General features: G+C 35.1%; 6 protein-coding genes and 4 pseudogenes across 12 annotated transcripts in view; 5 read left to right on the top strand and 5 right to left on the bottom strand.

The window, feature by feature from the left end:
* Positions 1–171, top strand: part of LOC120207166 (protein phosphatase 2C 32-like) — a 4,801-nt gene extending 4,630 nt beyond the window's left edge. Inside the window, exon 4 of the mRNA XM_039206672.1 lies at positions 1–171. This exon is cut by the window's left edge and continues 84 nt beyond it. Coding sequence (XP_039062603.1) covers positions 1–32 — 32 coding nt within the window. The 3' untranslated portion in view covers positions 33–171.
* A 2,556-nt stretch (positions 172–2,727) lies between these two features.
* LOC120207167 (germin-like protein subfamily 2 member 4) lies at positions 2,728–3,766 on the top strand. Its single transcript, XM_039206674.1, has 3 exons — positions 2,728–2,940; positions 3,016–3,571; positions 3,649–3,766. The coding sequence occupies exons 1-2, from the start codon at positions 2,832–2,834 to the stop codon at positions 3,561–3,563; spliced, it is 657 nt and encodes a 218-aa protein (XP_039062605.1). The 5' UTR covers positions 2,728–2,831; the 3' UTR covers positions 3,564–3,571; positions 3,649–3,766.
* A 1,455-nt stretch (positions 3,767–5,221) lies between these two features.
* Positions 5,222–5,914, bottom strand: LOC120207163. The gene is made up of 3 exons (XM_039206670.1): positions 5,803–5,914; positions 5,638–5,711; positions 5,222–5,536 (listed from the first exon to the last, which is right to left on the bottom strand). The coding sequence occupies exons 1-3, from the start codon at positions 5,908–5,910 to the stop codon at positions 5,401–5,403; spliced, it is 318 nt and encodes a 105-aa protein (XP_039062601.1). The 5' UTR covers positions 5,911–5,914; the 3' UTR covers positions 5,222–5,400.
* A 2,190-nt stretch (positions 5,915–8,104) lies between these two features.
* On the top strand, positions 8,105–10,371 carry LOC120207151 (annotated as a pseudogene).
* A 4,899-nt stretch (positions 10,372–15,270) lies between these two features.
* Positions 15,271–16,986, top strand: LOC120207168 (uncharacterized protein C594.04c-like). Its single transcript, XM_039206675.1, has 3 exons — positions 15,271–15,575; positions 15,662–15,925; positions 16,071–16,986. Exons 1-3 carry the CDS (start codon positions 15,348–15,350, stop codon positions 16,548–16,550), a joined length of 972 nt encoding a protein of 323 aa, XP_039062606.1. The 5' UTR covers positions 15,271–15,347; the 3' UTR covers positions 16,551–16,986.
* A 638-nt stretch (positions 16,987–17,624) lies between these two features.
* On the top strand, positions 17,625–19,404 carry LOC120207162 (annotated as a pseudogene).
* A 3,491-nt stretch (positions 19,405–22,895) lies between these two features.
* Positions 22,896–24,727, bottom strand: LOC120207171 (B3 domain-containing transcription factor NGA1-like). The gene has a single exon (XM_039206683.1). It carries the CDS (start codon positions 24,323–24,325, stop codon positions 23,156–23,158), a length of 1,170 nt encoding a protein of 389 aa, XP_039062614.1. The 5' UTR covers positions 24,326–24,727; the 3' UTR covers positions 22,896–23,155.
* A 10,104-nt stretch (positions 24,728–34,831) lies between these two features.
* LOC120207114 lies at positions 34,832–40,924 on the bottom strand (annotated as a pseudogene).
* Positions 40,925–44,607: 3,683 nt separating this feature from the next.
* On the bottom strand, positions 44,608–51,248 carry LOC120207169 (protein LATE ELONGATED HYPOCOTYL-like). 7 transcript variants are annotated; one of them, XM_039206681.1, is made up of 11 exons: positions 51,094–51,248; positions 50,907–50,976; positions 50,793–50,822; positions 50,383–50,511; positions 50,156–50,267; positions 49,882–49,943; positions 46,758–46,979; positions 46,478–46,666; positions 46,268–46,393; positions 45,224–46,171; positions 44,608–45,125 (listed from the first exon to the last, which is right to left on the bottom strand). In XM_039206681.1, the coding sequence occupies exons 4-11, from the start codon at positions 50,419–50,421 to the stop codon at positions 44,706–44,708; spliced, it is 2,118 nt and encodes a 705-aa protein (XP_039062612.1). In that variant the 5' UTR covers positions 50,422–50,511; positions 50,793–50,822; positions 50,907–50,976; positions 51,094–51,248; the 3' UTR covers positions 44,608–44,705. The 7 variants fall into 7 exon arrangements, with proteins under 7 accessions (XP_039062612.1, XP_039062611.1, XP_039062607.1 ...); XM_039206680.1 differs by having other exon boundaries at positions 45,224–46,393; XM_039206676.1 differs by having other exon boundaries at positions 45,224–46,666.
* Positions 51,249–53,025: 1,777 nt separating this feature from the next.
* On the bottom strand, positions 53,026–55,534 carry LOC120207115 (annotated as a pseudogene).
* Positions 55,535–60,948: the final 5,414 nt, after the last annotated feature.

Raw genomic sequence — 60,948 nt, forward strand, 5'->3', positions numbered from 1 at the left:
TGGAGGGAAGAATTTGGAGGTATTCTGGATGATTTCTTCATCTCCTTCTTTTGTTCCTTTTTTTTTCTTCTTCACAATTTCATATTGCCTCAACAGTATATCGTTTTCAAGGGGTAAAATCATTTATGCATTTCAGAAATGAATGAGAATCCTGGTCTCACCATTTCCCTCCCGCTTTAAAGGAAGTCTCTCATTTCAAAGCCTATATATATATATTCAGGATTTATTCCCTCTAATTTGGACTTGTTATTAGTATTATAAAATTTGATGGAACAAATTATTCCAAAATTAAAGTAGATGGATAAATCTCAAATTTCAACGTAGTAAAGGGACTAAACCCATAATTAGACCGCTTTTTCATTTTCAGGCAGCCATGCTTCTACTTTTGTTGTTGTTAGAAGAAAGGTAAGCTTGTTGGTTTTCCCTAATGCGCCACCGTACTCTGGTAGTTATTAAGCAACTACACACTAGTTTTCTGTTTTCCGGATAATCATATTCTCAGCACGGGCACCAGCACGTACGCGTCGATCTCTGCTATTAACTTTGGAGATGGTCGGAGTTTTTTTCCCCCGAAAAAGAGAAAGAGCATATATGACTTCACTTTTGCATTGAAGCCAGGAAGACGAAGGTAGTCACTTTAACTAAAGCATGACAATAACCACAACCATAATGAACTGTTGCATGAACCATGCCGTTAATGATCTTCTAAAATGTAAGCTTCTACATTATGGGACCGGTTTAACAGCCACTGCAACGTCAACGACAGCTGGTATGCCAACCCATTTCGGTTTATTTATTTATAAACCTAAAATAAATCTTGCTTAAACCTTAACTAAACCTTTAATATAATGATTTGCTTGTCGCTAAAGGAGGATGTTGGAGAATAAACAACGAAGTTTTGATAATACTTCTTTCGTCCCATAATTTATAACTTATATTGATCATGTACGTAATTTTAGAAGATATATTTGATCAAGAAAAATGATAAAATTATCCCTAAAAGGTGTTTGACGTATTTGACAAATTTATTTTGATATGTATAAAAGAGTGGGGTATAAAGGTAAAAAAAGAAATATATATCGTTGTTTGTTGACTCTTTTAAATACGACATTAAAGAGACATTTTAATAATAGTACATAATGAGTAACATTAGATCTTAACTAAATAATTAAATTTAGAATCAGTTGAATTGGTCTCTCAAAGAGAGTTCTTTTGATTTATCCACAAGAGTTGAATATTAAACTTGATTTAATGGACGTTGAATTACTTACCACATGGCTTAACAAGCGTTAATAATGTAAGATTAACGTTAATCATGTAAGTACAAACATCTCACAATAATAATAAAAAAAAATTACGCACATGACACGTAATTGGACTTCACATATTCTATATCCCAAAGGCTTTAATTTGATTGTCACATTGGCATAATTTATTTTATTTTTCTATAAGACAGTCATGAAGAATGCAATAGTGTAGGAGTATTGCTTATTCTCACGGTCAAATGATATTTAAATATCTTTATTTTTAAAAAATGGTATATTTTTAAAAAATATATTTTTTTTCTAAAATAGTTTTTAAATTTAATTAATCTCGACGATAGTTATTATCTTTTAAAATATTTTAAATTTCAGATTTATACTAGAAACGTTAGGCATGCCTTTATCAAAACTATTTTTTAAATAAAAATGTTTAAATTTCATTTTACTAAATAAATATATATTTTCTCTTTAAATTATCAACACATTGGGTCACTGATGATGTACCTCCCCCAAGTCCAATATGTTTCTTGCACGAAATGAGTAGTACCCTACAAATTATTTCAAGGGTCAAAATTGGCAGGTGAAATCATTTTTTCTGTCAAATTATTGTATCGGTCCCTTCGCTATTAATAAGTTCTGAATTTAGTTTTTATACTCCAATGAGACCATTTTAGTCACTATACTTTTTGAAATTTAAAAGTATAATCACCATTTAAACAATAGTCTATTAAGCCAAATATTACTATTAGTTTATATATTACGTACGCAAGTTATAGATTTAAGTCATATACTTCAATTTTGTCATGTTTGACCTCTATAAGTTGGTAATATTGTACCTATACCATGAGAGAGAGAAATTGATGTTTCAAAATTAATTTTTTTAGAGATTTAAAATAATTAAATAATAGTATAATGACTAAATTTGTAACTTCCACAAAGTATAACAACTAATGATAGAATCTTACCCTTTTTTAGAGAGAAAAATATATATCTGCATCTAAATAATCTGCTTTGCGTTTAAAATCTAATAATCTCCGTCTTAGAAAAACTTTAGGGTGAATTACTCATTTAGTATTTAAAGTATCAATTTTGATCCGTTTTAGAATTTGAACTTTCAAAATTTTCAAAATCATACCAAAAATTTAGTTTTTATTTCATTTTAGTACACCCGTTCAAAATTTAGCATTACGTTTTGAGAAAAAATTGAAAGTTTAGATACTAAAACATATCAAAACTGATAATTTAGGTACTAAACGTGTTAAATTTTTAATGGCATGTACTAAAATTAAACAAAAACTAAAAGTTAGATATGATTTTGAAAATATTGAAAGTTTAGATACTAAAATAGACTAAAACTTATAGTTTAAGTATTAAATGTGAAGTTTACCCAAAACTTTATCATCATATCTTTAATTTATTCCACCCGATGCATACACGATTACCCATTGTCTTCATGTATATTAAGTAAACAGAACAGCTCCCTTTCTCATCCAACAATCAAACAAATACTTTCCTTTTTCTCTGAAATCTATAATTATACCTTTTGCTTCTCTTCATTGTTAAATCTCCATGGCCGCCAAGTTCTTGGCATATTTGCTCGTCGTCGCCGCCCTCTCCACCGTCGCTAAATCTGATCCCGATCCTCTCCAGGATATCTGCGTAGCCAACGCATCTTCAGGTAAACTAAAACAAAGTCAACAAGTCTGAGCTTAAACAAACAAATCCCTAATATTGTATATATTTTTACTTGTAGGAGTCAAGGTGAATGGATTTCCATGCAAGAACGATGCAGACGTAACCCAAGCCGATTTTTTCTTCGGCGGTATAGCTAAACCAGCGGTCATCAACAACACCGTGGGATCGGTGGTGACCGGAGCCAATGTCATGCAAATCCCGGGGCTGAACACACTTGGAGTGTCACTGTCCCGCATTGACTATCTCCCCGGTGGACTTAACCCGCCCCACACTCACCCGCGTGCCACCGAAATTATCTTTGTCCTAGAAGGTGAATTGGATGTAGGGTTCATCACTACAGCCAACAAGTTGTACACCAAGTCTATTAAAAAGGGAGACGTTTTTGTGTTCCCCAAGGGTCTGGTTCATTTCCAGAAGAACAACGGTTACCAGCCGGCATCGGTCATCGCCGGATTCAATAGCCAGTTGCCTGGAACTCAGGCCATTGCTGCTACCTTGTTTGCTTCAACTCCGGCGGTGCCTGATAATGTGTTGACCAAGGCGTTCCAAATTAGTACACAGGAAGTCGGCCAGATCAAGAGCAGGCTTGCCCCTAAGAAGAGTTAAAACAGAGGAGAAAAATCATCAAATCTTGTGGTAACCCAAATTCATCTTTCAGTTTGATGTAATAATACTGTTTTGTAATGAACAATGATCTGTTTCTTTGGGATTGAGTGATGTAATTTAATTGCCAAAAAAATAAGTTGATTCTGTTGTAAGGCAATGACCATGTTATCATTTGAATTCATCTGGTTTATGTTTTGAAGTGTTCAACATAATGTTATTAGGGTAAACTTCACATTTAGTACACAAACTATCAGTTTTGATCCGTTTTGATACTTTAACTTTCAATTTTTTAAAACCATACCTAACGTTTAGTTTTCATTTCATTTTAATACCCGTCATTAAAACCATAACGTGTTTAGTATTTAAACTATCAGTTTTGGTCTATTTTAGTAACAAAATTTTCAATTTTTTTAAAACTTAATGTTAAATTTGAACGGAAATATTAAAATGAAACAAAAGCTAAAACTTTTAACGATAAGTACTTAAATGAAATAAAAACTAAACTTTAGGTATGATTTTGAAAAGTTAAAAGTTTAGATACTTAAACGTATCATAATTGATAGTTTAGGTACTAAATACGTTGTTTACCCATGTTAGTTTATTCTGTCGTTTGGAATGGTTATGCTTTCACTCGAACCATAGATGATGGGTTTTTTCTCATTATTTAAAACATATCAAGTATCTTACAATATAATATGAAATTATTATAAAATTAGCCCTGTCATTTTCACATGTCCCAAAAGTTTCTCACAATTACCAATAAGTCAGAACTGCCATTTCGTTTCTTTGAAATAGTAATTTAATAGATAAAAAGTCAATTAAACATCTTGACAATAAATGAATTAGAAAATTACCAAAACTAAAGTCCCGTTAGCAATTATTCTAGAAGATAGTTTTCACCAAAAAACTAAAAAAAAAAGCCTAAATCAAATTTAACAACAAATTGGAAGGAGATTCTGCAACTGACGTTAGAAAGTCAATGTCAACTCCTAAAATAGAAAAAAAAAGTAAATTATGTTTTACTTAAGAGCGGAAACCATATTCATAAACAGTGATTAATAATGTATTTAAAAACATTAGAAGAGAGGAGAAGCCATGTTAGCAGAAGATAATGTATTTAATAAACACCTTTTAGGACCATTGAGTGAGAAAAATTAAAGACTATGATCAACAGTAGTAAATGAGAATATAATTACTGGGAAAAAATAAGGAGTTAATATCATCCTTATTTACCTTCATCCGATAAGAATATATATCGTTCCTACTGCAGATCTAGAATATATATATATAGGGAATAGATTATTTTAATGGTTTACACCTATATTGCACATGGGTGGTTCCACATTCAAAACAATTCAATTGCTCACACATGACACATGGTTTCACGTTCTTCGATTAGAATGGTGTTGAAAATGGTATTTTGTTATTGTTTAGTAATATATACATAACTAAACAAGTCATGGCTTGAAGGGAAGATAATTGTCTACTTCACAGTGAAAAGAGCAATGAACATATCAAAGACCAATGATTATATGGATCCGGTTTTCATATCTTCTGCTGAGAGCTGAATGCACTAGTAAACAACCCAACAAACAGATCCTTCAAAGGATTCAAACTGTTTCCTTAAGCTAAACAATTTTTGCATATTATAGTTCCATTAGCCAAACAGGTAACTGAGGATTCAAAAATGTTTGAAACCAATTTACATCGCAATTTTAGAATCAAAAGAATTCAAATTGCTTGACACTAATTACTACCATTGACAAATCTCTCTTCACTTAACCTCCATGGAAAGAAAAAGCTAGTTGGCATTTGATACCATATTTGAATGTACCTTTCAAGATTCGAAAAGGGGATTCTGAAGTAGAAAACGAGCATTATTCAACAGAGCACTTGCCTCTTCATTTGATGCATCTATCAATCTCAGCTCCTTGATCTCTTCCTGCCATTTCTCCATTTGTTCTTTATGTATCCTTCAACAAACAAAAACTCATTAAAACAAATTTTTAAAAAAAAGAAGTTTCTCCTCCAGTTTTAGATTTCGAATCCATAGATAATAGCGGTAGAATCTTACGTAAACAGCCGCTCTTCAAATTCGTTACTCAATTCCCTGAACATCGTCTTTCCAGATTCTAACAGCTCAGAGACCTCCATGAAATTATATTTAAAAAATCACTAATTAAAGTTAATATGAATAGCAGCAAAATGAAGAAAAAAACAGTGATTAAATTATTGTTACCAGTTGAGTAAAGCGATCAATCTTTTCAAGAATGTGAGAGATATTGAGTTCCATTTCTTCAGATCCATTGACGTTTGCCTCGGATTGTTCGTTAACTGTTATCTCCATACCATTTCCCCTGCTTACTTGATCTTCTTCTTTTTCTTCCACCTAATGTTTTCAACACAATCAGTCATGAATTTGATCGGAAAAAAAAAAGACGAAAAAAATAAAAAGAGAAATCAAGGAAGCTTTTACGTTTGGTTTCATGCGTTTCTTAGAAGCTTCATTTGTTCCCCTTTCCATTTTATCTTTAAAACCGAGTATCTCTCTTCATGAAAACCAAAGAGAAAAGTAAACATTGATTGAAAAAAATGTTCGTCGCGCAATAAAAACCATAGAATCAATCACGGAGAAAAAATCTTACCGCAGAGATAGGGAGATCGAATTCGAATTTGAAAATCGAGGAGATGCTTAGCAGAGAAAGCCTCGATTTTCAAATTTGGATCGAGGAATGCGCGCGAATTTTCTCCTTATTTTGTCTATGTATTTATATGGTGGACCGGCTTGTCTAACCTTTTATCCGCGAAATATATATATATATATATAGATTAATGTTTATTGAATGAGATTGTATATATTATAATATTAAAAAGAGTGATTGTAATTAAGATTGTACATAACATGTTGAGGTTTTAGTTAATTCGACTCTATTTGAGAAATATATAACTTTTACTCGAACTCTACTCAACTCAAGTATAGGTAAGTTTTATTAGATCTGAATATTGAAATAAACAATTATATTTGATCCAACTCGACACAAAAGTATAAAAAAATATTTTTGATCGACAAAATATGGATCTAACGTGAAAAAATTATAGAGAAATGTGTATTATAACAATTATTCTTAAATATATAGAAAAATTATACTATTATCTCGAGTCAAGTCAAGTAAAAAATTTCGTACTTTAAATTTAAATTCAACCCTATCAAACGAAGTTGAACTATAACATATCGAATTCAAATTAAATTTTTGTCCCTAATCATATCTTATTATACTAACTTGTAATTAATAAAATATGTTAAGGATTTAACCATTTGTTTAAATAAGAATCAATTTATTATATAGGAGATACTATATATATATATATCTATAAGAAAATTAATTATCTGAATGAAACCCAAAAGTTAATAATAATGAAAATTAAAACCACATTTAAGAAAAAAAATTATATTATTGGAATGATAGTGTATTTTAAGATTGACATTTAAGAAAAAAATAAAAACAATGAGATTTCTATGTATATTTAAACCAAGCGATCATTCTTCAGATAAAAGAAATTATTATATTATTTGGCATTTGTGCATTGTTAATGACTAACATGAAGGGTGCGTTTGGTTCACGGAATGTAAGATTACCAGAGGGAATAAAAGATTACCAACGAATAGGATTAATGGAAATGTTGTATTTTGTGTTTGGTTGGTTTAGCAGGAATGTAAGATTACCGTGTTTGGTTAAAGGAATAAAAGATTATTAGAATGTATATTTGACCAAATTGTCCTTATTATATATTTGTATAATATTACAAATTGTAAAATATTTATATATTTTCTTTAAAAAATTAAATTCATAATATTTATATATTTTTTTTCAAAATTAAAAATATAAAAAATGTTTAATGAAAGGGTAAAAGGTAAAAAAAAATTTAATCCATAAACTTCATATAAAATTTTAATTATAGATTTTTTTTTGTAAATCTAAAATAATTTAAAGATAAATTTATAATTTAACATTCGTATAATTTTTATTATTCAATGACAGAAGAAAAATATTTTTTTTTAAAAATAAAAATTAAGGGCATTTTAATCCAAAACTCCGGTAATGTTACAATACCTAAGGGAAGGGAGGTAATGACATTCCCGGTAATATACCATAAAAATTTACTATTGGTAATAAAACATTACCGAAAATGAGATTTCCGACCAACCAAACATGAGAATCCTACAACCCTTGAACCAAACACCCCGAAGGAAAATCGTTGGTTCCCTTACTTCGTCCTATTAATCCTAAACAGGAGCAATAATTAAAAATAGTAATAATAAGATAAAAATAAAATAATATAGACAATAATTTAAAATTCAGTGAGTAAATTAAAAAAACTAAAAGTATAATGAATAAAATAAGATAAAGAGTAAATTTCAGTGAGAAATGGTATAGTTTACCCATTTGATTAAGGAGATAACGAGACCCGATCCATTAGCCCTTGACAAAAATTGCAGCTATAATCCAAACACTTCTCGATCCCTTTCTTCTCTTCCCCAAATGGCATCCATCTTCGCTATCAGTCGCTGCTCAGCCTCGGCTTATCGACGCGCCATAGTTATCAAAGTAGACCACAGCGATTCCATTCGTTATCTTCACGCGCCGCCAAATCCAGATTCATAAAGTTGAACAATCTCACGAGGAATTGCTCGCTTTCATCAAACGCTGCTCCTTTCATCGTAGCAGACGATGAGAAATACGGCAACAAGCAAGTCATCAGCATCACTCCTCGCATCTACGATTATATTCTCGCCAATGTCCGCGAGCCTGTGGTACTTCTAAAAACAAAATTCCACTTCTTTTTTTAAAGAAACCCATTTTGCCATAATTTTTACGTTTACTGTGTTCAGATTCTCCGGCAGTTGCGGGAAGAAACCGCTAATATGCGCGGCAGTCAAATGCAGGTACCGAATTATCAACCGTAGTTTCACAACCAAAAATGTGATTTATTTATTTATTTTACATTTTAAAAGGTGTCTCCCGATCAAGCACAATTACTAGCTATGTTGGTACAGATTCTCGGGGCTGAAAGATGTATTGAACTTGGTGTTTACACCGTAAGTTTGTGCTCTAATTCCTTTCGACATCGATCTGAACCTTCCAAACACCTACAAATGTAACATTCTTGATTATTTATCCAATTCATGGATTCGTATTTATGGATTTGATTCACCTGCTTTTATACTTCTAAAATATATATGGCATCAAAACTCAGCTCATTTATTCATAATAGCATTTCATTTTTACAATTTATATAGCAAATGAAATCCAAATTTCAAATTCATGTTCTCAAATATAGCATTAAAGTATTTGGAAGTTGGAACTATTCCCCTTTTTTAAGGTAGATTTTGAGTTTGGTAAAGTGAATTCGTATTGGTTTTTTCTGTAGGGATACTCATCACTGGCTGTTGCATTGGTTTTACCAGAATCAGGCTGTTTAGTTGCCTGTGAAAGAGATGCTGGATCCCTTGAGGTTGCAAAAAGTTATTACGAACTGGCTGGTGTTTCGCACAAGGTAACTAACTTCTCATGTAATCAAATCTTTTTCCTATTCGTAGCGGTTTTAGCATTTTTAAATTGTCATTTTTTCCTATCCTATTTTTGACAATGGTGAAATTAATGTCATAAATTGCCAGAAGTGTTTGCGTTAATCAGACTTGTTTCGACGGTATCTTATATAGAGTTAAGTTGTTGGTTGGTTTTAGGTAAGCGTGAAACATGGACTAGCTGCAGATGTCTTGAAATCTATGATTTCTAATGGTGAGACTTGCAGGTGAGTTGCAGCGAAAAATATTATACCCTATCCTTTTACGTGCATTGCATTTTCTTGATAGAGTGCATCATGGTGACCAACTATAACTCACGCATTGCATCTCTAAAGCAGCTATGACTTTGCATTTGTTGATGCTGAGAAGAGGATGAATCAAGAATATTTTGAACTGCTATTGCAGCTGGTAAGACCAAACGAATCTCAAACATCTGAAGTGTCTTCTCATAATTTTTTTCTTTGCCTGGAAAATTTAGGTTATAGTTGTGGTGTGTTTACAGGTTAGAGTTGGGGGAGTAATTGTGATTGATAATGTCCTTTGGCATGGCAAAGTTGCTGATCCATTGGTAAGTTGTTTATAAGAATCTGCTTATTCAGATGAAGTGTCTTCTCATAATTTTTTTCTTATAACAGGTAAATGATGCAAAGACTGTCAGCATTCGGAATTTCAATCGGAACCTAATGGCGGACAATCGAGTAAGCATTAGTATGGTAAGTACTTGCATTACAATGCCCTTTTACCAAATTCTCTTTGGAAATATTCAGTTCTTCCCTAATGATGTGCCTTTTGGAATGTTAGGTGCCGATCGGAGATGGAATGACAATCTGCCGGAAGCAATGATATAATCCCAACTCATACAACTTGACTCGTGGGGTTCTTGAAGATCAAAAGCATAGATTCACAGTTGATATCTCCATTCTGGCATTCTCTGAAATTTCACCCCCATGATTTTCAAATGGCACTTTTAGTTTAGTTGACGGATGAAAAGTGTGTTGATTTAAATCGGCCGTGACCATCAGCAACTTCGCTCGAGGTTGATTCAGATGCTTAAAATATCAGCCGCAAAATTGACGGAGTTTGGCTTAGATCACCACATAAATTTTTGTAAACGAAGCTCGAAAATAAAACCACTTCTACACATCAATCTGATATTGATATACATGTGTCGGGCATTATTCAAAACTGGATTATTTTGCCTGAAAGTTCTCAGCGATCTTTTTGATACATTATATCTCACTGCCTTGTCCTTGCTCATTAACTCAGTTTTCGTCAACCATGCCATCCTTCTGGACCTCCATAGTTAACCCACGGTAGCAGCGACTCGAACAAGACAGCCAATGGATTGCGATTAGCCACATCAAGCAGTGCTGGAACATGACCACCGGCAGGGGGTTGCCGACCCCCATATAGGCACAGTCTAGGGGTGCACAAAAAATCAGAATATCAGATTTTGCGAAAAAAATATCCGAAACCGGATTTGAGAAAAACCGGTTTTTTTAACTGGATCGGATTTTTTTAAACCGGTTATTTTAACCGGTTAAAAAATCGGTTTGAAAAAAATTGGTTAAAAAATTGGTTTTTATCTGGGAAAAAAAATCCGGTCTGGGTTTAAAAAACTAGCCGTTAATATAGCCGTTGGAAGGGGTTTGTGATCGTTTTTGACCGTTTTTTCTTTAAAAATTACCATTTTACCACCCTAAACATGTATAAATAGGTTGGGGATGTATTTGGTTGATTACAACTTTCTCAAATCTTATTACACAACACCTAAACATCTCTCAAATCTTATTTTTGTAATTTTTTGTTCATCATGAGTAACACGGCTGAATCTTCCATCGGGGGAAACGTTGAAGTCGTGAGAGTGATTGAACACACTCGAAAAAATATTTGGGATCACTACGATTTATGTGAGATGTCAAATGGCTCGAGGAGGGCGCGTTGTAAACTTTGTCTAAAGTTTCTTGCATCGGAAGGAAACACAACGTTCAAGAACCATTTGACAAAATCATGCATGGTACTTCGCTCAGATCGGATCCTAGTCAATCGAATCTTACACCGCAAGGTGGTGTTTTTGTTTACGACAACGAAAAATTACGAGAAGCGTTTACAAAGTTCGTGATTACAAAAGCATTGCCGTTCGACCACTTTGATGATGAAGATTTCACGACAACAATTCAACAACTAATGCAACCACGTTATACTCAAGTAAGTCGTACTACCCTTAGAAGAGATGCTATAAAATGTGGCGTACGGCGAGGGAAAAATGATTTTAGGATTCCAAGAACACCGTTATGGTGTGTCGCTTACATGTGATGTTTGGAGTTCCCCTCATAATACCGGAAATTCTTTTTTAGCCGTACGTCACATTGGTTAGATCAAGATATTGGCAAATGATGAAAAGAACAATCGCGTTTGAATTATTCGGTGAGCCGCATACCGGTGCTAATTTATTTACACTTTTAAAAAATGTAATTTGTCTTTATAAATTAGAAAAAAAGTTTTTTCTATATCTTTGATAATGCATCGAATAATACAAACGCGATTCCAAGATTGAAAATATTACTTTCACCGATTTTAGACGGTGCGTTTTTCATACCTGTTGCGTTGCACACATAATTAATTTATCCGTGCAAGCTGGTTTGGAGGTTATTGAGCCGATTAGATTAGAATTTAAAACAATGATAAAATCGGTTCTTTGTAACAACAACAAAAGACTAAATGATTATAAACGATTTTGTAAGTCCGTTAATAAAAAAACTTTGGGTCCTAATTTGGATTGTCCAACTCGTTGGAACTCAACTTGGATGATGATGCATACTGCCTTAAGGCAAAGGGAAACATTGCAAACATTTTATGATCGGCTTTTCGAGAGGGGTCATGTCCCAAACATTTATCCGGATTCGAGTTGGGAAACTATAGCCAAAATAACCGATTTGCTTGGGGTTTTTAAAAATACAACAACTTTTTTATCCGGTGTTTATTACCCTACTAGCCCGTTAGTTCTTAATCAAATATTTTTGTTGGTTTGAAACCGAAGTTTTTCAAGAAATTGGCTTTGCAATGAAGGAAAAACTTTTAAAATATTTTAAGGAGATTCCCCCCATTTTTACTTGTGCCGCCACTTTAAACCCAACGTTAAATGTTGGCGGGATTGAAACACTAATTGAACAAATTGCGTTTGCTTTTAATCTAACCGATGATGAACCCAACTTTGTCTAAAACCAAATAAATTATTTTAACAAATGTTTTCGAGACATGTTTGCAATTTATTTAACTAAATACGGATCAAGTAGTGTAATACACGATCAAATTAGAATGAATGTGGAATCATCTAGTAGACGTCCAAGTAACATAAATTTGAATCTTTTTAACACTCTTGTAAATTCCAATCCAAACGATCACGTACTACCACCCCAAGTAGCGAGTTGAGAAATTACATGTCATGCGATTTTCTATCAAAAATGACATTTGAAGAGTTTGAAAGTTTGTATATTTTGGCTTGGTGGAAAGAAAAGGAAGCACAATTTCCGATTCTAGCCGCCATGGCCCGTGATTTACTAACCGTCCAAGCTTCTACGGTAGCTTCGGAATCCACTTTTTCTGTTAGTGGCAGGGTTATATCGCAACGGAGATCAAGACTAAGTCCCGAGTCGGTGGAAGTATGCATTTGTTTAAAGGATTATTTGGATGGAGCGGCTCGTAAGCAACATATCACCACCCTAGAAGATGCAATTGATGCAGATTTGGAAGCAAACTTACACATTGAAGAAGTCGAACTTGGAATATCCCCTCCAAACGAAGAAGGCGAATATGATGAAGAAGAGATGGCAATGTAGTTTATTTTTAAATTTTATTTCAATTATCGTAAACTTTGTTTCAATTATCGAACTTGAAGTTTTTAAGTATTTGAATTTATCGAACTTGGAAGTTTTTAAGTATTTGAATTTATCAAACTTGGAAGTATTTAAGTATTTCAATTATGTTGAGTTAATCGATCGACGGAATCGGCCAAGAGGGGGGGTGAATTGGCAATTAAAATTTCGGTGGAAGTTTTTGCAGAAAATTGAAAAGATTTGCACATCGATTTAGAGTGGTTCGACTTTCTCAATCAAAGTCTACGTCCACTACCTTAGCTATCTACACTAAGGATTTTTCACAAATTCACTAATTTGTCTTTCTTTTGAGGACAAAGAGTAACCTTACAAACCCTCAAGAATTATACCCCAAATTCTTGAGAAAACTCTCTCTCAAAGAGAACAATACAAATTTGCAAACTTACAAGAAAATCCTTACAAGGTAGATTGTTTGCACAATTCTATAACAAAGAAAAGAACACTCAAAGATGAATACAATTGAGCACAATATGTGTTCTTGAAAGCAAAATGAATATTGAATGAAAATAGGCTTGAAATGCTCAAACTTGAGGTTTGATGCTTTCTCTTGATTCTAGTTGCTTAATGTTTCTTGTCTTTGATCAATGGCTTCTAAGCTTGCTTAAATACACCTTCAATCACTTCTGAACGTTATGGATAATTAATGAAGATAATATAGCCGTTTAAATGTGAAAACATTTAATAAAAATGCTTGGAGCGTGGGGGGAATCGGTACCCTCTCATAGGGAATCGGTTCCCTAAGTGTAAAATTCAAATATTTCGACCGTTGAATAGGGGGGAATCGGTACCTCCTATGGGGGAATCGGTTCCCTCCGAGCATTCTGGAAATCTCGGAGCCAAACCATTCAGGGGGGAATCGGTACCCCCTTGGGGGGGAATCGGTTCCCTCTGAGCAATCTGAAAATTTTTGGCTTTGAAATGGTTCGAAATACTTTGAAATATTATTTTGAAATTGTTTTAAGATTAAAACTTAATTTTACACTTAAGTAAGGATTAAAAATGATTTTTGAAATATTTGGAGTAATGTTTTGATATTCGAATAATTATATCGAATATACTTAGAAAATCATTTGGAAAATCTTAAAATTCATTTAACTTAATTTGTTATATCGAAATATTAAAATGTTTTCAACAAATTATCGTAAACTTTGTTGCAATTGATGACGATGTAATTTTAATAATATTAAAATCGGTTTTTTTATAACCGGTTTTTTAAAAAAACTGATTTTTTTAAAACCGAAACCGGTTAGGATATCCGACCCTCCAAACCGGTTAGAAACCGAACCAGTTATTTTATAAACCACTTTTTTTTCTATGAAAAAAAACCAGATCAGATAAAAATAGATCCGGATTGAAATCCGACCTCTGTGCAACCCTCACGCGGCTGAGGATTCCAATTTCCATGCGAGTTGCATAATTACACTCACCATTACAGGTTGCGCCCATCATTACATGCACTTCAAGCACCCTAAATCAAGTCCTCATCTATTTTATTAATACATTAGAAAGAATAGTCTGTATAAAGGCCTTTTTCAATATTTTTACTGAGAACTTTATTATTTTAAAATTACAAATATTCCATTTAATTTAATATTTATGAAAAACATAAAGTTAAGGGTAAATTATGCATTTAGTACCTAAATTATCAATTTTGATTCGTTTTAATACTTAAACTTTCAAAAAAAAATTCAAAATCATACTTAATGTTTAGTTTTTATTTCATTTTAATACCACTGCTAAAAAATTAACATGTTCAGTACCTAAACTATTAGTTTCGGTCCGTTTTAGTTCCTAAACTTTTAATTTTCCAAAACTTAATATTAAATTTTGAAAGAGTGTACTAAAATAAAATAAAAACTACAGTTTTTTACGGAGGATAACAAAATGAATCAAAAACTAAACTTTAGGTATGATTTTGAAAAAAACTAAAAGTTCAGGTGTTAAAATGGACTGAAACTGATAGTTTAAATACTACACACGTAATTTATCCTAAAGATAAATGCTTTCTAGGTTAAAGCTACTAAACAAATGATTGGGGATAGCCTAAAGTTAATTTTAGGAAATTAATAATGAAGCAAACCAATCCAGAAAATGGCCCTTTAACAAAGAGCAGGCCGAGAACATAATTACGAACCATCGGCTGATTGGCCATGGGAGCCCATGCGCAGCTCATGACCACGAATCTTCGCTCATCATTTGGACTTAGCTTTTTTTATTTATCCAGTTCTGCTATAAATCTCTACCTCGTTTGCTCCACTCTGACCAACAACCCCCAAGGTCTTAGAAACCCGATATTAAAACATGTCTAGAAGCAACTTGAAGAATGCTGTCGTAGCATTTCTTGTTCCTCTCCCTTCAATTCTCTTCTATCTTTATTTCCTCAACCATTTGCAGAGCAACAATGGTGCTTCCCTTTCTCATCTTTGGTCATGGTGCTTTCACCACCCTCTGCTGTTAGCCAATGCGTTGTTTTTCTTCAATGTCAATGTTCTTTTCTGGGTTATCGGTCATATCCAATGCAGTAATTGGGTTAGTGGGTTTTAATTACTACTTTACTTTTTTTTCCTTCAAAGTTTTTTTTTAAAGCTTCCATTTTTATGATGGGGTTTTTTCAGATGATTGATTTGTACTGGACGGTCATACCCGTGTTGCTAGTTTATTACTACGCAACACACCCTTCGGCTCAATTTGATCGGTTGAGATCCAAGCTTGTGATAGTGTTGACATGGGTTTGGAGTATTAGGCTGACCCATAACTATTTTAGGCGAGAAAATTGGCAATGGGGCGCAAGAGAAGACTGGAGGTTCACCGATATGCGCCGACAGTATGGTAAACATTGGTGGTGGATGTCATTTTTTGTTGTTTACTTTTCCCAACAGGTGAATGCTTTAAAGATCTTTGCTTTATCAATTGGAAAATATATTCAATAAAGTGCTTAAAGCTTTGATTTGTTGTGTTTGATGCATTTTGCAAGAAGTATATTTCATACTTATCCTACCATGAAATGGTTATTTTACTATGCAGATATTTTTGATTGGGATATGTCTTCCACTGTATGCGGTGCACTCGGTGGATAAGCCTTTGAACATATGGGATTTTGTTGCTGCTTTAGTTTGTTTGTGTGGCATTGTCATAGCATACTTTGCAGATACACAATTGCATGATTTCGTGACTAGAAACCGCAAGCTAAAAGAGCTCGGAAAGCCTATGGTCCCTAACCTCGACCGGCGCTTGTGGCGGTACTCGCGCCATCCGAACTATTTCGGCGAGCAATTGTGGTGGTGGGGGCTGGTCGTGTTTGCTTGGAGCCTCGGACACGGGTGGACTTTTGTCGGAGCTTTGATCAACAGTATGTGCTTAGCTTATGTCACGGTGCTCGTCGAGCAGCGGATGTTGAGGCAAGAGTACAGAGCTGAAGCGTACAGCTTGTATCAGAAGACAACCTCAGCATGCGTGCCTTGGTTCAAATCTTCTATTGTAGCAGTGAAAGATAAGCATACTTGATCTGGTTCTTTGTTTCGCTGCGAGCTTCTAAGTGTTTTTTATATGTTTATACTTCATGTCCTGTCTTGCTGTTGTCAACGCTTGTGATGTATTCTGCTGCCTATTTGAGAGAAAAAATGGTTGTTGGCTTTGGTAGTCGAAGAGATCACTCTCTGAAATGTAAATTCTTTGTTTATTTGCAATAGAATCTTTTCCATTCTCTTGATTTTCACATATATTTGCAGTATGTACAATCTGTCCGCTTCGAAATGTGCTTACGGAAGAAAAGACCTTGGCATGGATGCCGGTAAAATTAACTTATGTGACGGTTTCACGATCGTGCAATCTTCGCCAGATAATTCAGGATCTATCCTCTTAACTTCCGATTGATTCACCCTCACCGGCGATAACGAAGGCATCTGCACACGATTCACTAAGCCGGCGTCCTGCCCGGTAATTTCTTTTGTCTACTATTTGTAAATCAAATTCTTTGGATTATATACCAACTTGATTCATTTTTGTGCTAATTGCTTCGTTAATCTTCACCTTATGGATTGAATTCTAGACTTTTACGCCAAAAAATAAAGCAATGGACACGGAATTCTGCACAATTTCATCACTTTTTAATTGAAGAACAAAAAGAATAATCCTTGAATTACCACTTAATAATTGAAGAACAAAAAGAATAATCCTTGAATGACCACTTATTAATTGAAGAACAAAAAGAATAATCCTTTAACGACTGAGGCGACTTACACGGTTGTCCAGAATTGCCTCAAATATACAAAATAGAGAAAGGCATAAAGAGGGTTATTCCCAGAAAATGTATTTTGGCAAATGGATGGGAACGTCAAAATGGGTTGTAAAGTTTTGGAATTTACCACGCAGAAACTTGATGCCAGGTCTTGTCTGTTACCACTTTCATGGCTGCCCTATGAGTAAATGGATGGGAATTTACCATTTTCTTTTATTCCCAGAAAATGTATTTTGGCAAATGGATGGGAACATCAACATGGGTTGTAAAGTTTTGAAATTTACCACACAGAAACTTGATGCCAGGTCTTGTCTGTTACCATTTTCATGGATGCCCTAAGAGTAATCGTTTACTCGAACAGTATACAAGATTAACACAAGCTCTCTCTGAAATGCATGAACTTTTTCCCCACTGGTTCTGTAGATCTCTTACTGTTCGAAAAGACGATGATAGTAGCAAAGTTAATCGGTTAAAAGCATGGTATTGATTGAAATATGAGGACAATTCATAATTCAAATTTGGAGGGGAGAACTCCTATTTATAGGTAAACCGGAAAAGATATTGAATTGTGCTTCGAAGCTTGTGATTTCTTCTCTAATTGCTTTATTTGCTGGAGATGATGAGCTGCTGTCAACAATGGAAGACTGTTACTGCAATGGTAGCTATCAACTTCGCTCTGGCTATAACGAATGTGCTTACGAAAAGATTCTAGATGATGGCGTGAGCCGTCTAATCATCTTGATGTACCGTCAGGCTATTTCCGCCGTTTCCTTGGCTCCGATCGCCTACTTTTGGGAGAGGTAAACGTGCTTGTGTTTTGGTCTTGGTGTTTTACTCAACTATGTCAGCTGGTTTATTGGCTTCCCTGCACAAAAACTAGACCCAAGCTCACAGCTGGTGTTTTGTGCCAGCTTTTCCTCAGTGCTCTTATAGGGTTAGTTCTAAAGATATCGAACAACTATCTCCAGTTCGGTTATGATTCTCAACTTTATAAATTATACTAAGAAACTTCAACAAATGTAATCCAGGGCAACACTCTGTTTGTACTCTTTCCTTCTTGGACTTCAATATACTTCTTCAACTTTCACATGTGCATTCGTCAATATGGTTCCTGCAATTACCTTTATGTTGGCGCTACCGTTTGGGTAATTTCTTGAACACCGAGTGCGTTTCGGTCGCTTTTAAACTCGGTCTGGTCTGGTTGGTCTTATCTCTTCGATTATATCGTTCATTTTGCAGTCTATAGAAAGTGAATCTCAGAAACAAGGCGGGGGCTACGAAGGTTATCGGTACATTGGTTTGCATCGGTGGAGCTATGGTGCTGACACTTTACAAAGGGAAAACATTGGTGGGATCGGATTCGGGGGCCGCGTTTCATGCCGAAAACTATGCTGATATGATGGTTTCAAGTAAGAATACGACAGAGAGATGGGCGATCGGTTCCGTATTTCTGGCTGCCGGTACCGTCTTTTTGTCATCATGGTTCCTTCTGAAGCCAGAATTGGAAGGACATATCCATGCCAGTATTCCAGCACTGCAATTTTGTCATTCTTCAGTGCAATTCAATCAGCCATCCAAAGTTTGATAACAGAGAGGGACTTCACCAGATGGATCTTGAACGGAAGACTCGAACTCGTAACAGTGGCTTACACCGTACCGTATTTTCAAAATTTTGATCTTTACTGCAGAATCAAACTCATAATCACATTCCAATTTCTTGATCCGAAAACGAAGGGAATGGTGGGATCAGGGTTGTGCTATGCGGGATTGTCCTGGTGTGTGAAACAAAAAGGTCCAGTCTTCACATCACCCTTCACGCCACTGGTGCAAATATTTGTAGCCATATTTGATTTCTCCATTCTACATGGGCAAATCTACTTTGGAAGGTTTGCTTCTTACTTCAATCCCGCTTTCCTAATATTCATCGTTGTTCATCAAAGGTTTTATATGGATATGGCTTCTAACGTCCGTTTATCGGCTATGAACAGCATTATCGGATCTATTTTAGTTGTAATCGGATTATATATCCTACTGTGGGGCAGAAACCGCGAGGCCGAACAAACCCAACAGCTGAAACAGACTCAAATAGAAGAAGACAGTAACGCAGGAGCACAAGTTTAGCCAATATCCACGTTCCTTGTTCAACAAGCTAGGGTTTCCAGTGTCATCTGATGTAGTTTATCCCATGAATTATAACACAACTAAAAAAATAAAAGAATGAAATTTGACATTAAATATATATATATATATATATATATATACCAGCTGTGAAGTGGATGAATTTAATTCGATTCTACAGCATGATCTCGTTTCAGATATATTAATCACAAGTTGGTGCTTCAGATATATTACTCGTTTCTCATTATGGGTTGTTAATTGCCTCCGGTTGACAATAAGTTTCCTTATCCTTTGTTGCCCAAAAAACAGAGAGTGAATCATTATGTTGTTTTTTTCCATGTCATTATATATTTTAGACAATTAATAACCCACGAATCAAAAATCAAATGCTAAAGAGAAAATATAGCACACTAATAAGTACTTTACTCCAACGCAACGCTGTAAGATAGAAATAAAAACACCGAATTTCGAAGATTGGTATTGCAACTGAAGATATTTTTAGACTTTTAGGTTTTGTTTAAGTGTGGTTGAAACAAATACTAAGGAAGTGCTCCCAATTGTTTAAATGTGGTTTTTGTTTTTTAAGGAATGTGGTTCGAATATAGTGAAGGTAATAGGGTGTTTGGAAAAAAAATGGAAATTAAAATACTTTTTGGGATAAATTGCGTATAAAATCATTGTTTGATGACCTATTTGATAATTTAGTAGTATTTTAGGAATAAAATGAAACATTAACCTTTTTTTAACGTTGTCATACCATCATTTTATCGGAGATGATGCTGGAGTGATCATTTTATTACAAATCGATAAATGATTATTTTGTTAAAAATCAATGCCGTTAAGGATCGATTTGTTAGTTTTAAAACTTTAATGTGGAAAAAAAACAAAAAATTATTCAAACGTTTGTGACCATTCATTACAGACAACAACATGGTCCCTGCAAAATTCAAAAGCCTACCGGCCATCACCTAAGAGACAGCTTGGTCACTACACACCGCTAGCAGCTCTCTCTGCAACACCCTCGAATTAACACACTTTTGTGTTGTTTTGTTTTTGTTTTTAATTTCATGAACTTTGTAGCTTGCACATGTGGTTGCTTTATCACCATCGATTAAGCCTAATTGCCTATTAATCCTCACCTATGTTTATAAGGTGTGGAGGATCTCAATCTTCAATGCTTTTTCTATCTCTCTCTCTTTTAATGTGTAGTTAGGAATCTTGTCATTGAATCTTTTTTAACAATAATTACACCTTTAATCCTTTTATGTATAATTAACTAAACCATTCCAACATCTATGGCTTTAATCTTCATTTTTTATATACAGACCTAGCTATACACTATATGCACTAGACCCTAGCTTTTCCCATGTTACTAAAGCATCAATAAAAACATCAATTTCTCTCCACTTACATCATAGAAAGGGTTAATATCCATTTATATCGTGATTTTTTTTTTAGTTTTACATCTTTTTAGGACTATTAGATTGGAAAAAAAAATTCTTGGTGATTATCTTCTCATTTTCTACTGTTAATCTCATACTTTAATTTCTCTCATCCAATGGTCCTAAAAATGTGTAAAACTAAAAGAGTTTTACATAGTATAATTAGATCCTGCCCAATAGTAGAACTTGGTGATAGAGTTTGGGAGGACCAATTTAAAACTTTAAAGAATTCAAAGGTTTAAATTATTTTTAAATTTTTTAGAAGAGTTTAGTTTACATTTTTTCTCAAAAAAATAGAGTCTAACTAAATTTTTTGAAAATTTGAGAGGCTTAATAAGAATTTTTAAAAATTATGGGAAGGGGTTTAATCAAAAACATTAAAAACATTTAAAGTTTAATCTAAATTTTTAAAAATTTTGAGGGGACTAAATTAATTTTTTTGAAAATTTTAAAGGTCCATATTATAATTTTTAAAATTTTGGGGGCCATGGCCCCTCACTAGCCCTTCTTGCCTTCCGCCAATGATCTTGCCCCATATATGTATAGGACCCTATTACGCATTGTAAAATTCTTTTAATTTAATATAAATTTAGGATCGTTGGATGAGTGAAAATAATTGATTGAGATTAACATTAGAAAATGAGAAGATATTCGCTAGAAAGAAAAGGAATCAATCTCAACCATTCACTTATCCTCCGATCATAAATCTGTATAAAACTAAAGAGTTTTACATTAATTGTGTAGGTGAATCCTACCCCATATATACACTATGTGGTGATATACTATGTCTCATCACATGCATATATGTATATTGTATAATCGTCTGAGACTGATGCAATGTTAGGGAAGTAGCAAATATGCATGCATGTATACATACATAGATATTTATGTATCTACGTATGAATTCATCCACTAAGAAAAAGAAGTTGAAAATGGAAGTTGTTTTCTTGCACAACAAACAAATCCTCAAGTAATTAATATTTATTAGACATTTGTTTGCTATCATTGGTCATTGATCTTTTTCTAAACAGACATCTATCACATGTAGAATCATGGGCAGCCATCTCCAAGCATGAAATGAAGTCAATGCATCTTTCATATATGTGTATGTATGATGTAATACCACTATGTTTAGTCAATTTAAAAGCTTCATCAGTGGTAGCTAGAAACAAAAAAGCATTGATCGAGTAAAATAAATATTTTTCACCGACTTAGCAATTACTAATTCAGTATGGATACCAACAACACCAGATATCTAGTGCATTTGATTTGAATGCTTATAAATAGTTGATATGACCATACTGATGTATTAATTATTAGTTGGATGGGGAAAAAATTATCATTTCCAACCTATTTCATGTCTTCTGATAAGCTAATTTTGATGTTCGAAGTACTTTCTTAATTGATTCCTCCAGTAATTTGAGCTACCTGCCATTTCATACAATTATAGAGCCATATATTCGTATAATTTTATGCCTGATCAATGAACTAAATGTGACTTAAACGATACTTTTAAGAGACATTAATGTGATATTTCATGCACGTATGTAAGTTTAAAACTATTTAGACAAAGCAAGGTGAATTCTTACCAACAGACCTGTCGATTGGAGGAATCTGAACCCTCTTTAGCACAAGAGACTTTCGTGCGTAGCAGTCCAGAATCACGACTGTAAATAGAAGGCACGAATTTCCAAGAAATTGAAGTGATCATATGTTATATGTATGAAAAATTTACACAAATTTAAGAATACAGAGAATAGCTTTTACAGTGCTGCAAATTTCCCTGCAAGCCTGCAGCTTAGTTGTTCAACAGCAAACAAAGCCAAGAAACTATGTATATATATATATAAACCTAACATGGAAAAACGTAAGAAAAAGAGAGAGAAAAGAAGCAAAGAAATGACCTTTTTTAGACTATAGATTCATCAGCTACCCATGCATAACAGCACAAGTAAATGCTGTCAGTCAGGAAAGAGCATGGGAAGGAGAATGAGAGATGGCATATATATATATATATGTATGCATGTAAGTATATGTATATATAAACAGACAGGGGAGAAGCCATTTTGGCTGGTTGCAATTTTCTGTATATATAAATAATATACACAATTTTCAAGTTCATATGTTGCAGCTTCTTTGATCTTTAGCTTTTACACAGATCCCAAACCTTAACTAACTATTGTGCTGAAACAATAAATAAATCAAAAGTAACAGAAAGCTCAGATTGATAAAAGTCTTGTCTTTCGACCCGCTTCCCTAAATCCGGTGCCTGTCACGATTTTGACGACAGCTGAGAATTTTCGCTTCATTGATCAGAGCTCCAAATCAATGGACAAGGAAGATTTCCCTTTCCTTGAATATTCAGCTTGCGTAGCGGACAGTGAGACATTGTTATTGGACAGTCTTGGTTGGAGAGAAGAAGATGAAGATTCGTCTTGTGTCGGATTAGGACAGTCCATGTTCACACCAAACAACCTTAGCCTTTTAGCCGCTGTTTTGTTTCCCTGAACTACTGGAACTGAATCAATCACCATTGGCATTGGCTCCCCTCTTCCACCCCCTTGCAATGCCCCAATTTGATGTGATGATGATGACGTCATATAATAATCCGACACATTGCCGTAAGTAATCTGCTGCTGGTGGTGACGATTGAAAGGATAAATGCTGTAATTCAACCGATGTAAAGGTTCGTAGTTCCGTGGCATGCAAATCGGTCGAGGCAGCGAGTAGAGTCCACCCCACTGGACCGGCTGAGGAAAGTTGAACTGATTTTGGAGCTGAACATGTGCAAACTGTGCCGGACCGAGCACATTAGGCCGGGACCTCCAATCGATATATAACCGGTCTTTCACCGACTCCCCGGCACCTCGTTGAAACGACACTGTATCACCCGCTACAAGCTTTTTCTCCTTTACAAAACGGCTCCAACCTTTGGTCATCACATAACTCTGGCTACTATTCCAATAAGAGTATCGGAACCGCCACAACTTGCCGTTCCGATCTTTGAAATTCAATAACAGCCCTTTCTCGATCGAGGAAGAGTCGAGAGGGAAGTACTTCTCGGCATGTTGCTTCGGTATAACGAGGCGATTGAGCTTGCCTACATCACTCGGTGTGACAACTTTAACAAACATGTGTTCTTTCTCAATAAACCTACTGCCATCATCACCATCACAACCTCTACAGCTTCCGATGATGTTTGATTCTTCGTCGTCGTTGTTGTTGTTTCCGAGTGACAAATCCATCAGCTCTTGTTTCCTGTCGAAATTGAAACTAAACTCTTGGGCTTTGTAATCTTCTCGAGAACCCAAGGTTCCAAGCGACAAGTGAACAGACTCCTTGTACTTGGAAGAAACTGAAGAAGAAGAAGAAGGGGAAAACGGGAAGTTGCTTGAAATTTCTCTCACCGGTACTTCCTCCCCATCATCATCCTCTTGATCTGCATTATTACGAAACCCTTTCTCCTTTTGCCCAAAGATCATTATGATTTCCTTATTTATCACATGGAAAATCTAATCATAAAATTGCTGGCTAGCTGTGTGTGGGTGGGGGGGGGGGGAATTAAAGGGTGGGTGTAGCTTGCTGCTACAATTTTAAGCTAAAACAAGAAACTGACCTGCAAATACTGGTTTCTTAGAGGTTTTCTTGGTCTTTGAGGGTCGGTGCCTTCTTCTTTGACCCCAAAAGAGAAAAAAAAAACTGGAAAGCGGAAACCCTAAACAAGATAAATGAAGGCCATGGAGGAATCAACAGGGAAAGTTGTTTCTGGATTTCTTTGACCTATCATTTTGGCTTACAAAGCAAGAAATAAACAAGAAGAAGAAGAAGAGAGAAGTTGCCTCCCTCTAAGGTTCTCTAAGTGCCAGTTGAACAGCCTATAATTCTTTGCTTTTTAGGTTCCTTAAGGAAGAGAGAGCGATAAGGTTAATGCTCCAACGTAGGGGACCCATGAATGATCTGGTTCGACTCATGTGAGCTTGTCGTTTTCATGGTTTATCTCTAACCATAATCATCTCCGTTGAGACCCCAAACGCCCAGTTGGTCTTTAACTAGTCCATATTTTGCCCACAAACTAATTTACTGCTGATGCTTGCTCACCATAGGATTTTTACTTTCATGCCGATCGAGCTAGTCGAGGAAGAAAGAAAAAAGGAGGGTGAGTTCTAAGCATGTTATGAGTTCTACGCATGTTATAGTTAGGTCCTGATTTTTGACTTTGGACGCCATTGATTGTGTGCTGCTGCTGCTGGTCCTGCAAAAGGAGGATAAAAGCTGGTGGACATTATCAAAGATAAGAAAATTGGAGATTCCTCTATTATCAAGCCAACCTCCCCAGTTAGTGCAGTAGTTCTATCGGATCAAAATAATAATTAAATAATTATATTCTATCGTAAAATAATATAAATTATCGTTAAACTGATATTAAACCAAGAAGTAACAGAAAAATAATGTAATATTTAAAAAAAGAACAAATACTAAATTGATAGAATTTTTAAATATGTAGGGTTAAATTTAATGAATAGTTTTGAAGTATGACCAAATTAATATAATGTGTAAATTTTGAGAAGTTGGTTAAAGTGAGTATTCAGGGAGGGAGTCAGGATTTTAGTTCGAGAGGGACAAGGTAAACATGAAGGACAAAATCAAAATAAATCAAAACTTGATGGTTTAAATGAGTATTTATCTGTACATATTGTCCTCCTATGGAACTATATGTAGTTTCGTCCCTGTGAGTATTATTCTCCTTATAGGTCTCCGGTTCGAATAACTCTGTTTGTAGGATGTATGTTGTGATCGATGACTGAGATATTATAAACATATACTACCTTGTAATCATCACATACTATTAAAGAAACAAGAAATAACTTGTTTGTAATAAAATTTTAATTGAATGACTAAATTATAATATTTTAAAAAATAACTCATTTATTACTGAACATATCTCTCTTGATTAATCTATTAATATTACAAGAGATAATATATATTCTAAAGACTCTTAACAATCTAACAATAAACGATTAAATGTCTTACAATCGCTAACCATTGAGGTAATTTAGTTCGTGATGTTACTAAACACGTATAATTAAATAATTTGAAGTGTATTTTATCTTAAAATATAACCGATGTTTTAAATTTATGAATAATATTAATGTAAATTCTTTTTAAGAAAGCTAAACTCATCTTACCTTACCTATGGACACATGTTAAAAAATATAAAATTTTGTTCAAGACGGTAATTAAGATCTCAATTAATTATGGGGAGAGGGTGAGTTTATACCCCCAACATCAAAACAATGGACCGTTGATATAAATACTAAAAGGTTAATTAATATAAAAATAAACGCATGCACTAATCAAGTTATTTTAATGTTTAAAAGAATAATTTAAGAAAAAATATAATATTTAAAGAATATTTATTATTTTTAGAGATTTTATGTTCGAATATCATAGTCTAAACTCTAAGATGATTATATTATAATTTAAATATTTAATAAAATTAATTTAAATACTTAATTCAGAAAAAAAATATAGTTTAATGATTTTTTTACGATAAAGAAAAACTTTTTTTGAGTAAACTAAAATAATTGTAAAGTAGTATATATTTTAAATACTCTTAACTATTTGATAAGAACCACTCAATCACCTGTTGCAGTTGCTGATCATCAAACTCGTAATCTTTAATAACAACAACGATTCTTTTAATTATTTAAATAATATAATTCGTATAATAATAAAGAAAAACTAAATACAATAAATGGGCTCTTTAGTCAATGTCAAAAATTGTGGGTAGTGTATTTCATATAAAAAAAACTGTGTACACGACAAAATATTCTTTCCGCGTGCCTTTAGAATTTAATGAAACGTTCGATCTAAGTCTTTTCAACTATTCCCTCAGGTTCAAAAAATCACTTCATTATTATTTAAAATATATAATTTAAGTTAAAACCGAAAATACAGTAGTTATATTGACATTAACCTCAGTGGTCAATTAAATAGTTTATCTAATATTTATTAAAAATAACTTTTTATTTTTAAGTATTTGTTGGAAGTAAATAATTTTATTAATGTAAAATAATTCTATAAATACGAGAAAAAAGTTTGTGCAATTTATTTTAGGGTAAATTATGTTTTTAGTACATAAAGTATCAGTTTTAGTTTGTTTTAGAACTTAAACTTTTAATTTTTTTAAATCATATTTAATATTTAGTTTTTGTTTCATTTTAATACCCCACCATTAAAAACTTAATGCGTTTAGTCTCTAAACTATCAGTTTTGAACCATTTAGTGCATGAACTTTCAAAAAAATTCAAAATTTAACGTTAAATTTTGAACGGGAATACTAAAATGAAACAAAAACTATACTTTAGGTATGATTTTGAGAAAATTAAAAGTTTAATTGCTAAAACAGACCAAAACTAATAGTTTAGGAATTAAACACACAACTTACCTTTATTTTATCCGTTTTATTTCTATAAAAAAATTCCAATGTTTTCGCATTTAAAAACTGCAACAATAAAGCGTTCAGGGAAGGATCAACAATATTGAGAGCATGTGGTTAAAAGCTACTAGTTGACGTCTCTATTAAGTTTAGGTTTAATACTCATTACGAGCAAAATTTATCTTTCCTCTCTTAAATATGAATTGATCAAAAAATTAAATTTGCATATATTTTAGATATTTTGTATGTATCTTTAATTAATAGTTTGTTTTCGTCTATTAAAATTTTATAAATTGTCCTCCTCTTATAATTTTAAAAATTCGTCTCCAACATGAAATCTTACCCCTGTCTCTAAAAATATTAATATTTATAGATATCTCTGGAAGGTGTAATACACCACTAATCGGCTATTAAACAAAGAATCAGATGAAGTAAAATAGCTTTATGATCTCAAATATAAGTTGTTTCGTGTTGATTAATATCACAAGTTAACATCAAGACTGAGGGAACCCTCTTTTCAAGCTTAACCCTATTTTGAAACCCTATTGGAGATCTCTCTTTTTTACTAGCTCCTCATGCATGCTCCGCCATTTTGTAAGCTTAAACAGACCTCTCTCTCTTTCTATTTAACAAAAACGTTACTTCTTTATTACTGTTATCTGCAGGTAAAAAAAATATTACTGAGTTGCAAGCTGTTGGATTACAATTTATGCATGTAAATATTATAGGGTTGGATATAAACAGAGAAGTAGGGTAAGGACCACAGTTTTAGGGTATCCCCACCCTACAACCTCCTCCTACATTCTTCCCCATACGCTCACACATATTGTTCCATAACACCTTTGCTGGCTCTTTGTCCCCTTAACTCGTCCACAATTCACAGCCATGATGTGGGGGTTTTCGTTTTCTTAATTAACCTTCACTTGTTGATTATAAAAACAACATGAACATGTTTAGCCCATTAAAAACTAGGGTTTATTAAGTTGTCTCTAACAAGTAGTGGAATCCCATTTTGATGATAATTGCACTGTCATGTGCCCGGTCTATATGATCAGAAAGGAACTAAAGTAAAGCCTGGCTACTATATACACATGAACCAACCAGGACCAGGTAGCTTAAAAACGAGACCTTTTGGAAAATATGAGCGCACCCCCCTCGGCTGCTCTAAGCCACCAGCTATTTGCTGCAGTCTACTTGCCGGCAGTACAGCCTGCCCACTGAATCAATACCGTTGAGCCCATTAGCTACGAATCTGCACCTCACTTTTTCTCATTTATTTGCAGTGAAACAAGAAACTTCGACAGCTGCCTTGTGTATTAATGTGACTCATTACTGGTGATGGGTAAGTACTACTCTTTCATCGATTAATTACGGCTCTCTCTTTTGTCGTTGCCCTCATCGTATTTAGGCAAAGCTAGTGTGTTTCTTTGAGATGCTGTCGCCTGCTTTTTTTATTCCATTTAGTTGCCTTAATTATTGTTCATCACCACACAAAAGGGTTGTTCTTTTCAAGCGCACTCGGCTGGCTTTTACACCAAGTCCAAACCCCTTTCCTTTTAGATTCTAGAAATTTTAGTTATGAAAAAGGAAGTAACAAATTTGTTATGAAATGATGTATACACAATGGCAAATTTGATGATGAGTTGGTATTCAAGATTTTATTATATTTAATAATTGTTGATATTAATGGATAATAGAAATTCATAATATTGTAATTTTTTAATATTGTAAATTTATAATTCTTTTAATATTACAAAATTACTTTAGTCAATCTCCAATGTAATATATATATATATATACACAGATGATTCTTCCAGCTTGACCAACGACGATGAACATCACTAATGATGAACATCGATAAATTAATTTATAAAACGTTAAAATTTTAAAGGACTCAACGTATAATTATAAAATAGTTGAAAATTTAAAGGTAAATTATTTAAAATAAAAGGTAAATTGTACCCGTGGCCACCTAATTATTGCCTATTTTTATTTTGACCATCATTTTTTTTTAAATTTTATCAATCAAGTCACTCAAGTACTATTTAAATGCATTCAATAAAACCATTTTCTATTAATATTTAACGGAAAAAATGACGTGACAATTAAAATATTTGTTATAATCACACATTTAGTCACTGTTAATTATATATTTTATTAATTTGATCCTAATTTTAATAAATTAAAATAAATTTAACCCTCAAATATGCAAAAGTAGTTAATTGGAAAGGAATCCAATTTAATGCCAGCCATTACAATTTTACTTTTCTCTTTATCGGCTTTTATTATTTCTAATAATAAAATAAAATAAACATGCCAATATTTTATGATAAAACGTGCCAACATTTCTCCATGTTCTTCATTTTTAGCTTAAAATGTTATATTTTACATTGATACACGCAAAACAATTAGTGTGACAAATTCATATGTTTAAAATATATTTTTCAATGATTTTAAGAGTTTAAATTATATGTTTTATTTTATTTTGTAATTACTTTTAGACCCTTTGTTTAAAAATATTTACTTTTTATTACTCAACTATCTAAGCATTATAACTTTACTTTTACTTAATTCGTCGCATTATAAGTAAAATCTAATTGTTTTAGATTAATTTTTAAGAGTTTACATTTTGATTTTACTTAATATAGATGTATTTTTGAAATCAAAGCTTTTGATATTTAATTTTTTTAATTTCTCAAAAATGAAATCAAATTTTTGTAAGTTTTTTCCCTTTTTTTCCTTGTTTATTTTCCTTATTTATTTTCCTACAAGTTTAAAGAATAAGATGAATAAAGACTACTTTGACACCATTTGATTTGAGGGTTAAGTTTATTTATTTTATTAAAATTATGAAAAAATGATAGAATATATAAGTAAACACGAACCAAATGTGTAACAAATATTTTAACTTCCATATCAGCTTTTCCATTAAATATTAATGAAAAGTGATCTGATTAAATGCATTTAAATAGTTGAGTGACTTGATTGACAAAATTTAAAAAATGATTATCAAAATAAAAAGGGACAATAATTAAGTAGTCATTGGTATAGTTTATCTTTTATTTTAAATGATTTACCTTTAAATTTTAAATTCTAATTTATAACTATACGTTGAATTCTTTAAAATTTAAACTTTTATAAATTAAATTAATAGTATTTATCGATATTCGTCTAACGTCATAAAATTTTCCTATATACACACACAGCCAAAACAATTTAGCCATCCTTGTCCAACTTGTTTAATCAATCATCGACTAAAAAGCATAAGTCGTACCCTTCTTTATATCGGTGCCCAACATGAAAATACATTTCGATAAGGAATTGAAAAAGTTAATGACCGTCGTACATAAAAAAATATCATGTGTACAAATAAATTAAAATTAAAATTATATATAATTATATCAAATTAGTTAATTTTATTAAAAAAATAATAGTTTTATTAAAAAATAACTAGAATTATAATGAAAAATTACAATCATAATCGTAAATTTGATATCTAATTAGGATATTTTCCTATAATCGTTGACACAAAAACTAGTCACTAAAGATTACATAAGAGTCATACAAGAAAAATATCAAAACCTAACAAAAAAAAACTCGAACGAGAGATAAATATAAATATATTTAGTTATATCAACAAATGAATCATAAAAAAAGATTAAACTACTGAAAGACCACAGATAAATCGTAGATCGTAATCGAACGATATGAGAAAACTATCTACGAACACAAATCGTGTATCCAAAACTCTTACATCAAACTAGCTGCCCCCACAAATACATTTACTCCATGCAATTATGGAAGAGTAAGAAACTCTTTGGTGTTAACTTGAAGACGATGTTTGTATCCATGGATGCCCTACCTATATATAGCACATATTTAAAACCCTTAAATATAATGAAAAAAAAGATAAATATAAGATTATATGTTAAGAATATAATTTTTTAGTTTATTTATATTAAAAAGTTAAAATATATTTAAAACCCACTTAACATCTATCGGCCTATCCCTATACTTCATGGTGGTCCAAATTAACACGTGCATACGCGTAACGGTATCGACGTCCCACCAAAAATGTAATGAAGCCGGAGAATTAATTGCCATGGATTTAGCATCATTCGATCACTAACACGTATTGAACATATATGAATCTTTAAACGATTTTAATTTAATGATTAAAAATAACGTTGTTCTTTCAATAAATTTTAAATCTGAATAATTTTGTTTGTATGGTATGTGTTATTAATAGTTAATAAAAATTCTGAATATATATTATTTTATAATCACTTTGTAATGTTAAAAAATATTAATATTTGATGATTCAAGTAAAATATTTTAAAGTTTAAAAATAGTATAAAACTAAAATAATAGCTTGAGTTATATATAGTTTTAGTAAATTTTAAATTTAAAATCTTTGTATTATTCGTATTATTTTAGGTGATTGCTTTCGGTCTTAGAGATCATCTTAGTTTATGTCTTTGTTCGATAGGCTTAGGGGGTCTGGATCTATTGTTGTTCGTTCTGGAGATGTTGGAATAGCATGTTGGAGCTTTGGTCGATCTATTCGTGGTCTGAGTAGCATATTGGAGTAGCTCCCTTGATTTTCGGGTTTTAGCTTGAAGTTCAAGGTCGTTCTATTTTTAGATTGTTATTGTTGTAATTCTGTTTTGGTGTCTCTCTGCAGGAGGTTAAGTGCTAAGTTGTATTGTTGCTCTTCATTAGGTGGTCTTTTCTGTTGGTTTTTGTCTCTGTTTGTAGTTGTTTTAATAACAACAGGTTAGATGTGTCTTTGTAGGTTCTTGTATCGCAAGCAGTGTTTGCTCTCTCAGGAGCTTGCCTCTGGCTTCCTGTTCTTTCCATCTCATGGTTCACTCTTTTTTCTCCAAATAAGTTTAGGGAGGTTTTTTAATGAGGTCCATAGGTGATATACCTTGTATCCTTATCAATACAAAATATTCATTTTTCAAAAAAAAAAATGTTAGGGACAAAGTTATGTTTCGTCTAGGGTTACTGTTCCTCGATCTTTTATTATTAAAATATATAAAATTAAATATTTATTTAAACTTTCAAAATTTTAATTTATTTTTTATTTTCATTATTAATTATATTTTACCCCCTTATATTAACTCTGTCCAGGAAAATGAGACATTTTCAAGTATTCTGTACACAGTGCCAGGGGTAGACGACGGACCACCTGATAATTGAGCTCTATTCCAATTTTTAAAACATTTAATTTAACTTTTTGCGATTTAATATTTAAAAAAAAACTAAAAAAGTTATAAAAAAGTTCAAAACATAATCTTAAAATTCTGATCCCTCCCATAAGGGTTCACCCTTATATAGTCGCATGATTAGGGACAATAAATAGGTGGGGTGGATATTTTTTCTATTGTTCTCGTATCTATTTAATATTTTATATCTACTATCTTTAATATTTTTGTATCCACCACTTATCTATTGAATAAAAATTTTAAATCCACACTCGCTCACATATGTACATTCTCAAATTGATCTCATATTAAAAACTGAGTACTTACCACCAATAGCATAACTTGGCAATAGAGTTTGTGGGATAACTTAAAACTTTAAAAATTTAGAGGTTTAAAAATTTGAGAGACTTAATGAGAATTTTTAAAAATTATGGCAGGAGACTTAATTAATAACATTTAAAAAATTAAAATTTGATATAAATTTCTAAAAATTTGGGGTTAGATTATTTTTTTTAAAAATTTGAGGGTCTAAATTATAATTTTTTAAATTTTGGGGACTATGGCCCCTCTAGTCTAGCTTTAGTTCTGCCATTGCTTACCACACATCTCGTACTAGTGGTGGATGCATGCATCTTATTATTTTAGAAAATTAAAATTTTAGACGATCCTTCTTAAATTTCTAGATCTGTCACTATTTCGTACCTTAAATTTTGATTAAATTACAAGTTAAAATCTTAAGATTTACAGAATAATTTATAAAATTACTTTTAAACTCATAATAATTCAAAAAATATATGATAAATAGTTAATAGGCGGACAAATATGGAACGAACAAATACGAAACGAATAAGATCACAAATCAATCACCTCTCCGTTACTCACAATAAATATGACTTTTAATTTCTACATCGCTCTAATTAAAACAAATACAATGTGATAAAATTGTACTCGTCTACCGTGTGTACGCATGATCCACGTGTCCTTTGCAAAGAGAGTGCCGATGGACATTTTGGTAATCCAATTAGATTATACTTTTTTCACATGCGCATTTGATTTAACACGTAGCATGTAACCAATTCGGATTTCACTTGAATTTCTGGTCTGGATTTAACTTGGAAGATCCAAAATTCCATTTGGGTTTCAGCGGAGAAAGTTGACATCTGACGTGATGATGTCACGTCCACGGCCTAAAATTAAATCCATATCAAATCATAAAACCGGCCCTTTCGCTGGATCCTACGCACCGTTTTGATGTAAAATGGGCGGCGTTGTCGGAACCTATAAATTACTCAGCACGTAGTAAATATCAATTTCACATCCTGTGGTCCTCCTCCTCGTCTCTTTTAATCAATACGAGGACTCAATTTTAATATTTTTGAAATAATGACTTCGATTTTAACCATTTAGATTAATTGATACATTGTAGAACGATCTTAACTGTTTAGATTAATTGTTGCATTATAGGATGAAGAGAAAAAAACCTGTTAGATTAAAGTATAGGATGAAATCTCAAATTTAAATACAGTAAAAGGACCAAACCATAATTACACCTTTGATTTTTAAATAACATTGCTATGACGTGTCTCAATCATTGAATTGGAATTTATAAGGGGCTTTGATTTCTCTATGTAGCATGCCTAACTCTATATTGGAACTTAGATTTTGATTGGCATTTGGATGTGACAAAACGATTTTTGAAAGCAATCCACGCTTGACCTCCGTGACATTTGTACTTATTAGGTGCACTAAACTTGGTAAAGGCTGGCAGATATTGAACTTTCCATTTCATATACGCCTTTACTTTTTTTAGGGTAAATTATGCATTGAACACCTAAATTATCATTTTTGATCTGTTTTAATATTTAATTTTTTTCTCCAAAATCATCCTTAATATTTAATTTATGTTTCATTTTAGTGTCCAATGCAGTGTTAAAAAGGGCGTAGAGCATAAATTATACATTTAGCAACTAAGCTATCAGTTTTAATCAGTTTTAATATTTAAACTTTTAATTTTTTAAAATCATCCCTAATATTTAGTTCATGTTTCATTTTAGTATCCAACGCAGTGTTAAAAAAGCGTAGAGCACACCAAGGTGATAAGAGTATTATAACCGAGTTGCAAGGCACGCACCTTATTGAAGTGAGATACAATTTTTAAAAATAAAAACTATATAGCTTTTTTCCAGTTGTATGGTCAAGCAAAAAGAATAGATCTTACAATGTAGACACCAAAAAAAATATTCATCATCAACATTTCATATATTAATCAATATCTTTCAAAGCTATTAAATCAAATTATCAATAAAAAACATCTAAATTATATTAGAAATTAAAAAACATCAGTAAAGAGATGGATCCGCTATTTCTTCTAGCTTCCCACTTTTGATTTTCTCCATGGCTATACTTGGCATGTCTGAATAGTTGGTCCAGGAAATTATCTCCAGCAATAACAGACCGAAGTCATTGACATCGTTTTTGTGGGGCGTTCCGTGGTGGTTGTGTAAATTCGAACTCTGGACCCGGAGCTAAGAAGTGCAAAGCCGGCAACCTTAACCGAGAAATCCACATCAAGAAATATGTAGCCGGATGATTTGAGGTCATGGTGAAAGAGAGGTGGAGAAAGCTCATACTGCAAGTATGCTATGATGCCTGCAGTTCCAGCAGCTATGCTCAGCCTCTTGTACCAGTCCAGACCAAATTTCTGTCCTCTGCTATTCTGCAGATGTTCCTCCAAGGTGCCATTCGCCGGATATTCATACAAAACCAATACGGTGTAACCAGACTCGATACAACATCCGATGAGCCGAGCTAAATTTCTATGTAAAACAGATGACAGAAGCTCGATTCTTGATAGGACATCGATTAGGTCTCTTTAAGTCTCACACTGCACCTTCTGCACAGCTATATGCGAACCATCCCCAAGGACTCCAGCATGAATTGTACCGTTTGTCCTGTTAGCATGATGAGTCAGCAACAATGCTCATACTGCTGTGTGCGTGTACTTAGTTTGCATGGTGTTTTAGTTAGCAGTTTCTTGAAGTTGTTGGGGGCAGTTTAGGTTGTTAACAACAGTTGTGCAATCTGTTAGGCAATCTGTTAGGCTTATGTTAGTTCTTGGAAGCTGTATATAAACAGCAGAAGCATTGTATCTCAACACAGTTTTAACAATCATAAATGTAAGTATAATTCTCCTTCATCTGGCTTATCAACATGCCCCATTTACGAGCTTCTGACCGTCTACGAATGCTCTTGTTGCTTTGTCTAGCACTCTGTAAGTAAACAATCTAGTCCTACAAGCTTTCCGGAATGAAGTGGTACCATGATAATGAGTTTGTTCTAGGTGAAAAGCACCAGGTTTAACCGGTCGCCTCAGTAGTAAGTATGCAGAGGAATAAGAATAAGGACGCAAGGATGAAAACCGGAGCAAGAACACCTACAGGCAAATGTAGTAAGCTAGATGAGGATAATGATTAACAAAACGATTAATCTCATAAATCATAATAACATACGTACCAGCCAAGATTACAAGTTTCCTTTGACTGTGCTTTGGATTGTTACACTCCTCTCCATATGCTTCTTGTCCCTCCTTGATGCGGGCTGTCAATGGCGGATACAAAAACATGGCAAATGACACACTGATCATTTAGCTGCAAATCAACCTAATTTGATTACTCAAAAAATAAAAGATTAAACAACTCACACTTGATGCATCCAGCTCCATTTGCAAACCCATCACCGACGAACCCATCCTTGCACAAGCACCTGACCGCTGCTTCAACTGCAGTGGTATTCACCATATCTGCATCACTAGCACAAACTCTATCGGATGAGTTTCTAGGAACCCCCACTCCAACTTAACCCCACGTTTACCGGTGTTTGAACCCCGAGAAACTAGCCATGATGAAAATCCTCGACACCCGAACTTTGAAAAGCTCGAGAACCCATCACCGGAATGCCAAATGCTGTGATCGGAAAGTGGATAACAGCATCACAGCATGCAAGATATCCACCGTAGTTGCCAACACAACCGGGCAAGTCGTTTGTTTCACAACCCGCTTTACACAAAGGAGTCTTCACAATCATATAGACCTATGACGTTGTCGCTGGAAATACCAAAGTAGTCGTTTTTTTGTAAAACCAAAGGCGTTCAAGTCGTTGTACTGACCGTTGAAAGTATTAAAATGGTTTTCAAGTTTGGTAAATGTTTCTTTGAAAAATAGTTTTTCAAAGTTTGGTAGATGTTTGTTGGAAAATGATAATTAGATAATCACAATTAATTTCTAGGTTTTAGGGTATTTACAAAATTAAGTCCTTAAGTTTCAACTATAAATACCCTAGCTCATTTAGTTTCAAAACCATCCCAAAAATCATTTCTTTCTCCCAATACTAGAGAGCTTTCTTGTGAGTAGTGAGTGTTTTGTAAACACTTGTAAATTTTCTCTCTTAGTAAAAAATCTGCAGCAGTCCGGAGACGTAAGCATAATTGGTTGAACTCCGTTATCAATTTCGGGTATTATTTTTCCGCTTTTATTTCGTATTCTCACTAATCTGACTATAGGGAAATTACTTGTTACTCGGTTTATTTCCTAACAACTGGCATCAGAGCTTTTGGTTGTGAATTCTGTCATTTTTTTGCGAGTTTACTATTCGGGTTACTATTCATGTGAATAGTGAATTTTGTGAATAGTGAAATTCGGTCGGCAATACGAGTTTGTCGACGGAGGTGTTCTAATACACGGCGGTTCGCAGAAATTGTCAGAAACGATCCAAACGAAGCCAGTTTCGAGTGGGAGCGATGGCTGCAGACGAAGGGAATGTGAAAATTGAAAAGTTCGATGGTGCGAACTTTGGCTTTTGGAAGATGCAGATTGAAGATTTTTTGTACCAGAAAAATATATATCAACCCCTCTCAGGAAAGCAACCAGAGGGCATGAAGAATGAAGACTGAGCTATTCTCGACAAACAAGCCCTCGGAGTTAACCGACTGACGTTATCCCGCAATGTTGCTTTCAACATAGCAAAGGAAAAGACTACGGCGGGTCTTATGGCAGCTCTCTCCAGTATGTATGAGAAGCCTTCAGCCTCAAACAAAGTTCATTTGATGAGACGATTATTCAATTTGCGGATGACGGAAGGGGCATCGATGGCACAACACCTGAATGAACTCAACACAATCACAACCCAGTTGAGTTCAGTGGAAATTGAATTCGATGATGAAGTTCGATCTTTAATTCTCTTATCATCTTTACCAGACAGTTGGAATGCTACTGTTACAACAGTCAGCAGTTCGTCGGGAAACAGCAAATTAAAATTTGACGATGTTCAGGATCTGGTACTGAGCGAAGAAATTCGACGGAGAGAATCGGGTGAAGCATCAACCTCCTCAGCATTGCACACGGAGTCTAGAGGGAGAACTTCAGAAAGAAATTCAAATCGTGGCAGATCCAAATCCAGACGGGGAAAATCAAGAACAAGAAATAAAGATTTTACCTGTTATAATTGCGGCAAGAAGGGTCACTTCAAAAGAGATTGCCGAGTACCGAAGAAAAATACCGGCGTACAGGAATCTGCCAACATGACGGAGGAGACAGGTGATGCCATGATTCTAAGCGTCAACAGTCTGATTGAATCATGGATCTTGGATTCAGGGGCATCTTTCCACTTCACCCCATGCCAAGAAATCATGGAGAACTATGTCAGTGGTGATTTTGGGAAGGTTCATCTAGCTGATGATGAAACCTTGAAGATCGTCGGAAAAGGAGACATCCGATTAAAGCTGCCAAACCAAACCACCTGGACGCTGAAAGGTGTGAGACATATTCCTGGTCTCAAAAGAAATTTAATTTCTGTTGGACAGCTTGATGGAGAAGGATATAGTACAACCTTTTCAGGCTGTGAATGGAAGATTACCAAATGAGCACTCGTCATTGCTCGTGGTAAGAAGATTGGTACTCTCTATGTAACCTCAAACTTAGAGAATATCATTGCTGCAGCAGATGCTGATGGAAAATCAAACCTATGGCACCAAAGGCTTGGCCATATGAGTGAGAAAGGGATGAAGACACTTTTGTCAAAAGGAAAGCTACCGGATCTAAAGAATGTAGATGTCGGACTATGCGAGGATTGCATATTTGGCAAACAAAAGAAAGTCAGCTTTGCAAAGATTGGTAAGACACCCAAGACTGAAAGTTAGAGTTAGTTCAGACTGATGTATGGGGACCATCTCCAGTTCCATCTCTTGCAGCCTCATTATATTATGTCACCTTCGTCGATGATTCTACAATGAAGGTGTGGGTTTATTTTTTGAAGAAAAAATCAGAAGTCTTTGATACCTTCAGAAAATAGAAGGTCATGGTGGAAAATGAGACTGGTATGAAAGTCAAGCGGTTGAGGTCTGACAATGGAGAAGAGTATAAAAATAGGAGATTCAGAGATTTTTGCGCAAACAATGGGATCAAGATGGAGACAACAGTTCCCATGACACCGCAGCAGAATGGCGTAGCAGAGCGCATGAACAGAACTCTGAATGAACGTGCCAGAAGCATGAGGATACATGCCGGATTGCCTAAATTTCTATGGGCCGATGCTATCAACACTACAGCTTACCTGATCAACCGTGGGCCCTCAGTTCCTTTGGATGGCAGAATACCAGAGGAAGTTTGGAGCAAGAAAGAAATAAACCTTTCACACTTAAGAGTGTTTGGTTGTATTTCTTATGTACACATAGACTCTGCTGAAAGAAGTAAACTTGATGCTAAGTCCAACAAATGTGCCTTTGTTGGTTACGGCGGTGATGAGTTCGGTTATCGGTTTTGGGACTATGAAAATCGGAAGATCATTAGAAGCAGAGATGTCATTTTCAATGAGAATGTGATGTACAAAGACAGGTCAACTGTAGAATCAAGCAGCTCCAATACCAAAGCTGAAACAAAGGAATTTGCTGAGTTTGAGGAGATTTCTGGAAATGATGTTCAGATCAGTCCTGAAGCAGTTTAAGAAGAACCAGGCACACCGGAACTAAGACGCTCCTCCAGAATTCTTAAACCAACCCAACGATATTCTTCTTCTTTGCACTACTTGTTGCTGACTGACAATGGTGAACCGGAGTGCTATGATGAAGCAATGCAAGTGGAGGATTCAGTCAAGTGGGAGTCTTCCATGAAAGATGAGATGGACTCTCTTTTGTCAAATCAGACGTGGGAATTAGCTGAATTACCACCAGGCAAGAAAGCGCTTCACAATAAGTGGATTTACAGGATCAAAGAAGAGCACGATGGGAGCAAACGCTACAAAGCGAGATTGGTTGTCAAAGGTTTTCAGCAAAAAGAAGGTATTGACTACAATGAAATTTTCTCTCCAGTCGTGAAACTGTCTACAATCAGACTGGTGTTGAAAATTGTAGCTGCAGAGAATTTACATCTTGAGCAGTTAGATGTAAAGACAACTTTCCTTCATGGTGATTTGGAGGAAGAAATCTATATGAGGCAGCTAGAAGGCTTCATAGAGGCATACAAGAAAAACCTGGTATGCAGGTTGAAGAAGAGCTTGTATGGTTTAAAACAAGCTCCTAGACAGTGGTACAAGAAGTTCGATAGTTTCATGAGTAGCAGTGGTTTTACCAGATGCCAAGCAGATCATTGTTGCTACATCAAGAGGTTCGAAAATAGCTTCATTATTTTATTGTTATATGTTGATGACATGCTCGTTGCAGGCTCAGACATGCAAGAGATTATAAACTTGAAGCAAAAATTGTCAAAGCAGTTTGCTATGAAGGATCTGGACGCTGCAAAGCAGATTCTTGGGATGAGGATCAAGAGAGACACAAAGTCGGGGACTTTGATATTATCACAGGCTGAGTACATCAACAAAGTACTCTCCAGGTTCAACATGCAAGATGCTAAACCAGTAAGTACACCTTTAGGTATTCATTTCAGACTCTCCAAAGAACAGTCACCAAAGACGGAGGAAGAATGTGCACACATGGTGAAGGTGACGTACACCTCAGCAATTGGAAGTCTGATGTATGCCATGGTTTGTAAACACCTGTAAATTTTCTCTCTTAGTAAAAGATCTGCAGCAGTCCGGAGACATAAGCACAATTGGTTGAACTCCGTTATCAATTTCGGGTATTATTTTTCTGTTTTTATTTCGTATTCTCACTAATCTGACTATAGGGAAATTACTTGTTACTCATTTATTTCCTAACACTGACTGCAACCGGTGGTTCCGGGGAAGTCCACGAGTACACCGTCGGAGAAGAAATCGAGAACTCGATAGGTTTTAGTGCCGATAATGAGGTAAAGGGTAGTGGAATTCAAGCACGAAAGACGGAAAGCTGTGGAAATCGAAGGACAAGAAGCGTTTAAATGAAATGGAAATGGGATGTGAAGACTTTCACATTTATCATCGCATTGGTTTGGTAGCAAAGACATGGCCGGTTGATTAAAAAACAAGAGAGAAAACAATACTAAAAGTAAAGCCACCAGTTGATCCATGGATTTCCCCAGAGATGGTCGAATCATGCTCGGGTTTCAGCCATTTTCAAACAAGACCCACGAAAGAGAAGAACGAAGGTAGCCACGTGGCGAAAAAATGGGTGATGCGTAGCGTAGGAGTGCGACCATGGAAGTTGGGGAAGTGAAGAAGATTGGTTTGTGGAATGGGATACAATTAGCACCCTATAGCCATCGGACAATGTGCAATTTTACGTGAGGCAAGAGGCCGGGGGAGGTTTACGATTAAAACAACTTAAATAGTCGACGATGATGTGATTTTACCACTTCGTTTCGTTTTTGCTTCGTATCTTGCTTTGATCACTAATTTATTATTGTTGTTTGTGTAGAGAGCAAGATTTGCATGGCTTTTAAGGCTTCGGTAACTGGGAAAATATGAACTGTTTATGAATGAATTACGGTGGCTAAATTCACGAGATAATACGCTGGGAAATTTTATTTCACGAGATAATACTCTCGCCAGATTAATTACTGAGATAGGACGAATGCTACTCAAGTAGGTCGCCATGCACTCCCAGCTACCTGGATAGGTTGCCATGCACTCCCACCGTGGTAGGTCGCCATACATGCCATTAGCATTAGCATGGGTGCTGAATAGAATCTGCCACATGTCAGCTATCTGAAATCTAAAACCTACAATTAATATGTATATTTTGAAAATAGCAAGAGTGGGGTGGGTGTAATTGGGAGAGATTTCGGTTTTCTTGGTGCATGTGGGCACTTGAGAATGGTTGGAATCTTATGATCCAAACACGTTGAAGTCTTGTACCCATCATCATAATTGCAGACAAATGTTAATGTTAACTGACACAAAGTCTTAAACAAACCTAGGACCCATGCCAAGTACACCCACCCCCACTCTTGCTATTTCCATAATATACGTATTAATTGCAGGCTTTAGATTTCAGGTAGCTCATATGTGCATATTCTATTCAGCACCCATGCTAATGCTAATGGCATGCATGGCGACCTATACAGGTAGCTGGGAGTACATGGCGACCTACTTGGGGACTGTAGCATTCGGCCAATCTCAGCAATTAATCTGGCGAGAGCATTGTCTCGTGAAATAAAATTTTCCAACACATTATCTCGTGGATTTAGCCGAGTTACGGGATGTCATTATCTATATGCAAAAGATTTTCATAACCACAAACTTGATTTCACGCGCCTTTGGGTACTCGAAATGTTACGCGCTCACCGTGACAACTGTCATTATCTATATAATTTTTATTTTTATTTTTTCTTCTTGAACTATATTTAAAAATTTATCTAAAATAACGAGTATGCATCCTCCCCTGAATACAACATAAGACTCCTACCGGAATCGTTTTCAGTTCAACTTGTTGTCTTGGCCGGCTACATGGAAGAAAGTTATTAGAATCCGTAGCTCTCCGATGACTTCGGCTGTCGAAACTTAATCACCTGGAAGCAGTTCAACCATATAACACTAATCAGAAACAATGTGAAAAATATATTGTAATTATACTAACCAATTTCAAAATTAATAACATTGCTTCTCAAAACCATGTTTACATTATCAACATTTCTCGAAACAAAACAAACAATATGAAAAAATTAGTAATTTGTAACATCCTAAATCGGCACGACACACAGTTGATATATTTAAGGTGCTACACGGAACCACCGAAGTGACTAACCAACTTTAAATTTACTTTCTCATGCTTTAAAATGATCATTATAACCAACAATAAAATAAACTGAAATATAATAAAAATCTTTTCACTGAGGAGTTCCAAAATAAAATATTTACACTTCAAAAATATTATATATCAACATGATTGAATCTACGACTCAACTGGACAATAATGCTTTATTGATCTACTCTATGATAGACATCATGGTGCGGCTGAGAGTTTTGCATCTCGGAGCTCACACACCCCTCTAGTCTACAGAGAATGTGACCCTCGGAATCTCTACATCAGACACCACACTCTCGACTAGACCACTCCTTGATTGTCAGACATTGCGCCCAAACTAGTTAGCTTTAAGTGCCTTTTGCACTAACTAAGGATATCCAGACTGATTTTATACTTTCGTCTCTGTTATCTTTTCTAAAGGAACTCGGGTGTCCTGGTCGTTTCTAACAATGCTAGTATTATTTGATCTTACTTTATTCTTGTTTCTACGTTTGAATTAAACTTTCTTATTGTTCTCACTTGTAGTTTTATTTGATGATATAATGAAGTGTTGGGGTACCTCAAATTTAATTCCCTAAAAAATTGATGTTTTTGCCCAAAACAAACTGAAAGTATCGATACTCCTGCAAAAGTTTTGATATTTTATATAAGTACCGATACTTTTAAACATTATGTTCTACCTAGTTTCGAAGTTTCAAAATTTTCTTGGAGTTTCGAAACTTTGACCCAAAGTTTCGATACTCTTGCCCAGAAACTCACGAATTTGCCCAAAACGAAGAACAAGTATTGATATTATTCTTATAATATCGATACTCTAACTGCAGAAATCATAAAACAAGTATGAAAAACTCTACTTCTCAATCCCAAAGACCTTAGTGAGGTCCCAAACATACTTAAGTTTTATTTGATCAACAGAGGTCATAATAAAGGCTTATTAACATGCTTATAACATCAAATGAATAATCTACCATGGAAATTGTTAAACATGCTTTAAACTTAACTTTCTAACGCATCTTAACTTTCCATGATCTACACTTGTTATGAGAAAGCTATAAGCGTGTTACCTTATTTTCTTGGCTACTAAAACACTCTTCAATCAACTAGGAGTCACCCTACCTTCAAGAAAAACCCATTTTAAAAACAAATTCCAAAACTCACAATGGAACTTGAAACAAAGCTCGAAGGATAGAGAGAAACATTCTCACCTTAGCTTAGCAACCACACACTTATAACTCTTAATATCTCAACTTAGAAGGAAGAAGAAAGAAATGAATTATGGAATAAATAAGAGAAGTATTTGGCGAGGAGATAATGAGAGTGGTTCACGTATAATATATAATAAAGAATGAGTTTTCAGCTTTTTAGTTTTAACTATGGGCAAAATACATTATTAGTCCACCAACTTCTAAATCATAAAATTCTTATCACTTAACTACAATTCCCTTAGAGCCTCAACTCAAGTACACTAACACTAAACTTGGTTCAACTAATTTTAAACTTGGTCCAACTAATTTATAAAATCTTTTGGGCTCAACTTTGGGTCTCGAATGAACCCGAACTACTAACCCGGGATTCGGAGTGTTACACAATTGATATCAAAATTCCAAAGAACATAGGTCAAGGCTTGGAAGAAATAAGAATAAGCATCAAAACAGTTAAAACTAAGTCAAAAGGGCATCTGTTTAACTTGCCCTTCCATTGCATCAAAAAGGCTTCAGCTTGATGCAGGGGAATAATAGTAACAAAGGTATGTATTGAGAAGAGAGGCCAAAATTAAAGGCCATTCGGATTCTGTACTTAATGCGTCCATCTCAGAAGAGTTCTTAACAGCAGCGGCATACATAAAAGTCCGGGAAAGCGAATCAGTCAATGTAGAATATTAGATGGTACACAACATTAAAAGTCCGGTGAGCTGCTATGCAATGCAAGTCTATTGAATCAACATATGGAAGGGAAAATAAGACATGGGAGAAGGCATTTAGAGACTACATGCAACAAACAAACATTGCATTTGTTTATTGCATGCAATATTGCACGTAAAGTCAAGTTGAAGCTTTCCCTTCAAAGCGTGCCCTCTTGGGACCTTTCTCTTCGCCTTGACTGCCAATGTTCATAACTCTGTTTTCCTTGGCTTCCACGGAACACCTTTTGTAAGGTTTAAATACGGTTCGGCTGGCCCTAAATTTTGAATGTCCTAGTCCAATTGTCAGCAAGCCCTCTTCTGCAGTGCTTTTCTCATCTCTTGATAACACATTTTTCTTGACTTCTTGTTGATCAGAACAAGAACCGAATGTCTTGCTGCTGAGGTCTAAAGTTGATGTTTCTCCATCTTCCTCAACTGGATTTTGCTGGTCTTCACCTACATTTTCCTTTTGCTGCCCCTTGTTCTTGCCCTTGTGTGGAGGAGAAAAGCTTTGTGGCAGCACCTCTCTGGAGAAGAGAGCTTGAAAAGCCTGTCGCCCCTGAAATAAGTAGTGGAGCCATAGAGCGGCAATGTTACAATACAACTAGAATAATAATTAAGTTAAAGCTATATACGAAAATAGACAAATCAACTCACCTCTTCAGATACCCCCTTCCAAGAATCACTCGGGTTGCTACTGCTTCTACTCCGACGGTTACATTCAACTTGTGAATGATTTGCGTCGGCTCCTTTTGATTCTTCTCTATCTTTTTCATGTTTCTCTAACACATCTGTCTCTACCTCACTACTTGAAGCTGTGTTGGAGCCACATGAGGAGCGGTCAACTTGTTTTTTGTTATTTGTTATATTTGCATCCTGAGGTTCAGTTACTTTGGCAGCCTTCTCATCATCGGTAGCTTTCACTCCAGTGTTCACTTTTGCATTTCCTCTCTCTTCACAGTCCGATGATGATGAAGTAGGTGATTTAGATGGCGAATGTTGACCTTGCAAAGCTTCAGGGTGTTTGGGGTCTAGTTGTTCGTCCTGCATGGAAAGAGCTTGATCAGTTCTATCATTTTGTTCCGTCTTGGCAGTATGAGCTTGACCATTCTCCATTGGTGGAACTGCAGCAGTGGATGCAGGAGCACAAGTAAAGCCTGGGTGAAGAGGAGCACATACAGGAAGCAGTCCTTGGGCAGCCCACCATGAAGTGGCAGCTGCTACAGTTGCAGCAGCAATTGCAGCCATACTTGGAGCAGAGTTCGTTTGTCTAGAAGGGAAATCCAGGCCACTTGCAGGAGAATCGCCAGAACTTTCAACATTTGCATAAGGCCAAAATGTAGCTGCAAAGCTTGCAGCAGTATGAACAGCAGGATTCTGTAACAATGTAGATACAATGAGGCTGGGAAAAGTGGAGGAGACATGTAGAAATGATCGATAGTCCTCTTTATTGGGGCAAAGATGCATAAAGGGAGCATGAAAAGGTGGTGAATCCTGATGAGTTGTTCTTGGGGCATTATCCTGATATTCGGTAGTTGCAGATGCAGCTGGATTTGTAAACAGGTTAGGTCCACGAACATCACCCATAGGGTTAAATACAGAATCCTCAAATGACATATCCAGGGTAGGATTTTGAGCACATGTTTTCATGCTTCCATCTAGTACATGCACAGCAACATGTCGAGGATAATTTTGACTCGCTTGCATCTCATCTGCACATAATACACCATCCAAACCATCTTTTCTCTGGCCTTGAGATGGTTTCTGATATGAAGTGCATGAATTCTCCAAGTTTGAAGTCTTACTTGTACCCTTATCATGAATAGTCTGTTGAACATTAAGTTTATGAGCTTCGTAAATTTCTTTAAGTTCAAGAGTGATACAGAATTCATGTTTATAAAAACTTATTACCTCTTTTAGCGAAGGTACAAACTCCCTAAATGTGCAAGAGTTTATATGTTCTGCTGATGTTGGTATAAAATTCTTATTCCAGGAAGACACTGAGGAGCAGTTTGCTTCATGGGGACGGGTGAAGACCTCAGAGCAACTCTCGTCTTTGTTTTCTTTCAGATTTTTAGCCTTTACATCACCATTAGGTCCCTGGCAAACAAGTTATATTTGAAGCTTAGGTAAAAATAAAAAAGATCACAATTAAGGGCATGGATAAAGTATGCGAGGAGGAAAAATTAACCTCTGGAAGTGGTTCTTTCTCCAAGTCCAACACTTGCTTGCAACGCAAAGAAGATATCGACATTTCGGATTTTCCATCCTTAGCTCCTTCCTGTACTGTGTTAGCAACACCCGTTTTTCGAGGATAAGGATTGCTTGGTTTTCTTTTAGGGCGTGGAGGTGGAATTTGTATGTCAAGAGCTTGACTTATTGGTACACCTTTTGCAAGTGCCTCCTTCTCCAGCTGAGGATATAGTTGGTAGTATCAATAAAATGAAAATCACAGAAGAAAAGAAATGTTACTAGTTACTGAATGAACCGATGAGGCATCAGTATAACATTAACGTGTGACACTATTACGTATGGTAGGAATGACATAGCACGATGCAACATGATAATATCTAACCACAATGATACCATTTATTATCAGGAAACAAGAAGTCATAGCATATAATTGCTCAACTATCTACTAATATCTCACTTAGGAGGTTCATACAAAATTTTATACTCTCATTTTCAATTAGTAGGACCTGTTTTATAACATCTTTTTACCCTGCCAAAGTTAAAAGAAAATCGTCCTCCAAATCGGGTAAGCTCATACCAAAGGAAGAATCCACTAACCACCTTTAAAGAGTTATCGACATTTTCTTGAGTCCTTTAAATCTATTACATGTCTGTTCAAGACTCCTATGCAATATAACATTTGACTGTAGCAGGCACACACTCAGGCCAAAGTTGAACATATACATACACAAATATTGACTATATGTATTTATAGAGGGGGATAGAGGATTGGTCTATTTAGATGGAAAGAAAATTACCATTGGTTTCTTAAGAATCACAGTTTAAGTTCTGCGTAAATAAGTTTAATACTTCATAATGCCAACTTATCTGTACAATGAGAATCAAACTCTCCATTATGTTCTTTGTCATGTAAAATTGAGATAATTAATGGTTAAGACTTCAGACCGAAGAAAGTATTTTACAAAGCTTTAACCATAACAACCTTTTTTTTAAAAAAAATTAACCATAACAATCTTTGAATAATCTTTGTCTGCTTACCCTCCTGATAAGATTTGTCGATCATGACTCATGAGCTAATTGAGAGAAAAATGTTCAGAATGAATGTGCATTTGTTTGTCATATCAGAAATGTGAAAGAAGAAAAAAGAGGAAGAAGAAATGCATTACCATGAACCTAATTTTCACATAAATGGCAGGGGAATGCCAATAACCTGCAGGAAATAAGTCTTTAAGGAAAGAATCCTGCAAAATTTTATGAGTGATCCCTATTACTGAAGATGCATACAGCATACCACACACTAAAAAAGGATAATCTCTTAAGATGGATCTATGGGATGCATACCTCAAGCCTAACATCATAATCAGCTACAAGGCATATCTAACAGACATGCTGCTCCTAAGCTTGGCTCTGAAACTTAAGGTACTATCGGGAAGAATGATCCCAGTATTATCACCTAGTAGGTATAATCTTTCTGATGAAAAGAAAAATATGCAGATCAGAATTTTTTGTTCCACATCACCAAGAAAGAATCTAGTTCAGCATCATAAATGACAGTATCTTTATAGATGTAAGATACTCAACCATAAATGAGTAGCCTATCACGCATTTCAAACTCTACAAGTTCCCAAAATGGAAGAAAAAATAAACTTCATATTTTAGTTCTAACTAGTCTCCAGTTCAAACTCGGTAATATTGCTAATGTTTAACAAGATTTCACACCAGTAATCTAAACACATCAGCTCACCCCAGTATTCAACAAATATATATCCTTCACCCTAAGAAATTTGTCATTCCTTCTAACATTAACTACTACTCAATGAATTCCACTATGGCTTCAAGTAAGACCATTTGCATGATAAGATCAACATCTTCAAATGACTCGCAAGAAAAAAAATAAAAGTTCATCAAGACCGTCAGCTGGACATAATATGAAACAGCCATAAACTAAAACTTCCACCATATAAAGGAGACAATAAAGTAGGCAATTAGATGCAAAAAAAAAAAGGAAAAAAGGTCTTTTAAATATTGTATTCAAAGGATGTAAAACTTGCCACTATAAAAGCTTTCACAAAAATTTATCCTAAAATTGAAGGCTAGCAAGCTGTAAAATTTATTCCAAGTGCAGATTCATTGTCAACTTTCGTTGCTGATGAATTGAACTACTACCAACCTAGAGATACTCTACACATGAAGGATATGCTAATTGGTAATCCTAACTGCCGATGACTGACATACTACCTATAGATGCTGAACAATTCAATTCGAAGCATAGCCAAAATCCTGGCATATATATAGTAATGAAGAACATGGTGTGATTTTACTGTCTATCCAAACACAGACCACATGTACCTACATAACCCTTATGTACCAAGAAACCAAAACAAAAGTGTTAGATTAACTACAAAATTACAATTTGCTCAAAAACGACCAATCCAGTGGATGCCTTGTGCATTAAAAAGATGGTTAAATACATATTACTGATATTAGAAAGAAGGTAACCATTTTTAAAAACATAAAAAAATTAAGCATGCCACTTTTTTCCAGACAGGTCAGATTCCAAGGATAATAAGCCTTCTTGTACAGCCAATATCGTATAGAAACCGAACAAATAGAATTCAAATAGCTGACATCTCCAAAACCAAATTTGTAGAGATGCTAAGAGCTCTAGCCCTAAATATGGTTTTGCAGAAACTAGTATTCAGCAGCTCAGATTCTCATTTAACTGAAGTTTGTGCATTTTCTAGATACTAATCTTGAGTGCTTCTTCACATATTGGTTATAATTTTGATCATTGAGTTATATACAATTGATGTTTTTGGCACAGATAGCAATGTAATCTCTTCATATATTAGGTATTAACTCTTTCTCCTCAATCTGTTCATCGAATGTGCCAAGGAAACCTCTTACCTTGTCTTTGTTGTTTTAAATAAATAAAAAATTGCTCATAAAAGGGGGAAAGTGAAGTAGAGGATAATCAGTAAGATTTCACCACCAATCACGATAGTGCAGTTGACGAATCAATATTTCATATATTTCAGATATTTCAAGCAGAAACAAGATTTAGGCAGCAGATAAATACATTGAATATAGGCATAAGCATAAACAAGGAGGCACCGAATGACCTTTGAAAAGAACTTTTGAGCATGACTCCTGATCTGCACAGCAGTCTTTGTTCCTATGTGTTCTGCAAATAACCATGTAAACAGAAAAGGGGGAAAAATCCCCAATTACAACAGTAAACAACAAAGACGTTCCATCTGTCAGTCCTAACAGACATATCCAACAAATCTTACTCTCAATCCACACTAAAACGACAGCAGTGATCGAAATATTACTGCTTTTTCAACCTCACCACCCAAAAGAAATCGAAACTAAGAGGGACAAGCAAGTGAAAACCTTCAATGCGTTGCCAAGCTCGTCCATAGAGCTTCAAGGCCTCTAGGAACCTATTATGCTCCTCCTCGGTCCATCTTTCCCGTTGTTTAGTAATAGTATAAGGCTTCCTAGTCTATCATTCGACATAAAAGTTCAATACAAAAACTGCATTTTTATAATTCCAATAAGCATGATTTAAAAGCAAAAAAAGAAAAAAAAGAAAGATAGTTCACTTTGATAATTAATACCTTGATTACAAGTTCTTCTCCAGAGTAATATGTGTCCATTGACAGGACCTCGGAAGCGTCACCGATGCTTCAAATCCTCCCTAACGAGCAACGGGTAAAACACAAACCTCCTTTCATTTCTTTCGAATACTACAAATAGTAAAGCCGGTTTTGAACACCAAAAAACCTGATGACTGCTATTTACTACAGCAAAAATGGCAAAGCCAAAAACAACAATCGGTAGTGATCCGTCTCTGTTTTGTATAGCTACTCCAATTAATATTGCTGTCTGAAGTATTTTAATTGATCAAATAGTGAACTTTGGGTGAAAACTAAAATCTCTAGAAATTTAAAAGTTCACCGTAACAGAGAGAAGAGACGGCTTCTTCCAATGAACTTAAAAGAAAGTTTCCGTTATTCAGAATCCTCACCAAAACGAATCCGTGGAAGCGCGCCAAAACCTTTCGAGAAATGAAAGATAAAAGCTTTAATCAGTAAACTCAATACTTTCCTTTATTATTAGCATCCAAAGAAATAAAATTTACCTTTCTGTTCAGTTGCAAAGAAAAAGGGAAAAAAAGAATTCAATCACTTGTCTTTCGTCTCTCTACTCACCTGCGTATAAAGAGCATAATTTTAAACTCAGCTAAGCAGAGTTCCGAAAGAGCAGAAAAAAAACGGAGAGTATTCAAAGAAGGAAAGCCCTAGAAAGGCGGTGGAAAATGGAAACACCTTGAGATATAGCCATGAAGGATGAGAACACTGGAAACAACGATCACGCGTGAAAAACGGGTTCACCGGAAACTCGACGCAGACCTGATAGTTTCCAGCAACGAGAAGATCGGAATCAGAAGAATTTGGAAAAAATAGTCTTTCTATTTTGGGTGAAGATGAGTCGAAGAAAGCAAAGCAAAGTAAAAGAATAAGGAACTACAGCACCAGAAAACTACAGTTTGGTGAAGAAACAAGAAGAAATCTCAACCACTACAATTTCATGTGGATTTATTTTTCTGGAAAATTCAACAAAATTCGGGGAGTTTAATTTGCGGCTGAAAAAGAGTGAACGGTGGTATACAGAACGGAGAGATGCATTGGATGCTGCCAAGTGGCAGTAATTTAGTGGCTGACTTAAATTAACCCCACCCTTGCGCTTTTTCCCTTATTTTTTATATATATATATTTTTCTGTCTTTTGGCTATTTGCCCGTTTGCTCCCTATCTCCCTGCCTCCATCTTCACATCTCAGCCACAAGTTCGCTTTCCCTTGAGGTTAAGTCCGTAAAAGTGCCATCAGCTATGCCACGTGGTTCCGCCCGGCAAACACTTGCAACTCCTGGAATGGGTAACCTGTACGTGTCGGTTTAAGGGTAGATATGCAGCCCAAAACGACGCCGGATTCGTGACCTTTTACCTAGATCTCCGGTAATCATTTCAGCAACGAATCTAGGGATACACTATGTTCCCCAACCTTCTATCATTTGTTTTCCTTCTTGAGGTGACTCCATCGTATATGATTGTTTTTGGGTAAATTACACACTTATTCATTGAATTTTAATTTTTCTCATATTTCACTCGTATTGTTTATTGAACTATAGATATTAAATTTTTTAATCACTCGATCGTTTATTCAATAACATAATTAGTATATGAATTATTTTAATAATAAAATTTGTCATATGTAAGATTTATAATTTAAAAATAAAAAAAATCATAAATTTCTACTCTCCAAATCTTCAAACCCTAAATCTTCGTCATCTTTCTCTCTTTTTAAAACCCCAAACTCAGAAAGGTTCAACATCAATGATCGGATCGTCTCTGGCCATCATATTGGACTCGAGCTTGAAATTTAGGTCTATAAAATCTGGGAGACCCGAAATGAGCCCAAGATAGATAGAGAGGTAGGAATTTATCGAATGAACCACACTCCTTCGTATACGTCAGGAGTCCATTGGTGAGAAGGGGTTGGGGAAAGCTTGAACCCAATTCCTACAGTGATGAATATAAGCGCAATTGAAATTCCTGGGGAGTTATACATTTGTGTATTGATAAGACCATTCACTATTTCTTAAAGCTCGATCTCTCTCCCGGATGAACCATGTAGCCAAGAGAAACCATGAATTGTTCGTTTGCACTTATAATGGTGTTCCATTATCCGAAACCAAATTGTTTATTGAACTTTAAATATTAATTTTTTTAATCACTCAATCGTTTATTCAATAACATAATTATTATATGAATTATTTTAATAATAAAATTTGCCATGGGTAAGATTTATAATTTAAAAAATAAAAAAATAGAATTCATAAATTTCTACTTTCCAACCCTAATCTTAAATCTTCAAACCCTAAATCTTCATCATCTTCCCCCCCCCTTCAAAACCCCAAACTCAGAAGGGTTCAACATCAATGATCGGATCGTCTCTTGCCATAATATTGGACTCGAGCTTGAAATTCCGGTCTATAAAATCGGGGAGACCCGAAATGGGCCCAGGGTTTCATTTGCAATTATAAAGAAAATAATTTTGTTTCTATACAATACACCGTGATATCCAAAAGTCTCTAAAAAATTACTAGTTATTTTGATGCAGGAATAAGTTCACCTAAGCAACAGCATGAAGACTGATAATAAAAAGAAATATTCAGATTCAATACTTATTGAGTCTATCTCAGAGGAGTTTTTAACTGCAGTGACATACCATAAAAGTCCAGGAAAGCAAGTCAGTGTAGATATTAGATAGTACACAACACAACCTACACGAAACAGTCTCGTGAGCTGCAATTCGATGTAAGTCTTTAGAATCAATATACGAAACGGTATATAAGATATGGGGGAAACTATTAGAGATTGCATGCAACAAACAGGAGTTGCATCTGCTAATTGCATGCAGTATAGAGCGTGACGTCAAGTTGAAGCTTCCCCTTCCAAGCGTACCCTCTTCGGACCTTTCTCTTCACCTTCACCGCCGGTGTTCATCACTCTGTTTTCCTTGGCTTCCACGGAACACCTTTTGTAAGGTTTAAATCCGGTTCGTCCAGCCTTCAGTTTTGAATGTCCTAGTCCAATCGGCAGCAGGCCCTCTTCTGTAGTGTTCTTCTCACCTCTTGATAATGCAGTTTTTCCGAATTCTTGATGGTCAGAAGTACAAGAACCCAACGCCTTGCTGTTGAGGTCTAAAGTTGATGTTCCTTCATCTTCCTTTTTTTGCTCCTTATGCTTGCCTTCGTGTGGAGGAGAAAAGCTTTGTGGCAGTACCTCTCTGGAGAAGAGGGCTTGAAAAGCCAGTCGGCCCTGAAATGTCGGCAATGTTACAATAAAACCACAATGATTGTTAAGTTAAAGCCATTCGGGAAAAATAAGACACATCAACCAACCTCTTCAGATACCTCTTTCCAAGAATCAGTCAGATTGCTACTGCTTCTACTACGACGGTTACGTTCAACTTGTGGATAATTAGCGTCAACTCCTTTTGAATCTTCCTTCTCTTTATGTTTTTCTAACACCTGTCTCTACCTCACTACTTGAAGGTGTATTGGAGCCACAAGAGGAGCGGTCAACTTGTTTTCTGTTCTTTGATTTATTTGCATCCTGAGGTTCAATTACTTCGGCAGCCTTCTCATCATCAGTAGCTTTTTCTCCAGTATTCACTTTTTCATCTCCTCTCTCTTCATAGTCGGATGAAGATGAAGTAGGTGATTTAGACTCTGAAAGCTGACCTTGCAAAGCTTCGGAGTATTCAGGGTATGGTTGTCCGTCCTGCATGGCTGGAGCTTGATCAGTTATATCATTTTGTTTTGTCTTTGCAGCTGGAGCTTGACCATTGGCCATTGGTGGAACTGCAGCAGTGGATGCAGGGGCACAGGTAAAGCCTGGGTGAAGAGGAGCACATACAGGAAGCAGTCCATTGGCAGCCCACCATGCAGTAGAAGCTGCTACAGTTGTAGCTGCTACAGTTGCAGTGGCAATTGCAGCCATACTTGGAGTAGAGTTCATTTGTCTAGATGGGAAACCGCCCAGGCCACTTGTGGGAGTATTGCCAGAACTTTCGACATTTCATATGGCCAAAATGTAGCTGCAAAGCTTGCTGCAGCATGAGCAGCAGGATTCTGTAACAAAGTAGATACAATGAGACAGTAGAAAGTGGAGGAGGCATGTAGAAATGATCGATAGTCCTCTTGATTGGGGCGAAGATGCATAAAGGGACTATGAAAAGGTGGCAATGCCTGATGAGTAGATCTTGAGGCATTCTCCTGATGTTCGGTAGTTGCAGATGCAGCTGGATTTGCAAAAAGGTTAGGTCCATGAACATTGCCCATTGGGTGAAATACAGAATCCTGAAATGGCATATCCAGGGAAGGATTTTGAGCACATGTTTTCAGGCTTCCATCTAGTACATGCACAGAAACATGTCGAGGATAATTTTGAGTTGATTTCTCAAATAAAGTGCAAGAATTCTCCAAGTTTGAAGCCTTACTTGTACCATTATCATGAGTTGTCTGTTGGACATTAAGTTTATAAGCTTTATAAATTTCAAGTTCAAGAGAAACATAATATTCATGTTTATCGTGATTTATTACCTCTTTTAGCGAAGGTACAAACTCCCTAAATGTGCAAGAGGATGTTGGTATGAAATTCTTATTCATGGAAGAAGCAGAGGAGCAATTTGCTCCACGGAGAAGGGTAAAGACCTCAGAGCAACTCTCATCTTGGTTTTCTTTTAGATTTGTTGCCTTTTCATCTCCTAGGTCTCTGACAAACAAGATATATTTGAGGCTTAGGCAAAAATTAAGGGCATGGATAAAGTAGTTGAAGAGGAGAAATTAACCTCTGGAAGTGGTTCTTTCTCCAAGACCAGCACCTGCATGCAATGAAAAGAACATATTGGCGTCTCAGATTTTCCTTCCTTAGCTCCCTCCTGTACCGTGGTACCAACACCCGTTTTTCGAGGATAAGGATTGCTTGGTTTTCTTTTAGGGCGTGGAGGTGGAATTTCTATGTCAAGAGCTTGACCTATTGGTACACCTTTAGCAAGTGCCTCCTTCTCCAACTGAGAATGGAATAAAGTCGGTAGTATTAATCAAACAAAATACAGGAGAGAATGCTACTAGTTACTGAAGGTGCCAATGAAGCATCAATATAGTGTTTACCGTGTTTGACACATATGATAGGAATGACATAACTCAATGCAAAATGATATCATCTAACCAAAATAAAACTAAATGTTATCAGGAAACAAGTCCAAATATACAATCGTTCTAACATACAAATATCTCACAGCAGAGGTTCATAAAAAGTTGTATACTTCTACTGTTGAGCAGTAAGGACTGTTTTATGACATTTGATTATATTTATCTGCTTCTAACCACATAATTAAAACCCAAAAATTTGTATAACATTTTCTTACCCAGCATTCAGAAAGTACATACTCAATTTTGCCCTTCAAATCAACGAAACTCTTACAAAAAGGTGAATCCTGTAAATCACCTTTAAAGAGTTATCCAGATTCTTTTTCTTGGGAATTTTTTAAATCTGTCATGTGTCAGCTCAAGACTCCTATGCAGTATAACATTTGACTGTAGCAGACATACGCACAGGACAAAGTTGAGTTTATACATACACAAAGATTGATTAAATAAAAAGGGGGTTGGTTTCTAAAACTTCAAATTTAATATAGAAGGAGAGAGAGGATTAGTATATTTGGATGGAAAGAAGATTACCAGTGGTTTCTTAAGACCATGGTTTATTTCTGCATAAATAAGTTTGGTATTTCATAATGCCAACTTATCCGTACAATGTGAATTAAACTATGCATGTTGTTCTTTGTCATGTAAAATTGAGGTCATTAATGGCTAGGACTTCAGACTGAAGAAAGTATTTCACAATGCTTTAACCCTAAAATCTTGAAGAATCATTCATTTTCTTACCCTCCTGATAAGATTCATCAATGGTGAGCTAATTGAGATAAAATGTTGGACAGTGGAAACTACTAACAACATAATGTGTGAATTTGTTTGTAAAATAAAATAAATGAAAAAAGAAGAAGTAATGCATTACCATGCACCTTTTAACTTTTAACATAATTGGCAGGTGACTGCCAATAGCCTGCAGGAAATAAGTCTTGAAGATGTATGGCGCATTCACTAAAAATGGATAATCTCTTCAAATGGAAGAAAAATAAAATTCATATTTTAGATCTAACTAGTATGGTTCAAACTCGGTAATATTGCTTACTGGTATGACCCTTTTGTGCCAAGAAACCAAATAAAGGCCATGGTGGATTAACTACAACATTGCATCGATAAGTTCAAAACAAATGTGACCTGACAAGTGGATGTCTTGTGCGCAAAAAGAAGGTGAAATACCTATTAGAAAGAAAGTAACCATTTATAACAACTCAACAAATGAAACATACCCCTTTTATCAGCCAGATCAGACTCCAAGGATGATAAACCTTCTTGCACAGCCAGTCTCGTAAAGAGATCAAATAAATAGAATTCAAATAGCCTCCATCTCCAAAACCGAATTTGTAAAGATGCTAAAGGCTCTAACCCTATATATGGTTTAGAGAAGTTAGTATTTAGTACCTCAGATCCTCATTTAACTCAAATTTCTGCCTTTTCTGGATATTAGTTAATAAACTTTACTGTGCTTCTTCACTTAATTGGTTATCATTTTGATCGCTGAGTGATTTACGGTTGATGTTTTTGGCACAGATGTCAATGCAATCTATTCATATATTAGGTATTAACTCTTTCTTCTCAACCTGCTTATTGAATGTGCCGAGAAAACCTCTTCTATTGTCTTTGTTTATCCAAAATTTTAATGCTCATATTCTTAAAAATTTTGGGTATACAAATTTTCTTTTTTTTTTTTTTCTATTTTTATTAACAAATTAAATTAAATTTAACATTTTTATCAAAATAATGGGCATGCAGTAGCTCCCTAAGGAGCCACATACATCCCCTCCTGCCCTATCATTGCTCTGATTCAAGATAAAATATTATTGGATAGCTGGTCCGTATCGACTTTACTTTTTAAAAAAATGTTTTACTTATTAGATGTTTGATCATTTGATGGTTTTTAATCCCAGGTATCATCTTAAAGATGCGATTTTAGGAGGAGGAACAGCATTCAACAGGGCACATGATGGAGCACATGCCTTCGAGTACATCGAACCGGATGCCCGGTTCAATCAAGTTTTCAACACGGCAATGCTCAATACAAGTTCAATAGACAGCAAAGAGTTGCTGCAGTCTTACAAGGGGATGGTTTTTAATCTTCGACTGTAAAACTGATCCATGCAGTAGCTCTTGGAAAAGGCTGAACGCGTCTAAAATAAGCACATCATTTTAACAAATATGATGCATGTGCCTGGCTGTTTTTAACAACAATCTGCAGATCACTGCTACCAGCAGCTTACTTTTGTAATTTACGGATCTCAAATTGAACTGTAGTTCAATCTTCCTCTACAATTCATCGGAAGGTTCTGAGGCTTATGCAGCTTCTTATTCTATAGCAAAACGGCACTAATTGTTATCCATTCTGTCAAGACACTACACTAATTTTAAATTAATTTAGTACCCAAACTATCAGTTTTGGTTCATTTTTCACCTAAATTTTTAATTTTTTTAAAATTAATGTTAAATTTTGAACATAGGTACTAAAATGAATATTGAGGATAAGAATTTGTAAGTATTTAAATTTAATACGTAGAAAAGATAAAAAAAATTATTTAACTAATATTTATAGTAATAAGAAACTAAAGGACCATAACTCCTCTCCTGCAACAAATGATTTCATTCCTACTAGGGTTTAGACATAAATAATTTAATTAGATAAATGTTAGTGATTTAAGGGGTTAATAAATTAATATGTTGATTGGAATTTTAACAAGAGCCAAGCAGTAAGCCATGGGCTGCTGACGGCTAAAATTAAAAATATCTCAAACAACGTGTATCGATTAGAACAAGTCAACCGAGAGGCGGACCAGAAATAAAATCCGAAGCCGGCCGCGACAAACGACTCCACAAAGACCACAATCGACGATAGAAGAAGGCAACAACTTGCCAAACAAAGGCCCAACGAGAATAAAACATAAAAAAGAAGACAACACAAAGCCAACCGAAAAATCGTCAGACAAAAAAGGCAGTATTGGTCTATTTGATATATGAATTAGCAGTAAATGACACATCAATGTCATAAAACTGCTATCAATATGACCGATGCATGGAACAAACTAAATGTGCATTGAAACAGTTGAAGAACCAAATGGCTTCTTCGGTAGAACATCACACTGAAGTATCCGATGAAATGGACAATGAAACTCATGCTTTTACCCAGGGTTTCAAATCGCGGTCGCGGTCACGTTTTCGGTTATTTCGGATTTACCGTGATTGCGGCCGTCGCGGGTAACTCGGACGACGACGATACCGCTATATCGCGGACGAAATCACGGTCGCGGACCGTTTTTTGAAACCCTGCTTTTGCCTCTCAACTTGTGATGGGATCATTTCTATCTATGGCCTTGACAACAACATGCGAGCTTGGGATTCTGGAGATAATTGCTAAAGCAGGTCGGGGGTCCAAACTCTCCGCCACTGATATTGCAGCACAAATGCCCACCAAGAACCAGGCTGCGCCAATCATGGTGGACCGAATTATTGAGACTAAAGTAATGCCAGCCGGAAGGATTGCCAACTGGAGTTATTGGTTCCTGTTATTGCTAACCGTTTCTGTTAAGGTTAGTTAGGAAGTTAAGCCATTTTTCTATTGGGTTAAACTAATTGTGTTAACCCGTTAATAAATGTGCATGGCTATATAAAAAGACCAACTGGTCAAGGGCTAGATTATTCATTAGCCTACATTTTCTTTTCTTCCTTCATTTTCTTCTGGCTTTCAAAGTTGTGATGATCATAGTTTCAACATGGTATCAGATGTCTAGCGATCCAGTTGCCAGTGAATTTCACAGTGGTTTTCTTTGATTGTCATCTTTTCTGCTCATCATGCCTGGTTTCTTTGTTGCGGTTGAAGTTACATCTGAAGAAAGCAATGTTGTTGTGGCTAACAATCGAATGATAGAGACGTCATTTATGAACAAATATGTCAATGTTCGACTGGATGACAATAACTTTCTTCTTTGGAAGCAGCATGTGCTCCTTATGATTCAAGGACATGAGTTGGATGAATCTTTGTCGATTCCACCTCAGAACATTATAGATGATTCTGGTGAGTTAATAGTGAATCCGACGTATCGGCAACACAAAAAGCAGAACAATTCGTTAGCATATTGGATCATTTCAATAATCAGTTCTTCAATTCTACCTCAGCTGGTGGGAGCACACACCTCTTCTAAGATATGGAATACAGTTCTCAGCATGTATTCAAAGCTCTCCACTACAAAGATTATGAGCTTGCATGGAAGACTTAGATCTCTTAAGAAAGGAGACTTTTCGGTTCGTGAGTTTTCTACACAAATCAAGGAGATTTGTGATTTACTTGCGACTAGTGGGAGTCTAGTGTCAGAGATTGATCATTTTGTTACACTGCTTAATGGGCTCCCTGTTGATTTTGAGTCATTTGTTGTTGCCATAAATGTAAGTCGTGAACCATATACGTTTGACATTGTCACTTCGGTTCTTATTGATGTTGAATCACAGATTGATGATCTTATGAAGACATCGATTAGTATTAGTCTGACCAGGCATGATCATTATAATGGAGGAAATGCTGGTGGTAGTCGTGATAGGTACTATGCTAGTAATAGGTCAAATGATACTCGAGAAAAGACTCAGAACACTAATAAGTATAAGGGCAGACCTCGGCATCAATGTCAGTTATGTGGAAGATTGGTCATCTGGTGGATATGTGTTGGCATCACTTTGATGAGAATTTCAAAGGAATATAATCAAGGCAATCCATGGATACCAATGAGATGCAGGCTAACATGTGTAAATATGATGCTAATTCAAATGAATCATCTTATAATCCATTTGTAAGTACAACTGCAGGTGGTGAGGTGGTTAATAAAGATGCCACTCCTAATACTGTGCAAATCAATTCACTCATTGCTAAAGGAGTTATGTCTGCTGCTGATAGATGATATCCTGACTCAGGAGCTACACACCATGTGACCTATGAGAAAGCTAGAGCATCCTCGGGTCGGCAATACTCGGGTAAATGTAAGGTTTATCTTGATGATGGTTCTACTTTACCAATCTCACATGTAAGTGATGTGCCATTGACTGCCAACACATGTGATTTATAACATAATAATATCTTGTGAGTTCCAAAAATTACTAGAAACTTATTATATGTTTCTAAGCTTACACAAGATAATAATGTATATCTAGAGTTTCACTCAGATAAGTGTTTTGTTAAGGATGAAGAAACCGATCGAATTCAGTTGGAAGGTAAATTGGAGAATGGGTTGTATTGCTTTGATAGAAGTACTTGAGTTAGTGGCATGCTTCATCAGGTTATTGCTCATGTTGAATTAGAGAATGTTAAGCTCAATAAAAGTTACTGGCTATGGCATAGACGTTTGGGACACCCTGCGTCAAAAACTTTATATATGTTATTTCATATTAAGAAT

This window comes from Hibiscus syriacus, unplaced genomic scaffold, assembly GCF_006381635.1.
Source record: "Hibiscus syriacus cultivar Baekdansim isolate YM2019G1 unplaced genomic scaffold, ASM638163v2 tig00014370_pilon, whole genome shotgun sequence".
NCBI classification, from domain to species: domain Eukaryota; kingdom Viridiplantae; phylum Streptophyta; class Magnoliopsida; order Malvales; family Malvaceae; genus Hibiscus; species Hibiscus syriacus.

Bases quoted from the DNA above. Each gene is read 5' to 3' on its own strand.
- LOC120207167 (XM_039206674.1), top strand. From the start codon at position 2,832: ATGGCCGCCAAGTTCTTGGCATATTTGCTCGTCGTCGCCGCCCTCTCC. The intron at 2,941-3,015 runs GTAAACTAAAAC...TTTTACTTGTAG, and splicing joins CGTAGCCAACGCATCTTCAG to GAGTCAAGGTGAATGGATTT.
- LOC120207163 (XM_039206670.1), bottom strand. From the start codon at position 5,910: ATGGAGATAACAGTTAACGAACAATCCGAGGCAAACGTCAATGGATCT. The intron at 5,712-5,802 runs GTAACAATAATT...AATTTCATGGAG, and splicing joins TTGATCGCTTTACTCAACTG to GTCTCTGAGCTGTTAGAATC. The intron at 5,537-5,637 runs GTAAGATTCTAC...TGTTTGTTGAAG, and splicing joins TTTGAAGAGCGGCTGTTTAC to GATACATAAAGAACAAATGG.
- LOC120207168 (XM_039206675.1), top strand. From the start codon at position 15,348: ATGTCTAGAAGCAACTTGAAGAATGCTGTCGTAGCATTTCTTGTTCCT. The intron at 15,576-15,661 runs GTTAGTGGGTTT...GGGTTTTTTCAG, and splicing joins ATATCCAATGCAGTAATTGG to ATGATTGATTTGTACTGGAC. The intron at 15,926-16,070 runs GTGAATGCTTTA...TTTACTATGCAG, and splicing joins TTGTTTACTTTTCCCAACAG to ATATTTTTGATTGGGATATG.
- LOC120207171 (XM_039206683.1), bottom strand. From the start codon at position 24,325: ATGATCTTTGGGCAAAAGGAGAAAGGGTTTCGTAATAATGCAGATCAA.
- LOC120207169 (XM_039206679.1), bottom strand. From the start codon at position 50,421: ATGGACACATATTACTCTGGAGAAGAACTTGTAATCAAG. The intron at 46,980-49,881 runs GTCATTCGGTGC...CTATATCCTCAG, and splicing joins CTCAAAAGTTCTTTTCAAAG to CTGGAGAAGGAGGCACTTGC. The intron at 45,126-45,223 runs GTGAGTTGATTT...TACTTATTTCAG, and splicing joins GGAAGGGGGTATCTGAAGAG to GGGCGACAGGCTTTTCAAGC.